Here is a 72089-nt window from a genome sequence, read left to right on the forward strand (position 1 = left end):
CCTTTAGAAGAGGTTTCTCATTTGTGACAATAAATATAATAAAAATTTTTCCATATCGCCCAGAACTATGAGATACAGTTGCAGTTAGGGGTGTGCCAAAATATCGATATTAAGATATATCGCGATATTTAGTCCTGCTATTGATTCTCAATGGGTTCTCACCAAGTATTGATCTTTTATTTTTGTTTAAAGAGGCTGTAAAACGTTATATTTGTCATCCTTTAGTGAGATGTTCCTTTGGAGGTAGATGGGGGGTGTGCGTTGGAAGACTGGCTATACCAGTTACTTAAATTATTCAATTTTTGTTCTGTTGTTTACAACAATTTTGCACTACGTAGTGGCCCTACTGTCCATGTTTAGTATTGTTCACGATTAATTTTACAGATAATTCAAATTCAATTGGTGTCAATGTGACATAGCATTACTGATTTCAGCAATGTTGCACTAACGTATCTATTATTAAAGTGTCACAAAAGAGAGAACAAGTTGTTTATTAAGATTGTGTTCAAGCTAAAAAATAAATGGGGATATAATTTACTAAAAATATGTTCTTCTATGCAATATGAGTTATAAGAGATGATTTTTACTAATTATCGCGATATCATCGATATTGTGAGCTATATATCGCATATCGCATCGTATTGTGAAGTCATGATAAATATCATTATTTTGATACATATACGTATTGTTATGTACTTTTTTTTTGCATATCACCCAGCACTAACTAAAAGTATACTTTATTGTGATATATATATATATATATATACATTGTTAATATGATATAAAATAATTTATATTGTGATATACAATTTTTTCCATATTGTCAGCATTATGAGATACAGTTGGAGTGCTTAATGTTGTGATCATTAGATAGAATTAACTTTACTATTTTATTACAATTATTTCTTACTCGGGTTTTGGCTTTTGTCTAACGCTAGGTTTACACTACACGCGGAAGCGCCGCGGAACGGAGGCCACTTCCATTTGCCGCCCTTGCTAACCTATGGTGGTTCAGACCAGGTGCGGTCCTCCGCGGAGGGTTTGCACAGTGCAGCGGATCGTTTGGTCTATTTTATGCACAAGCGATCCACATCAAGTTACATGAGAAAATACAGTTTATTTTCAAAATATAACCAATTTTTCACAGTAAAACACTCCGATTGACAAATGTGATGATGTTTTTGTATCTAAACAGATGAAAACAAACACACATCACTTCACTCTGTGTGTCTCAAAAACAGATAAATTAAAGAAGTATATGCCTACTAACTACTTGCTTCTTCTTAGAAGAAATATGGGGTCATATTTTAAGGCTATTAATTTTCCCATGATGGCTAAAACAAACAAAAAAAAATCCTCTTGCAGAAGCGCCTGTCTGGTGTGAAAGGCAGCAAGGCGGATGCCGCGCTCATTCCGCTCCACGCCGCTTTACGTCCAGTGTGAACATAGCGTTAGTCATAATCTTTAAAAATATAGAGAAAAATTGTTCAGGTACAGTCTTGGAATATATTGTATCGTGATACGTATCGTATCGCCAGACTTACCAATACACACCAGTAGGGGTAACCTTAGAAACAACAAACACCCTAAACTTCCCAATAAAGACTCACTTTGATCCTCTTTTGATCTATTTTAAAAGAGTTCCTAAATTAAATCTGTCTTTCTCTTGGATGTAGTGTCTGCAGAGCGACGGGAGTTCGACTGACTAAGAGCAACCCCGCCCCCCTTCCCCGTTGCTGAAAGCTGTCTGTTCCCAAACCATCCACCACCCACTGCAATGCTCACCTTTTTCTTAAAGAAATGAATATTAGCAAATACCACTTCCCCAGTGAAAAGCACAACACACTGTGTTCTCTTTTCTCTGGGTAAATACGCTCCATCATACCTTTGAAACGTAAGAGGTCAGGATATTTTTATCTGTTTTGCTGATAAGGTAATGTTTACTGTACTGTTTACCTTTCAGGACTAAATGTACCAGAGCCTCTGCTGCATGCTTTACTCTGAGACCGTGATTTAGACCTGCTGGATCTCAGCCAGAACCGACCGGAACACAATTCACAAAAAGTATTCAAACAGGGAGATGTGAATGTGATGACAAGCTTGGCATCCTGGGAAACTGATGCTGATCCCTTCACATGTGAATTATGAAGGGTTTTTTGCTGTCTTCAAGAGAATTTAGTCCCTCACCCCTCCAGATCGGTCCATACTAATTATCTGTGCTCTTGCATTCAATATTCAATTTACACAACTCAATCCGAGCTGAAAAAAAAGTCCCAGACAGCACAAGGGAGTTTCTTTTTCTCGCCAAAGTTAAAAAAGAAGCGGGCTCGGTGAACATGGCGCCACAGGGGTGTCCATTGAGAGACAGGGGAGAGGTGGAGGGGTGAAAACTCCATTGAGCGCAGCCATGGGGGGTCAATATGTGAATGAACGTTTGCCATGGAGGTGAATTATGAATGAGCGGCACTCTGAGCACTCCTGGAGAGAGCATGCCAGCACCCGTCTCCGCCGCCTCCATCCTCGCCACCATCGCCTTCTTCCCACTTTGTCTCATCAGCGCCTGCTGGGTTAATCTGCCTCAGCATTGGTCATCTGACCGCCTCCTCTGCTGCCTCCAGACCAGGGGAGGTGCAGACGCTCCGTCTGAGGAGGCACCTCTCCCCTTGCATGAGCATCCATATTTACACAGCCTCAGATGGATGCACTCACATGGCAGCGGGGAGATAATAGAAAAGCGAGCCCTGCACGTGCAAAGGCAGGCGCATGCATTAAGAGCAAGGCTCTAGGGCGCACACACATTTCTCCCAGCTGTTCGCCTGGCCCCAGAGTTTGGGTGCGCGCGCATGTGTGTGTGTGTGTAATCCAGTGTGCCACGCTCTCTCCTCTGTTGCTGTGCCTCTGATCAGATCTGCCTCCTTCAACCTGTTTGCCGTATATGGCGCACACATATACTACCACACACACACATACATTCAAGCTTCTACTTTATTTAGGTTTTTTGGTAAAGATTGCAGAACTCATTTGGAAATACATGCATGCGCACTGGAAGTAAGAGTTTTGGAAAAAGAGGAACTTGGAAAAGGATCAGTTTGTTCCCTAAAAAAGTGGCCCCTCCTTTTGATCCCTTCACTCCAGTTTATGGTGGTCACTCTGGCACACTTTGGCCCCCCGCTTTTTTTTCCCTTTCCTTTTTTTAAGAAAACACTAATTATGGACTACACAGACGCGCGCGCACCCTCTCCATACCCTTCACATCCATGCGCCACATGTCACACACCGCGGACATGGAGTCACCTTAAGATCCTTCTGTTCCTGGGGAACCCCGTCTCCACACTCTTCTGTCAGACTTGTCCTGTCCTCCTCTTCTTTCCTTCTTTCCGAGCTTTCAGTCCGCCCTTCTTCCTTTGCCCCCCTTTTTCCTCTCCTGCCACCCTCTTCGGTTCGCTTCTCGGTCACTTCCAGGCGTTTTTCCCAAACCTCTCCATGTCTGCCCCGCCAGTCTAGCGTTTCCAGCACCGAGCGAGCGTACCTGCACACACACACACACACATGCGCACACACACACGAGCTGCGTTCCTATGGTCTCCCTCTCTCCCTCTGTTTATCCCTCTGTGCGAGCGCACAGAAGAGCTCGGCGAGTGCGCGCCGTGCGTGTGTGTGCGTCTGCGTGTGTGTGTGTGTGTGCGCGTGGTGGAGACGCGTTTCTGCGCTCTGGCTGCCTTGCCCCGCAAGCGGCAGAGGACTTCCCCCGGAGGCCACCCCGGGTCCTAAAGAGAGCCGGGTTCACTGAAAGAATGCCATTGTGTACAGACGGAGTAGCCAAAGATCGTCTATGGAGATCATTGGGAGGAGTTACTCGTTGTTTGCTTGATTTCAGTGCTAGTTGGAAACTTTTATTTTGGATAAAACATTATGTCTATAGCTATTCTTAAATACATCTAAATGTGAAATTTGACCAATAAGTTGTAGATTCTTACATGCAAAATAATAGTGACCTTGTGGAAGAGTGTCCACCTTGAGACTGGAAGGTTGTGAGTTAAAATCATATTGGAAAAGTCTCGACCAAGTCTACTTTATTTGGTCCAGATTGATTCTTGAACTTTGCATTTGGTCCATATTAAGACAGACTTTCCTGTTTTGAACCATAGCTCAGAAAATGAAACCACATAGTGAAAGATCTCTCAGGTTTATGAGGGCGGGGCAAAATAACAGGAGAAAAGAATTATGGAAGTCCTACGCTTTGCAATCCTTGTTGGGATAGTTCACTTAATCAAACTTTATATTTCAATTAACAATTTTGAAAGTCTGTATGAAAGTCTAAAGTTGTTTTAATGAATCTGAATATTACGTTTCAATGAGTCTCTGTGACTCTGGTATGTGTTTACATCCCATAATGCCCGAATATGGTGGCCATTTTGGTTCAGTTGTTCCACTCCGAGTATGGAGCCTATTCAGACTCAGAGCGAACCAAAGCTCTATCCGATTGGAAACTAACTGAGACCACTTCGAAGAAGGGTCCGAGTTCTTGGTTCCGGACCAGGACCCACTTGAATGTATTTGAACTGAAGATTTGTTCCGGATTATTGAGAACACCCTTTAAGCGACTCAAATGTGTCACCCAGAGACTCAGGACCCAATGACTCTGCTTGACACTCAGTTTTAAGGGTTGATTTTCGGGTTTAAACCACCAAATGGTTCTAGAGGACGTCAGTGTCTGCAGGTCACCACTCCCTCATAGGATGGGTCAAATGCTGAGAACAAATTTCACACACTTAGACGTGTGACAAATAATAGAACTATATATATATATATATATACATTTTTAAATAGGTCATTGCAAAAACACAGATCAAGCTAATATTTATTTTTCCCAGTTTCTTAGGTGTATATATCATTTAATTGTTTCAAAAATTTGGTTTGTTTCCATCTCCAACTTTCTACATTGTTGCTATGACAACAGAAGGCTGAGGCACAGGAAAGTCATACAGAGGTGATGAATGGAGGATGGATATTTTCTCCAAGTGGATAAATCAAGCTTACATTTTTGACTCAATTATTCCTGCTTCATGTCTTAAAATAGAGTCTAAAGCTGCTGTCCTGCACAATGTAACCCCATGCAAGCAAGAGTTAAAAAATGCACACGTTGTAATTCTTTTCTTTTTTTTTTAACAGTGTGAGTCATCGCCTCAAACCCACTCAATCTTTGGTGCAGCTACCGTCTTCCTCATCTCTCCACCCCTCCCTCCCAACTCTCCCCATCCAGCCTCAGAGCGTCATCAGGGTGCCATGGCAACGGCCCGCCTATGGGAGACAGAGATCAGATCATTATGGACCATGGGATCCAGAAACTGAAGGGCATTTTTTCTCCTTTCTGTGAGCACAGGAAGTGGTAACCCTTCACGAGAGAACTTAAACTCCTGAGTGTAGCAGGCAGTGTGGTAGGAGAGGAGTTCTAACACTCCTCGGTTATTTGAAACTTGAGTAATGCACGCTGCATTCCAGCATGCAGCTAAAAATAAACATAACCTGATTAGAAATGCAAAAATGAACTTCTTTGAGATGTAAACAAGTAGCCTCCAGAACTGGTTGAGCAAAACTTGCTGAATAAATGGATCTGACAGACGTGGCAGCAATTGCTCTCCTGAAAGCCCACAGTCAGGAAATCCAAGTGTGCTTTATTTATGGGTGGGGAAATCGACTTGGGAAAAGTGCATCGCAGTGAGTTCGAGTTTAAAGACACAAGCACAAAAGTACATGAAGGAACTGTTTTGTTTGATAGAGATCAAAGAGGATGGTTGGGGAAAATGAAGTGTGTTTACAAGTCTGTGCCCCCGTTATTACTGGGAGGGTGCGCAGACTGGTGCATGTATGTTTTTACTGCGCGCCCAGAGGGCTGCAATAAGCTGAAGTGACAGCACTCATACTGAAAATGTGCTACAAAGTTTTCCATTGTGTGAAGAAAAAGGAATAATAGGGAGAGGGAAATGAATCTGGAGGAGAACAGAAATGGAAATAGTTGTTGCTGCTCTTCTAATCAAGAGAGATTTGTGAGAATCCACAATCAGCCAACGAGACAAAGGTGGTTTTGTTTGGAAGCTTTTTCATTCCTTTTTGGTTTGTTTCTTTTATTATTGAAGAAAGGTTCTTTTCCTCCCCCCCAAAAAAATAATAATTTGGGCCCAAAAGTAACAAAATCAATATGAAACAAAGGGGACTGAATGAATCCAAAACACTCACTTCCTGGTTCATACACTGTAGCTTTATAGCTATAGACAATGAAAAAAACACACAGAAGAAAGCAGGACGGAAACTAAGATAATATTTTAGGTATTTATTTCACAACTGGAACAGGATTGTTCTCTTGGGTTAGGTAGGGTATTGGTCCGGTCCACGTCCCGACGCTTGGGGACCCCTGATTAGCGCTTTTATTTTCTTGTCTGTGGCCCGGTACGAAGCAACCCTCAGACCAGTACCAGCTCGCAACCCGGCGGTTGGGGACCCCTGATTTAATGGGAACAGCCAGCATGTCAAAATATGAGAATTTGGGGACATCCAAAACTTCAAAAAAAGTGGCGTAGAGGGGGCCCGAACCAGACGTCCATATATGATGAGTTGGGAGAGAGACAGTCTCCGCCCACTCCATGGGTTAAGAAAATGTTCGCATCAAGCAGCCATATCTATTTATTTTTTCAACCCTTTGATCGAGTCAATGAAAATATCAAGTGCCCCAAAGCTTAGTTCCTAGTTGTCCATCGCCCAATTCATGCGGCAGGACCACGGATTGTCTGTACATTGTCTTACTATTGAAACTTGACGCCCCTGCCGCGCCAATCATATTCGGTGGGACTGCATCTTTATGATAGACATCCCGACTGCTCAAAAGTCTATAGGAACATAGTAAACGTAACCTTGGGTTAGACGGAGACCATGATGGTCATCAAGGAGAAACAGTTCAGAAGATATTTTTTCTGTAACGTTATCTTCTGGATGGACAGTCATCAGAGTCAATTTCACGTTTTTTTGCAAGTGGAATAGACAACAGGTCGAAACACGGGCACTCCTCGAATAAAGGAGTGGTTCTGCAAGTGGTGACCACAGACCATTTCTCCGTCCTAATGTTTTCTTGATGATTTTTTTGGGGCTTTTTGAAGGCTCTTTCGTACAGGTTTGCCCATTTTTATTCAAAGCCCAAATCATTGTTGCGATAAATCTGTTTTTGTCTTTGCACTTCATTGTTAGTGTATAACTCGACTTTTCATACTTTTACTGCAAAACTGGATATAAATTGTTCAAAGCAAAATATAAATGAAATTTATGTATTTAAAAGTTTATTTTTTTGGCCCAAATTTAGATCTATAATTTGGAAAAGGCCCTAATCAAACTAAGAAGTAGCGGAAATTCTCCAAGTTTTCAATCCACTATGTTTGGCTCACATCCAATTATACCCTTACGGCAACAGTGAAAGAAATATAATTGACAGAGGAATTCTTCGTCTTATTCTTTATATTCAAGTAGGCCTAATTTTTCAGACACCAATGAAGCTCACCAACCCCAAACGTTGACAGTTCAAACACGTGGATGCCAGGTCTGACAGCTCCGATGTGCCATTCAGTCTGAAACGTTGTAAATCTGGAGACTCTTCTACTACACTTCTAAAATTACACTGCTTGTTGAACTGGAGCTCTGCAGAATTACCTTGGATTTCACCAGTTTGATCAATTTCTGTTTTATGTCTGCTTCAGTAATTTATACCTTTAACATCTTTTCTGTGTCTTTTCTTGCTGTGGTTAAGAAATCTTTCCAACCCAAACAACTGTAGTAGGTTGTTTTCCAATAAAAACGTCTTTGCCGAGCCCTTCTTCTGTGGCTGCATTTTTCAGATGTTTTGGGATTTGGTGAAAGATTTGACTTTAATGGGACGCCAAGCCATGCTATACACAGAAAACACCAGACGGCTTTAAAGTGATTCCTGGAGAAACCTTGTTTTGACAAAAACTAAAAATATCCGCCAAAAACTTTTAGGAATAAAGCTTTTCCTAAATTCTGAAGAACTGCGGGACAAGTGGAAAAACTATTTTCGTCTTGGAGTCCTTTAATGCATTTACACTACTCTCCACACAACCGTGTTTTTGCCAGTCTATTTTAAGATGAAGGATAGCAGGAATGCCTGAAGGAGTCTGAGAACTTCTTCCTGACACAAACTCTGCCCCACATATTCTGACAGCTTTTGGTTTGTCATTGTAACACTTCAGACTGCCGTGTTTTTCAAGTCGCCCTGAACACATTTTCTACAGACATTCCTCAGATGTTAGACACTGAGGAAGTTGTATTTGCTTTTCCTCGACTGCCCAGTCCCAAATTTCGTCGAGTTTTCTGATCAATGATGATCTCCAGTGGGAGATTTGAAAGTGTGTTTTTCGACCTGGTGATTGACAGCGTTCTACAACATTGTAAATCTCTCTGCGGTTGTAATTGGACGCAAAACCGGTAAACAGACGAAGTGAAACACACACTCAGCTCCCTCATGATCTGACTTGCATTGCCTCCTATCACGCTGGGCCATCTTCCCCCGTCCACTGAGCAGAGTTCACAGAGCTGCCGGCTGAAGGAGGACACCCAGTGTGTCTCAACACGGATCCCTGCCAAGCTCTCCGTTTCTGGGATGGCAGCTCTCAGCAGCTGGCTGGGCTAGAGCTCCCTTTATGCTAACTGCATGACGCTCAGTGGAGTCCGTTTTAGGATTTTTTTTCAAGTTTAGATAGATCGAAAGTCATGACCTTTTTGAAATTTAGGACTGGAGAAAAACTATTCAAGTAATTAAATTAATTTAATGTACTTTTTCCGGAATACACGAGCCCAGATTAATAAAACGTTTGTGTATTGTGACATAAAATATGAACGCCCCTCGTCTATTTCTATCAAAGTTGCAGTGGGGAAAGTAAAGTTTAAACCTCTACTGATACTATGGTCACAGATACAATATCAGCAGAATATTGTTGGTGTGGTCAAGAATGCAGACGGTGGTAGCAAGTAGGGCTGCAACGATAAGTCGAATAAAACTAATTTAATAGTCGATTAGTCGTTACTTTATATTATATGGAATCAGAGTGTAGTAAAGTTGAAAGTTATAATGGGATTATGATAGCTTTTTGGACAATTTTGGCATTTATTAAGGTTTTTTTTAGACTATTTTGGAGTTTAGCTAATATTTCAGCTGCATGCTAGCTGTTTTAGCTAATTTAGGTTTTTTTCAGTATTTCAGGCTAATTTGGCATTTAATTAATATTTTTAGCTGGCTACGAATTTCAGCGTTTTTAGCTATCAATTTCAGCATCTTCAACTATCAGCACTAGCATCTTCAGCAGCCAAATTCAGCTTACATCATTCACACCAGCATTATCGCAGGTAATGTATCTAGTTTTGAGTTAGTTTAAAGCTAATAATGGTTAAGATGTGTGCTTTACATCCAGTTTGCCCATGACCCGGGCTACCAGGCGGCTGGCGGCCAGCAGCTTTTGATATAAATGGCCGCTGTCCAGAAACATTTAAACATCGTCCAGTCGAAGCTGCTGCCGGCCCGCAATATGGCTGTCACCGCCCCAGTTCGTACTGGACTGCAATCACGCAAACTCAAAATGTGACTGATGTCAACATTTCAAGAAAAATCATCAGTAACCATAAAATTGTAACAATTTCTTAAAACCTCTCGGGCATATCGCGGCGTGTGAAGTGCAACTGCTGAATTTCCTAAAAAAAACAACTTGCATTTAAGTCAACTTGGAGTGACATTCGTGGATATGTGACCATAGCATGAGTTCAATTATACCTCCACCCACCCCAATAAACTAAAACGTCCTACAAAAAAATTCTCCAACCTCACACTTGCACAAGGAATAAAATAGTGTAGTAAAAGCAGAATGTAAATGAATTTATTTTTGGTGTAGGAATTGACCTTTTAAAATTCTGCCACATTCAGTTGAGAATTGCCTCTTTCTACAGCCTGCCTCCAGTGGTCTTTGATGGAACTACAACTTTAGGATTTCCTGGTTCTGGTTAAATAAATTAAGTTCGGGGCTTGGTAAAAATGTATGCAAAAAAGAATTGGCACTTGAATAACTAAAAAACATAACATGGAACACCCGATGGCATTTATCAAACAGGATGGCTGTGGCTGGTGCTCAGTCTTTGCCACAACTATGCACAAATGGGTGGGGCCATTTTTGTGGCGTGGAAGTAAAGACACCACCAAAGGATGTTGATAGGAATACTTTTAGAATGCCAGAAGCATTTTTCTGTTAATTGTTATTAAGAATTATTAAGAAATAGGCTACACCACATTGCAGCCTAAGAGCTTGGAGACTATTTGTTGAGCAATCATACAGGCTCAGTGTATTAAAGACTAAAAAACATGTTTTATTGAAAAAGACATTGGATCAGATAATTATGCAGTCGTGTATATGAAGTGTTTAAACTACACTTGTTTCGTTTCTGCAGGTGTGAAAGCTCACCTGAACTCGTATGTGAGGATTTTCCTCAAGGTTTGAAAAACAAAAGTATCAGATTACTGGATAATCATAGCTAACTTGTTGCACAATCACTTTAATAATGATCCAACTTCATTACTGAAATCCTCACAGTAACCTCCAAAAATTTATTTTTCCTTTTGACTCTGCTTATAAAGTATCCAAAATTTCAGATTGACAATCGGTGCCACTGATGTTTCACCAATGAGTTTTGGACAAAAGCTTTCGTAATTGGGTGTCGCAGCAGATGTCTCAAAAGTGCAGTGTGAATGTTGATCAAACAAGAAAAAATATAGGATCTGTGAAGACATCTACTACCCAACTGATCCAAATCTGCCAGATTACCGCGGTTAAAAGCGGTCCATCCACTTTCTTAACTTGCCTGGATCGGGTGTGTTCAGCCAAAAGGCACTTCAGTTACAGGTTGGTTGGAAAACACGTTGGACACCAGCCCTCGAAGCTTATATCTGACATCCCCGCTTTGCATCAGGCATGTTATTTTATTGTTATTAATGAACATTATCTTGTGCTTAATTCTAACTTGTATAAATTTTACAAAATATATTTTAATGGAGAGTAAATTATTGAAAATTATTTAAGGTTCATGCATTCATGCATTTTTATTATTCATAATTATGTTAAAAGGTTAAAGTTTTAAAGTTTTAAAAATTAGCTTTCCGCTTACTTTTTAGGCTATTTTGGAGTTTAGCTAATATTACATGCTAGCTGTTTTGGCTAATTTAGTTTTTTTTTTTTTAAGTTTTATTATGTTATTTTGGAGTTTAACTAATATTTACCAGCTAGCTTTTGGCTATTTTAGGCTTTTTCAGTTTTTTGGGCTATTTTGAAGTTTAGCAATTTTTTCAGCTACATGCTAGCTGTTTTGGCTAATCTGCTTTTTTTGTAGGCTAATTTGGAATTTTGCTAATATTTAAGCCGGCTTTCAATTTCAGCATCTTCAGCTATCAGCTTCAGCATTTTTATTGATCAATTTCAGCATTTTTTCAGCTATCAGTTTCAGCGTTTTCAGATATGAGCTTCAGCGTTTTTAGCTATCAAGTTCAGCATCTTCAGCTATCAGCTTCAGCATTTTTATTGATCAATTTCAGCATTTTTCAGCTATCAGTTTCAGCGTTTTCAGCTATCACCTTTAGCATTTTTAGCTATCAATTTCAGCATCTTCAGCTACCAGCACTAAAATCTTCAGCTGCGAAAATAAGCTCAGAGCATTCACACTAGCATTATTGAAAGTAATATATCTGGTTAAAAAATTTACGTTTTTTGGGGGGGATATGGATGTAGCAATGTTAAACTAGATGGAATCCGTAAGCGGTGATTGATCTGAGTCAAAGTTTCTATGGCAACCAGTCTCATCAATCAGGAGTGAGCTTGTTCGAAGTCCAGGGCTTAAAGACAGGCTTGAGAAAATCTGTCAAACATTTTGAACGTTCTTCATTAGACAACCTACTTTTATGGAGTCATCTGATTGGCCAGTTTATACCTTGAATCATTTTCACTAAAGAAAAGAAAAGGATAATCAAGAACATGTTAAAAAAATTATTAGAGGAAATAGTCTGTGGGATTTTGGCTTCCTGGAAGCAGTATCTACTTCCTGTTTGAAGCCCCAGTGTGGAGGGGTCACTCAGTCCAGTTATCATATCAAGTCAATGGTCCAAATGCATCTTTAGTTATCAGATAGTCCTTAATGGGGGTGTGTGACCCACTAACACGCTGATCTACTTTAAACCCATAGTGCTGAGGTTTTTCTTACTAATGTAAACTGAAACTCGATGGTCCTATTTAATTTAACCCGTTTTGATGTAATTTCATCCCCGTTGGCTTCATAAGACTGAAGTGGTTTTTATTTGACTACAGCTTTCAGTTTTCTACTGTGTATTTTGTTTCGTGGCACTCAAGGCAATTGGAGGCAAACACTCTAGTTTAGAGCTCAGTGACGGCTTAGTAAAATAATATAAAAGAAAATGACATGAATTGAATAACAGACGGAAACTAAAGGAGCTCAGAAAGCAGTGGCTGGCTGGTGCCAGCATATCCCGAGGCGGGCAGAATCATGCTATAGCGGCGAGTCGGAGGAGACTCCCGAGGTTCTTTTTATCATTCATTCCCAAACTGTGCCACTTCCTGATGTGACTGCGGCGCAATCTCATTAGTTTTTTTGACCATGTCACTCACTTCCACTTTCTCTAATTAACACCCACCCCTTGCACCAGATTAAAAATATAACAGGAAATGGGCTTTAAATTTTCTGATTGAGCTCAGGAAAAACCATCAGAGTGAGTTCTTCTCATCAAAGCCTCCAGAGGTTTTTTTTTTTTTTGGAACGTTGTGCGACGGCCTGTCTAGGCTTGCAGTTGCAGGTTTTGGGTGTTAGTTTGTCTCAAAGGAAGGTGATGCATCAACACACACATTCAAGCACACTTCTACTATAAAAATCAAGCAATACAACCACATTTAACACAATTCTATACTTTTGTTTTTACTAGTGGTTACTTTGGCAAGAGCCTGGCAATTTGATTTGTATCCTGATACGTGTCCCATGATACAATACATATCATACAAATATATATATTGAAGGACATATACTTTCTTTTTGTACTAGTGGTTACGTTTTCCGCCGAAACAATTCGCTGCACGGCGCGAGCCTTCCACTCCGCGCCTGATGTAAACTACACCATAGGTTAACAAGGGCGCCGAATGGAAGCAGCCTCTGTTCCGCGTCCAGTTTGATGGAAAACAAAGGAAAAGATAATAAAATAATTAACTGAATATCGTCTTGTCACCATTATAAAATGATACAAGTATTAGGGCTGCGTGTTGGTGAGTATTTGGCTATCGATCAGATACCGGTCAATATCGCCGATATCGATACCAATATCGACGTTTTTTGTAATTGCGGTGGATGTGACATAAACGTTAAAATCTGAGTAGTTTTTAACTGCTGTGATTTTTTTTTCTTTTGTAAATCACTTGGTAAAGATAAAAACAAATGTAAAATAGTTAATTAAAATAAAAACTTTGTCAAATTAAATAAAAAAGTGAAGGAATGAAAACAGTTTACAAACCAAAAGAAACAATGATACAAAAATATATGTTTAACAATTAAAAAAAATCTATAAATAATTTCTGACTTCTTAGCCTTTAAGTAGGACAATGAAAAACAGGTGAAAAGTTCGCCCAGTACTAACAAGTATCACCAAACAAAATATTGCGATATATCACCAAAATGATGTTGGTGGTCACGACATTTCTATCATGGTCAATGAAAGATGTAAGGTGTGTGTAGTAGCAATTTAATCTAAAAAATCATGTAACACAAGGCCATGTGTGAGGGAGTAAAATCTTTCTATCTCCAGAGCTGCCTGTAGACTCATTGATGATGCAGTGCAGGCAGATGCTTTATACAACTCCGTCGGCACATGAGACCTGACCGCTCAAGCGTGTGTGCTTTTCAGAAGTCAGCAATACAGACATATCTTTAGCTATACTCCCCTTATCACCCATCCCGCTCGGCGGTGTCCCTCCTTCAGTGCAGTGTAATCACCTCTTGTGACAACGCCTCCAGCTCCTCTAGAGCCCACCTCTTCAAATACCCCCACACCATAAGATAATACACAGGAGAGACTGGGATTTGGAGAGGGTTACGTCGGCGATGCTCACAGATACAGGCCAGGAATACCCTGGAAGAGTGGGATTTCTCCAGCAGATATCATCAAATGAGCGCAGCAGTGCACAAGGGGGCAGACTGAAACACAGCTCAGCATGTTGCTGAGATGGTTAGGAGAGCTTATGGCTCAGCTGCGGCAATGCAAACAAGAGGGGAAAAAAAGAGGGATGCAATCTTTTTTTGAGACTCCTTGTGGGACTGGTGGAAATAAATGTCTGCAAATTACTTCTTGGGTGATGTACTCAATGGGCTCAGGAAGGGATTGAAACATAAAATGCTTTTTTCCTCTTGTGTCACCTCTCACACTTTCCCGTTTCCCCCCCCTCCCTCACTCTCCGTCCCTGGGTGGGATGAGTCATCAAAGGGAGAAGAAAGGAAGGAGAGAGGAGGTATGGCTGCAACAGTCGTGTCATTCCTCCTGAGGTGCTGTGCCCTTCACACTCGCTCCCTGCCTCATGTCAACCTTGCTGTCAGGGCACGAGCTCCGGAGGTACACACGGCAGCGCGTGTCACGACAAACCCCAAAATCCTTTTCCGATATGACTTTTGTGTAAACACTCTTATAAACGCCAACATTTGACCCTACAAATCCTGGGTTTTTCATTGTACGGAACACATTTGGAACTCTATAAAAGAACTTTAAATGTGTGTTTACTGTAAATGATCTAGATCAGAAAGTTTCAACTTTGGTAAATCTTAATCATTGGTGGAAAAAAGTTCTATGAGGAGTGACATGAAAGCTCCTTGTTTGTAAGAACCCACTGCTGCCACCAAAACTTGATTCATTCATGTTTGTTCATTTAGATTTGTTACTTCACCAGATAAGACAAACTAAAGTTTTTTTTATGTCCTTTGGGTTGACTAACTTTCTTAATATATTATAATTATAAAACAAAAATATTCTGCAATGTTTTTTCCATTAAAGGTGATGCTAAATTAGCTTAATGTAATGGCATGTAGCGAATTAGCAACATGTGTCAAAAATTGGTTAAACTGGTTTAATCATAGACTTTATATGAGAACTACACTGACTTCCAATAAGCTTGCTCCTGATTGGCCAGAGTGGTTGTCATAGGGATGTTGACTCAGATCGAGTTGGACCAATTACCGCTTACTAAGAGTGTGTATTGGCAAGAGTCTGGCGATATTATACAGATTGCGATAAATGTCTCATGATACGATGTGTATCGCGATAGATCCCAAGATTATACCACAACAATTTGTCGCGGTTTAAAGCTGCTCATTGAGGCTCAGTGTGCAGTGCTCCCAACTAGTGGTTGGAGGATTAGGTGGGAAAAAAAAGTAAGACACTGAAGGACGGTCATTAAAAATCAATTAAATATCATCTCGTCAGTATTACAAATCGATCCACGTGTTGCCAAATGAAATATTGCGATATATCGGCGAATCGATTTTTCCCCACACCTCTACTGCTTACGGATGGTTTCTGGTTCCAATATGGCGACGTCCTTATCCCAAAAAAATGGCGACTGAATTGCCTTCATTTCATTGGACCTGGAAGTAAACCATTTTTCACACTCTCTCGCTCCAGTTCTTATTTACAGTCAGTTGTTTTTTTAGGATAAAGACACTTCACGTGTTATACTTTTCTTTGTTGTGTTTCTAAAATGTAATTTTGAATTTATTTATTAATTCAGCCTCAGATTGGGTTGGTGAACCTTCAAGGATACTCACAGCTTTTACCCAACAGTGGCAAGGATAGGCTCCAGCATCCCAAGAACCCCAAAGAGGATTAGGTTTCTCAATTCATATGTACTTATTTTCTTCAAAAATGTTGGATATTTTATTCTTTTTTTTTTACTTTTAGGCATCAATTAACAATTTAAAATATATGCTTGAAGTAAATTAATTAGAGTTATATTAAGTTTTATTACTATGTAAAAAATTTTTAGGAAATGTATCTAGAAATGGTTAAATGTTTTTTTTACATAAAATGTTTTAGGCCCACCTTTAAACTTTGTTTTAAATCCAAGTATAACTCGTCTTTAGAGTCCAAAACACCTGAAAACTGTATTTTTCATGTAGTTTTCAGACTCTGTCCGTCTCACCACTTAACCTTTGTTTTGTTTTGTTTGCTGTTGGATAAGTTTCTCTGACTACATAAACTCGTCTCTCCAGAGGTTTGTGGGATTGCAATCCATCATGGTCTCAGAAGATGATATACAGTAGGTATGAGGTATGTTGCTCCAAGTGTCAAAAATGTAGGAGTGCAGTGGACTATTTGTAGAAGCAGAAATGTAAGTGTAGCTGTTGTTTTCTATAGAGCAGCTACCACATGAGATTACAGTAAAACACGTACTGTGTCTGCACCAGATGTGAGGAACTCTAATGTGGAATTATTTTAAAGCCAAAACATTTTTTATGTAAAATAAAAGAAAAAATATGAGTTGGATTTGTCAATAAGATATTTTATTTAAATTCTGTCTCCATTTGGACTAAAGCTTAAACACGAAGTTCACCTCAATGCACCTGAACTTTTCATTGGAAAAGTCAGAGATTTTTCCAATATGAAGCCAAATATCTGACAGTTTAGTTGCAGCTAAATCAAAAAAATCTTCAATGAAGTGTTGTAGAATAGACTGAAATCATGTATTTTTGGTATAAATTTTGTAACTTTTAGTGAACACAGATTGACATTGTGACCCCTCCCTGATGTTTTTCCACATCCAGCTGCAGATATAACACATTACCAATTAGAATCAAACCAAACGGAATTCAAACGCCTGTCCTTTGGCTGCTCACCGTCTGTCCAAAAATGTGTTCCGCCCTGGAGCCACCAGCTAATGTTTTTAGCCTGATCGCTACATGGAGCAGTGTCTGTATTTCTCACTTCCAATGTATAAACGACACGGATGAAGCTAAGAGTATTTATTGTGAAGAGTCATACAAGAACGTCGTACTCACTTCTCCATGTCAGGGTTCATGTGATCATTCAGAGATTCTCCCGGTAACAGGAGCTTCACTCTCGCTCCGAGAGCTGAGTCTTTATGACTTTTCTGTGATCCAGTTTGAAGGCCAAATGTCCCGCATTAACCTGAAGAAAAAAAACATGAAAACAAAAGTAAAATTATTAATGTCTCGATGTAAATAAGAAAATATGACAAAGCAGGCGGCCTTCCCATCCCACTGGCTCGCATGCGACTCGCTGACCAGCAGCCAAAGAGCTGCGACAAGCTAGCAACCTATGCTGCCTTCATCCAACAGTTAGCAGGACGGGCTCCAGCAACTTCAGCAGGTTAAGGAAACAGATAGAAGTTCAGGACAAACACACTTGCATTGGATTAATATTCTACTGAGTAGAATAAAAGTAAATAAAAGACCGGAGACAGAAGAAGCTGAATGATTAATAGAATCTTACAAATATAGACAACATGTTGTAAAAGTATTGAAGCAAAAAGTTTAATAGAAAAATAGCTATATGGATTTAAGAGAAAATCATGGAGAAAACGCTAACTTTAGGGGGTTTAGAAGCTGTCAAATCACATATGTACTTTCTTTTTCTTTGCTTTAATTGTTGTTAAATAATTGATGGAATTTAAGGCAAAACTAATGTCTGTTTTATCCAGACTGTGTGATGTTTAAACCATTTCGCTTTTGAAGAATCCAACACGCTCTTAGCAAGAAACCTTTGTCTGACAAACTCCCATTTTCAAAGTCTGTTTATTTCATGCTACGCCAACATTTCCTGTGCAGCTGTGGCTGTTGGAGGCGAATCAGTCCAAAAGCTCCAGTCTGATCTGACTGGACTGCAGCAATCGTGTCCAAAGAGACAGACGGGAAAAACAGAGGAGGAAGATACCTAGACTGTCAGTGCCGCTCTCTCTGGGAACCAAAGTCGACTTTGTGCAAGAGATATATGTCGAGTACATTGTCAAAAAATCAATAAATAAACATCAAAGCGGGCTTCACAATAACCCAGACAGTGTGCAGACGGCGGCTGATGTGCACGAAATCGAGCACATGCAAAAACGACGGCGGAGCAACAATCGTGCAGCCCTTCACAGTGTCGTGCTGTTATTTTCATAAATACTCTTAAGAGGAGCAGCCAAAAAGCATGGAAGGGTGCGATTGCCTCTCAGCTAGAATTACACAGAAAAAGCTCTTTTCTCTTTCAAGAGACTGTAGAAGAGGATGACCCACTTAATCGAATAATTTCAAGTGCCTGCGTGTGCGTCTGTCCGCGTGTGCGTGCAGAAAGGCCTCTCGGTGCCTGGAGACAAACAATAAACACAACCAACGAGCTTATGGTTTTGCACAGACATGGCGTGATGACTGTTCCGAGAGCCGTGCGTGTCAGCGTGATGCAGAACGCCGTCTATTTATGACGCCCGTCTTTTTTGTTCAGCCGTTTGTGTCGGTAAGTACAGCCATCGAGAGTGGAAACTCGGCTTGTGACCAAAAGCAAGGTGAGGCGGACTAGAGCTTGTATGGCGACGGGTCATGTTTGCTTTGACTGAGAGAGGGCCGGCCCTTGTCAAGCTTTTAACTGATACGGACATTTCCTATGATAGTTGTTAATAATTTGCTCTCATCGACTGGTTCTGTGATCATTAGGAGCGTAATACAGACTTTAAAGAGGCAGATAAGCTGATGAGTTCAGGGTCAACGCCACATGAAGATCCCTGTGGACAACAATGAGCTTTCATTAGAAGTTAGGACACGTTGGCCAATGTTTCAACAACTAGGGTCAAACTTCAGAGCATCAGCGTCAACGTTTTGTTTGATGATGTTGTGCAGGTCGGTATTTAAAGCTACAAGTGTTTTTTTCTGTTTTAGAGTATACAAAATTTCTTAAAAAAATATTTCAGGTCATACATTTTCAAATTTGAATCTAGCAAATTTATGACTTTAAAAAATAATTCATTTTCGACTTTAAAACATTTAAAAAGTAAAATATTTACAAGGCAAAACAAGTTTATGAGAAAAAAATCACAAACTAACTACTTTATTTTCTTGTAAATGTACAACTTTTAATGTCATAAATGGTCAACTTTTAAACACGTAAATATACATGAAAAAGGGACATATTTACAAGAAAAAAGTCCTAAATTTAAAACTTTAAATCTAGCCAATTTACTACTTTAAGTCTCGTGAATGTATGACGTTAAAAGGCCTCAATTTTAACTTTAAAACATTTAGATATAAGAGAAAAAAGTATTATATTTACGAGAAAAAAAGTCGTAGATTTATAAGAAAAAATAAATATATACAACAAAAAATAATACACTCCTTTAATTCTTGTAAATTTACAACTTTTATTGTATTTTTTTTACTTTAAAACGCGTAATTATTTGAAAAAAGACATATTTACAAGAAAAAGTAATACATTTACAAAAGTACAAATGAGTAAAAAAAAATCATAAATTTACATCTTGGAATCTCGTATATTTACAACTTTAAATCTCGCCACTTTACTACTTTAATTGTTGTGAATTTACGACTTTAAAAGTCATAAATTTTCTACTTTAAAACACATAAATACACGAGAAAAAAGTAATACATTTACAAGGAAAAAGACATAAAATTATGAGAAAAAAAGGAAGATATTTACAACAAAAAGTAAAACATTTATGAGAAAAATGTCAGAAATGTTCAACTTTTAAACATGTAAATATACAAGAAAAAGTAATATATTTACAAGGTAAAAACACAATAAATTTCAGAGAAAATAGTCAGAATTTAGCCTATGACTTTAAAAGTCATAAATACACAACTTTATTCTCGTAAATGTATGAAATGTAAATTCGTACTTAAAAATGTTGTGTTTTGTTGGTAATTTGGCCCTGATACTTTGTCATAGACTTAGTGTTACAATTTTTTTAATTCGACTTTTCGTAACAGTCGTACGTTTTGTTTTTTTCCCAATTGAAAGATATTATGATACATTTTTTACCTTGGACATTTCCACGGTTATCGTCTCCATTAATTTTGTAGGAGAGGTAAATTAAAGTATCATCTGCAAACAACATAAATTGAATTAAAAAAATGAAAAAAAGTTAAACAAATTGAATGGATATCATGAAAAAACAGAATGAAGACTGAGGACCCCAGGACAGATCCTTGTGGACCATTTTTGAGTGTGAATTTTTCCTATATACCTGCACAAACTTTTATTGATTTGTTAAACAAATGGCAGTAAAGACGTATGTTATTTGCTCTTCAGTATCTTTATTATTATCTTTTTTGTTAACTATTCTCTTCTATCTTCAATGTGTGATTTAAAAGTGGAAACTCTTCAAGAATTTTGTACATTTTCCGTCAGTTTCCAGTGCAGACTTTGGCACTGAAAAGCTTCTGTTTGTGTTCTAATAACTCGGGTCAGCTCGGAGCACCGACGTTTCTCTCTGAAAGCTGTTCTGCTGTTGGTGCCGTGAGTGGCGAGTGTGTTCTCGGGAAGACAGAACTGACCCCGGCAGTGGCGCTTGGACTCGGTTGTCACCGTGACCTTTCTGAGGGCCACTACACCCCGCTGCCTTTGTTCCACTAATGTGTCTCACACAAAGCAGCATTTGACCGAGAACACAGAGTGAAGCGAGGGCCGAGATGGAGAGATTACGACAGAAAAGAAGTGAGGAAGGGATAAAGGGACAGCCATCTGCTGGAGGTCTATGCTAATGGCCGCTGCACGTTTTGTAATTAGGAACAGTGTCAAGAGACGCAAAGAAGGAAATGGGGGCGTTCAGATGGAGAGATTACAGGTCGGACAGACTGAATAAAACAAGAGTAAGAAAGAAGACAGAGAATAAAAAAAGATGAGATTAGGGACCAGTTAATAAAACTAAATAGCTTGATTTGGAAAAAAACGCAAGATGGATTTCCCTCTGTCTCAGCAGTAATTGACCTTCTGCCACTCCTTCATTAGAAGTGTTTGTTTGTAGTTATGGATGGAGAGCATGTTTTGGAGGGGTAATGGCAACCATATGGACATAATCCCATTTTGGGACGACATTCTTGACTGTAGGAAGAAAAAATACATAAAAAATAACAAGGACTGAAATATATGACCTTACAAAGATACAAGGGGAACTTTTGGAAGTATCTGAGAGGTATACTCTATGCTACTCCCATGATCTACCACCCCAGTATATGTTCAGTAACACTCAAAGATGGAGGGACATTAACTATACTCGTCATTTTCAGCTTTTTCCTTGAGATTAGCTCAGGTTCTGTTCAGAACAAACTCAGTATGGGTGACTATCTTCACTTTTGCTTTATTTCTTGTGACCATAGGAAGAGTTGGACAGTAGATCAATTGGTAAAACCAATATATATACTTTTGGCTCAACTGAGTCTTCCTAATCCTCTTTCCACACGATGCTTGACTAATAGCCACCAGTTCAGTGGCCTTTTGTAGATAGAGTGTCTCCCCTATAACTGGAAGGTCGTTGGTTCAAATCCATGGCCGAGTCAGACCCAATACTCAAAAAATGGGGTTTATTCATTCATTGCTTTACACTTAACGTTAAGGGGTCAGATTGGAGGTGAGTGACACTAACAGAACTTTAACTTAAAAACTTCCAAAGTGTTTCATCTCAAATACTTCAAGTTGGAAGAGCTTTTACATGAGAACAGTTGGTAGTTCTAAGATTTAATCCATGACATACATTGGACATTAAGGTTAAGCTTATGCTGATCTTTTCAGATTGGTGGAATCTGAATTCTTCCTCTACTCTACAGCTCTGAGGAAGATTCATTGATACAAACCTTTTTTTAAGGATCCCGTCATTATCGTCTCATATTTCTAATTCATTCTAATCTAATTCTAATCTGAAACTATTAAAACTTCTCTCCTTTTTGCCACTTCCTGGCCTGAACAAGTGTCATATATAAGTGGGTTCTTTGAGTAATAAAAAACTTTATGGATTGGTCACACATATTTACAAATCTTTAACAGTTTGAAGATATATTTTATTTATTTGTTACAAATTATACATTTAATTGAAAAAAACAGTTACATGAAAAAATGTTTTGAGTAATGAATCACTCTTTTCGTTTACACTTAATAATGGTTATTTTTCAGAAAACATGAAGTGGTTCAAAGGATTTTGGGTTTTTTTGCAGTCTCAAAAAATTGCGATTTTTTTGTTGTTGTTGTAAATGTTTCTTCAACTCTACTAAAGGTTTATTTTTAACAAACTTTTCTTGGACTCAAGGCACTTAAAGTTCAGTCAGGTTCAGCTCAAACTCAAAAACTAAAGTAATTCCGATAAAAATGTTACAGTATATCCAGTGGGATCAGGTTCTGCCCCTAGAGCAGTCACTCAGAATACAAAATAATATAAAAAGTTAGTTTGGGCACTCTTGAGATTTGTCACATGTGAGGATTTCAGTGTCCTATTGGTAAAAATAAAACACTTTGATGCTGAAAACCCTAATTTTATTACTTAAGACACTTTAAAACCACACGAACCATAAATCCAGTACTTGTACTTAGTGGGTTTACACCAATAAATCACCAAATAAACACCAAATAAAACAACAGCAGTTGAATAGGTTACAGCTTTATGTCCAAAAGCTGATTACCAAAAACCCAATCTTAGATTTACATAATTTTCAGGTCTCAGACCTGTTCAAATGTGTCCCAGTTTTGATCAGAGCCAACGCAGAAGTAGGTCTGTACCAACGCCAACCTGGTCCTGATGGAAGAAAGTCCAATTAGGCTGAGGATAAACAACAACTTTTGGAAAAGTTGAACAATTTTAGTGCTTCTGACTCATCTGAAACTTCAGAGGATCTTCTTCCCCGCCGCATTAAAGCACATGCTAATAGGGCAGGGCCCTCAATGCATTTGTATTTGTGCAACTGGAATGTTTGAAGCAGTTGCAGTGAGGGGATGGACATCAGCGGGGCAGCAGTGTGAGCGAACAAGGCAGATCAGTCAAAGACTTAAAGCTCCGCTCCCCAGTGGAGGATATGGACAGGCTTTGATGTTGATGTGAACAAATAAAAGGAAGCCAGAATGAGTGGAATGAACCATTATCTGTGCTGGAGAGGCCCTCTCATGGAATGGAGCCTGCCTGTTCGGCTTCCAATCAGGACAGTGAAGAGGGATTGTGGAAGATGGGGTAAAAAAAAAGGCAAAGGAGAGAAAAAAACACACAATCCTATTGATTTCCCTCCAAATACTGCAGTCTTTTATATGTGTGTGTCCAAAAAAAATGATAGAAAACTTGGTTGTTTTATGGCGTGCAAATTACTTCTACTAAAATATTAACTAGTTCACATTTTTCGGAGGCACCTTGCACTGGAACTAATTTGCGTGCAAATAATAAGATGTCTGGTCTCTAGCATTAACTCACAGAGAGCTTCAAAGAGACATAAATCCAAGAGTAAACTCATCAAACCCAAACTAGGGAAATTAAACACCATTAACTGGAATGACTGGTACCAGAAGCTGAACAGCAAATTCAATTAAAGTTTTTTTTTTACACAGATTTTAACTGAATTTTGCCTCAAGCTAAAAAAAAAAATCATTCATCCACAAGAATTGAGGAGCGTTTAAATGCATGTGGAAGTTTGTTTGCGTGCATTTTGTATTTTTCTGTACTGAATAGAGAATCTGGGTCAGCTGTGCGGGCAAAGAGCAGGACTAACAAGAGAGCAAACAAGCTACAGGGAGGATTGGAGCAGGGCTGCTGACCAACAGGAGTAAGAGCTTCTGTCATTTCCGACTCCTTCAGTGGCATTTTCCAATAGAAAAGAATAAAATCATTTTTAGAAAAAATATATTAGAAGTTTGAATCATACATCATATGTGTCAAAGTCAAGGCCCGAGTAATCCAGCCCTTTGGGTAATTATAGCTGTCCAAATCATTTTATTTTATTGTTATTAATGGCCCAATGTTATGTTATGCCTATTTTAAACTTGTATAATTCTGACAAAATATATTTTTAAGGAGAGTAAAATATTGAAAGTTATTTAATGTTTAAATTGATTTACTTTGGAATAATATTCATGCCTTTTTATTATTTATAATTATGTTAAAAAGTTACAGTTTTAAAGTTTTAAAATTTGGCATTCTGCTAGTTTTTGGACAATTTTGGCATTTACTAAGATGTTTTAGGCTATTTCGGAGTTTAGTTAATATCTCAGCTACATGCTAGCTGTTTTGGCTAATTTAGGCCTTTCAAAAAAAATATTTTTTTGGTTATTTTGGATTTCAGCTAACATTTTAGCTACCTACTAGCTGTTTTGACTAATTAAGATTTTTTTTCCCTTTTTCAGGCTATTTTGGAGTTTAGCAAATATCTCAGCTACATGCTAGCTGTTTTGGCTAATTTAGGCGTTTTTAAAATAATTTTGGAGTTTAATCAACTTTTCAGCTACCTACTAGCTGTTTTGACAAATTTGGGCTTTTTTTATCTTTCCGGATATTTTCTAGGTGAGCTAATATTTCAGCTACCTGTTGGCTATTGATTAATTTAGGCTTTTTTTAGGCTGTTTTAAAGCTAGGCTAATGTTTACATGCTAGCTGTTTTTGCCAATTTAGGTTTTTTTTCTGTTTTTTAGGATATTTCAAAATTTAACTATTTTTAGCTACATGCTAGCTGTTTTAGCTAACCTATGTTTTCTTTTTTTTTTGTTTTTCAGGCTAATTTGGCATTTAGCTAATATTTCAGCTGGCTATCAGCTTCAGCATTTTCAGCTATTAGCTTCAACATTTTCAGCAATCTGCTTCAGCGTTTTCAGCTATCAATTACAGCGTCTTCAGCTATCAGCACTAGCATCTACAGCGGCCAAATTTAGCTTACAGCATTCACACTAGCATTATCACAGGTAATGCTATGTATCTAGTTCATAATTATATTATATAGTTATGGTTTTAAAGTTTTAAAAATGTAGTTTTAGTGTTCAATCAACATTTATCCTGTTCATCCCGCGATCTGAGGTGTGTTTTGGATCGTGCCTCCTTGTGAATGAGTTTGACACCCCTGTCATACATTAAATAGAATATGCAAGGAGAAAAGGCTGAATTTGGCTTTAAAAGGATCAGAAAATATTTTTTTACATTAAAAAAAAAGCTCTTAAATAGAAAGGAGACGGCCGTCAAGCTTTATCTTCACAGGGGATGCATGTTTGATCTAAATATCTTCTTTGCATTGATATTTCGTCCATCTTGTTTTTGATAGTATTTTGGGTTAGAGTGCCCCTAGTGGTGAACGAAAAATCCACAGAATAGCCACATTTTTGTATATGCTGCATGTTTCAAAACCTAGGAAAAAAGTACCAGCTTATAGTCTAGAAAATACTGTATTACCTCGTAAATCAGGAGTAAACTGATGTAAAGAGTGTATTTGTAATGTAGAAAACATCTCACCTGTAGAAGACCTTTTGCTTATTGCTCACCATTTTTTGACAATGATAGGTTGGGATGTGAGGGGCTGTAAGCTAGTGGGAGAATACGTAAACAGAGAGCTCCCAGTCATGAGTGACAAGAACTCAGAAGCAAATTTCCAATGCAAAAACTATGTCCTAGAAAACAACAGGATTTTAGATTTTGGCCAGAAACTATATCATCCTAATTAAAAGACCACTGGAACTGATCTGTCATCTGAAGGCAGAATCAAAGAAGCTTTTAGTTTTTTTTTTTATCTATTTCACACATTCTGAAGTTTCTGAAAGGAATAATGCATTGCAGTTTAGTCTCATAGTTGATTCACTTTGAAAGGTCAAAGTGAGAATGTTGCTGAGTAGACAGGAATCAAGGCTGTACACCAACATTCTTGTTCAAATGTAATCGAATAAGCAGTTTTCTTTTCCCAATTAATGCAGCTTCTCACAATCAAGGTTGGTTTTAAACTAAACTTCTTGCAGAAGATATTTGAAATGTTAAGCCTCTTCATTTTGAGGGCAGTTTTTCAAATCAAATAAAACTTTATTCATATAGCCCTTTTACAACTCCTGTTACCCAAAGTACTTCATATAAAAACAAAATAAAATTTAAAAAACAAAAAGCATAAAAAACAATGCATAAAAGCCACACTCACATATACACAACATGGTAAAACATAAAATGATTCACTAAAATGATGCAAAGTAGAAACAGAAGTAGTTTTGGTTGTATTTTACTGTATTTTCTGTTGCTTTGTAGTACAAAGTCCCTAATGGAACATCAAAGTAAAAAAATAATACATTTCAAAAGTTTTTTTCTTTTTTTTACTGGTAACTATCTAATAGTAACTGATGAGCATCAGAGAGTACTGAAAAAAAAAATATATATATATATATTTGTTTTACTTACTATGTGGTGCGCACCAAAAATTACGTCAAAAGTTAAAGTAAAAAAAAGAAAAAAATTCCAATCATTGAAGCAAAAAAAATTCTGGTTACTAACTGGTGCACACCAGATAGTAACCAGATTTTTTTAACTTCAAATTTTTTGGAAAAAACAATTTTTTTAATGTAATTTTTTTTAGTCCCTTTAGGGGCTCCGTAGCTTTGAATGAAAACAGAATTCCATCAACAAGTGACTGTAGGTCAACAGAGTTAACGATTAGCAACCTAGTTTTGGAGAGTTTATAATGACAATTGACAAAATAGTCAAAAATGTGAGAAAATACTGACAAAAATACCACAAATCTAACTTGTATATTTCAAGAGATATTTTTCCTTCAATAATTAAAAATGTTTTTATTTGAAGAGTGAAAATGGAAACCAACCTGGCAACCCTATATCTATTTAATATTTTGACCAACTGCTTTTTTTTTACTTAAAAAGAAAGCATGAAACAATAAGTAAGTGACCAGGACCCCCTTGAAAAAGAGATCAATGGAACTCAATGGGATTTTTCCTGGTTAAATAATGGTTAAATAAAATTAAATAAATAAGTCGATACAATAAGAATATACATAAAATAAGTTTAAGAAATATCTTGAATTTTGTGGGGTTTTTTTTATTTTTAAATTGTTCTTTGTTAAAAGAAAAAGTAAATTTTATCCACTTTTGTATCCATATTTCATAGTATTTAAGGTACAGGAGGCTTTATAATAATGGAAAAAATGCCAGTGAACAACTTTTAATTATTCAGATTAGCGGATGGCAAAAAAAAAAGTTCTATTTCCAAAAGCTGTTGTGCTTTGAAGAAGAGAAATGTGTGAGGAAATGAAACAAAGCAGAAAATGACATAATGGATGATTAGCTGCAACAGACAAGCTCTCTGCAAACTTATACCTCGAATGCAATTAAACATGAATAATTAATGAAAGAGCTTTTTTACCTGCAGGAAACCGAGAAATTAAATATATCCCTGCTCTGGAAACGAATGAAACCTCACAACAAGTGGACTGTGTGTTTTAAACTCCAGAATCACACATCTGGACGCGTTACGCCCTAAAAATGTATTTTTTTTAATGATTAAGTGAATGTGGACGGGGGCCAGTGACTTCTAAAAGTTGTAATTGCTTTGTGGTGTCACATCTGGTGAAGGCCAGTCATCTCAAACGATCATCAGCAGCACTAATGGAGCGGAAAACAGCATTTGGAAATACAAGACGCTGTTGTCAACAAGGGGATGTCTACATAACTCACCCCTTTCCATTCCATTACATACAGTATGCTGCACTTCAGAGGGATAACTCCAAGCAGACAAAATCTAATTCCAGCTTTCCGTGTCTGTAAATCTGGCAGAGTGATACGCCATAATATTTATTTATGTTGCAGGGGGGATTCTCCAGCATTTAAACATCTAAACTTCATTTACACTTCTGGACTCACTCAACAAGAGCTGAGGTGTCCTAGTTACTGTTGTCTTTCATTTAAATATCTAAATATTTCTCCCCGGTTTGTTGGAATTTGTGTTTTGGAACAGCGAGCTTGACCGAGTTCTTGGTTTATTCATGAGGTTCAATGAGGAAGGCCTTTGAAGTGCATGAATAATTTAAAGTTAACACTTTTTCATCTTTTTAAAAAATCAATTCTGATTTATTTAAGAATTGCTAACTTTTTTTCACTGCATCAAATGTTGTTGTTTTGAGGAGACATGAACAAGGTGTTCTTCGGGATCCTTAGAAACCCCAGTGAGAGTTTGGTTTACCATCTTTCGCTTTTACTGGAGTTTTTTTTTGTTTGTTTATTTGTACCTTTTTTAACTTTTCAGTTGATCTCATAATTAGTAAAGTAATGTATTTTGGTGTGTGTCAATGTTTTCAGACATTCCATGACATGTGGGTCACTTCCATGGATGATACAAGAACTTTTAGGGCCTTGGGCAAAATTTACACGGGGATCCCACAGAAACCATTTCTATAGAATATGTACTAAACTTCTCCTTTTTTGTAGTCTTGGCAAAAAAAGTAATGCTATGTTCACTCCGTACCCAATTCGTATGGCAAATTTGTGTCCGCTGTCTGTGTTTTGACAAATTTGGTCCAAAAAGAAATCTATAGAGGAAACTTTGAAAAAAATCTAGTCTGGTCTAAAAGCAGGTCTTTACGGACGAACTTGTACCTTCATCAACATCCTCACTGTGTTTCATATAGTGGCAGTCAGTCCAACTTTATTACAATAAAGAAAGGAATCCCTCAGGGTTCTTTTCTTGGATCCTTGTTATTTTCTGTCTTTAGTAACGACCTGCCAAACGGCTGTTCCAAATGTAATGTTTGTCTGTATGCAGATGACACCATAATATACTGTTCCAAACCGAGTATTTTGGACGTTTTGGACACGCTACAGCAAGATTTCAAGTCTGTACAAACATGGATGCTATCTAAGAAGATAATTTTGAAAAATACAAAATCTATGGTATATTATAAACAAAACATGAATGCTGATGAAATAACTCTTAATTTGCATTTTTTACAAACAGGGATGTGACATCTCAATGGACTGATATTCCCATTATTTACTAAATATTTAAATAAACGAAAAGCAAAAAAAAAAAAATTAATTTACATTAACAAAGCATGACAATAACAGTTTTTAAAGGTAATCGAAACAGACTTAAAACAAGGTGCAATAGTGAAGGTATTCTCATTAATATTCTTTTTTAAAGTTCAAGCCCTTCTGACCTGGAGCCCCAAGGATTCGGCTGCTTTTGGGTTTTAAATCTCAGTCTTTGAAACCAGAAAAAAGGACCTTTGAACATGTTCAGCCAGAACGTGCTCTCATGCAATGACTAAAAGCTGATTCATAATCGAGAAGTCTTATAGCTTGAACAGCGATGAGGCAAACAGCTGACATCATTTCTTTCTCTTGGAGCCCAAATTTGGAGTTTTATGATTTGCTTCTGACACATCGCCCAAGTCGAGCTCTGGTTTTGCCAACAGTGAGACGAGGATTAAGTGAACAAAAGTCTGCAAAATAGTTGATCAGGGAAGTCACTTTGAATAAAAGTTTCTGCTATAGGGCTGAATGTCCAGCAATTAATATAAAGACATGATGAGTTTTAAAACAAAGCATGACTCAATTGAAATTAGTGTTTTTAGGATGTCCTTGTGGAATTTTCTCATGATGGAGGACAAATATTAAGAAAATTAAGCTTGAAATTGCACCTCTTTATTCAAATTTTTCAGAATCAGGAGTTACTGGAAAGTGTCATTTGAAAAATAGATTTTTGTTATTTAAAAAAAAACATTCAAGCTCTCTGCTCTGCTCTATTCTGCTGCATCCACTTGTAGACAAATAGGTCCATGTATGTCTTTGTTATTCCTCACCTGAGCTGGAATCTGGCGCTAAACTGTACGGCGGGAATGCTGCAATGTTGCTCACTATTTTTTTTTTCTTTTGTGAGGCTCTAAAAGCTAGCAGGAAAGAGTGTAAACAAGGGGATGATGGGAAATGGGTGAAGCTTACTGTGTTAACCATAACTCAAGCTGTGTTCACACTGTATGGCAAGCGAATAGTATACATTTCCAAGAAAAACAATAGTGTTTTGGCCATCAAAAACACAGTTTTTTAACGCAAATTTTAAAACTAGAACGTGATTTTAGTTATTTCGTACAACAAGAATTTCATTCTTTATGCCATTTTCCCTAACGATTTATGGTACATTTTGTGTGCTATAGCACATACAGTTTCAAAAAGTGTAAACAGATGGATGATGGGAAATGGGTGCAAGCTTGCTGTGCTACCCATAATTCAAGTTCACACTGCATGGCAAATGAATAGAAAACAACTTAAAGAACGGCATTTTGGACAAAAAAATAAACGTTTTAAAAGTAGCATGTGATTTAAGTCACCTTGCATGGCAAGAATGCTGTTCTTTATGCTGTTTTGCTTTGTAATTTATGGTACGTTTTGCTTGCCATAACACGGAATGCAATTCGTGTGGCAGACACATCTAGTTTCAGAGAGTGTAAACAAAGGAATGATGGCAAATGGATGAAGGCTTACTTTAATATCCATAAGTCAAGCTGCATTCTCACTGTGTGGCAAGCAAATGGTATCATAAATTGCCAGGAAAAGCAACATAAAGAACAGCATTTTGACCATCAAAAACTCAGTTTTTTATGATTGTTTTAAAAGTAGCACATGATTAACGTTGCCTCGTATAGCAGGAATATCATTCTTTATGATGTTTTGTTTGGTGATTTATGGTACATTTTGCTTGCCATAACACAGAACACGATTTGTGCGGGAGACACATCCGGTATCAGATAATGTAAACAGATGGATGATTGGAAGTGTGGACGGGCTTCCTTTGCCCCTAAAGTTCCCCTCACACCTCAGAGATGAATTTCTACGAAACTCCTGCCGCCCTGCAGAAACTATGTCCTAGAAAACGATACAAGATTTTTGAATTTTAGCTAAAAACAACATAATCATAATCAAAAGACCACTGGGAACACTTGAAATCAATCAAAGCATGATCAAAGTAGGTTTTTGAATATGTATTCACAGTTTTTTTTCAGGTTTTTAAAGTGAATTTAACATTATTTTTCAGTTTATTTAGGGTAGCAGCATTGACAAGGTGCCAAAAAAAAATTACATACATAAATAAAAGCTTGCAACATTTGACCATATATGTTCTCCATGGCAAAAATGACAATAAAACTGTAATTTGAGTGTTTTGAGACTTTTAAGATGACTTTGATTCAATCAGGATTAAAGCATCTTTTTGTTTTATTTCTATTCCTTTACAAAAGGACTGAAAACTATTTTGTCAAACAAGCTGGATTTTTTTATTAAATTGTCAAATAGAGATTTCTCTTGTATTTGAAATTAAAAGAGGTCTTTCAATGATAATACTAATGCTGCTTTAGATTATTACTGTGGAATATTTCTGTTTTTTCCTGTCGTTTCTGTTGTTTATTCATCAGATTTTGAAATAAAAGTGCTTTAATAAATTTTATCATAGTTAAGTCGTGACGAGGAATAGATGAATAAGTTCTTGTGACTGGCAGACTCTGCACCATCTCACTGCAAAGCTGCAATCTTTACTGGCAGGCTTCGCGATCAGTGATGACTGAGACTCCCTGCTGCTTCTTAATTTTAGGTCCAAAAAAGCACCAGTGAAGCTCCCAAGTAATTCAGTTTGTACCTGATTTGATTTGACCACTGAGAAGTGACAGCCTCCCCCCCTATATCACATTATAAAACCACCATTCTGTCACTTAGAGCTCTGCAGAAGCGTCACTCTTCTTGGTCCGGTAGTTCCTCCCCGGTTTCTCATTCACGTATCAGTGCAACCAGATTTTACAGCCTTGTCTTTCCCCCGTCTTTGAATGCTATACGATACTGTGGCGTGACGTGGTGTGAGGGTGTTGGAGAGCAGCAACGCGGCTCTCCAGCCAGCCGCACTCTGCTGTTTTACCCCATGTGGCGGCACAGAGCACAGGCAGGACTGATATAATTAGAATGGAAATTACAGAAAGTTACAGGCGAGCTAAATCCCCCTGCGCATCGCGTGGCTAAAAATGTCCCGGGCAACGCCAGTGGATGTATCACCATAGCAACAGCCTTCTTCTGCACTCTATTTTCAGACTGAAACAGGAGAAGCATCCAGAGCGAGAGGAAGGGAGCGAGCCGGGAGAAATGCAAACATTGCTGTTTCTGTAGAAATTGATACATTATTCAAGTGGGGGAAAACATTTCCGAGTGAGCGCCGGCGGATGAGAGGTGGGCAAGGCGTGTGCGCTCGGCTTGTCAGAGCTAAACTGAAGAAGTCTTGGGGGCCGACAGTGTGATGGTCATTCAAGGACGACAGGGAACAGTGGAGACATCGCAGTAGAGGTCAATGCTGAAATCCACCCCAGAAGCTAGAGATGTTACCATCAATGCAGCATTATAATTAGATTGTCCATTAACTAATGGTTCATTAGAGTCATTTGATAACTAAAGGTTTTCTTTGAGTCAAATATCTGATCAAGAAAACTTACAAGATATACCTACTTATTTACTGTAACTAAGGGGTGTCAAACTCAATCGCACAAGGGGCCAAAATCCAAAACACGCCTTAGGTCACGGGCCGAACAGGATAAACATTAATTGAACACTCTAAAGCTACATTTTTAAAATCATAACTTTTCAACACAATGATAAATTAGATATGTAGCATTACCTGTGATAATGCTAGTGTGAATGCTGTTAGTTGAATTTGGCCGCTGAAGATGCTAACGCTGATAGCTGAAAACGCTAAAGTTGATAGCCAACTAAAATATTAACTTAACTCCAAAATTGCCTAAAAGACTAAAAAAGAAAATCCCAAATTAGTTAAAACAGCTAGCATGTAGCTGAAGTATTAGCTAAATTCCAAAATAGCTTAAAAAATGTAAAAAGAAAAGTCTAAATTAGCCAAAACAGCTAGCATGTAACTGAAATATTAGCTAAACTCCAAAGCAGCCTAAAAAAAGCATAAATTAGCCAAAACAGCTAGCATGTAGCTGGAATATTAGCTAAACTTAAAAACAGCTTTAAAAGCTAAAATAGAAAAGTCTAAATTAGCCAAAACAGCTAGCACGTAGCTGAAATATTATCTTAACTCCAAAGCTGCCTAAAAAAAGCCTAAATTAGCCAAAACAGCTAGCATGTAGCTGAAATATTAGCTAAACTTAAAAAGAGCCTAAAAGGCTAAAATAGAAAAGTCTAAATTAGCCAAAACAGCTAGCACGTAGCTGAAATATTATCTGAACTCCAAAGCTGCCTAAAAAAAGCCTAAATTAGCCAAATCAGCTAGCATGTAGCTGGAATATTAGCTAAACTCCAAAATTGCATCAAAAGCTTAAAAAAGAAAAAGCCTAAATTAGCCAAAACAGCTAGCATGTAGCTGAAATATTAGCCAAACTCCAAAATAGCCTAAAAAATATTAGTAAATGCCAAAACAGTCAAAAAAGCTAGCAAAATAGCCATTTTAAAACCATATTTTTTAACATTATTATGAATAAAGAAATTCAGGAATATTATTCCAGAATAAATCAACTTAAACCTTAAAATCTTTCAATATCTTACTCTCCAAAAAATATATGTTGTCAAAATTATACAAGTAAGAAATAAGCGCAAGATAGCATTGGGCCATTAATAACAATACAATAAAATGTTCTGAAGGGCCGGATCAGGCCCCCAGGCCTTGACTTTGACATGTACTGTAACTTATTTTCGTAATAATTATCTGTAAAATTGCTTCCTTGTTGGTCCCGAATGAAACATGTCTCTTTTTGTCCATCCTAACGTTTCCCACATCCCCCTGGGGGTCCGACTGAGCTGGCCGGGAGGCAAGTATCTCTCTGTGTTGATCTGCCTGCTGTGTCACTTATCCCGTTTCCAGTGGCCTTCCATCACCGCTCAGGTTTAGCTTTCTCCACATGCACTCACTTCCTTGCTAGTGGAGCCAAGATTCAGATTTGGAAAGAACACTCTCACAAGTGAAAAGAGCCGAGCGGCGGGCCAGAAAACCACTCGTAAACAACAGAGAATGGAAGGAACATGCTAATTACGCCTATGCAGAAACAAATTCTTGAGCGAACAAAAGGCCCTGACTAAGATTAACACAGTTCTCGGCGGCAATCAATACCTTTGGGGTCGAGGAAATTTGTCTTTCAGTTTTGGCGTCGCAATCTAAAGACAGAAGCTTTTTGTTTGTGGAAGATGTTGTATCTGATTTAGATGGAAGAAGAACAAAGTGCACGTAAATCTACAGAAGTGGGTTGAAAGGGAGAGAATGTGAAAGAGTAAAAAAAGTTTTACTCAGAAAGTTTTTATTTACCTTGTCTAACAAAGTAGTTTGTAGTGGCAAAATGGTGGCCATCACTTCCTGTTTTTGGGGGTTGGGCACGAGGAAGTAGAGGGGGATGGGGTTTAATTTGATACATGTATTGCTTCAAGTTGTTTCTTATTTTATATGTTTGTTTAGTTTCTAGGTAATCTGTAGCTTTTGTTGGGTTTGTTTTGTGGCTTTCTTTAGCCAAATAAATTGGAGCCCATAAAAGGAGGATCTCAGTGTGAGGGGGAGGTACTAAAGGGGGAAGAGAAAGAGTGAGCTGTGAAACCAAAAGGAAAAAAAATAGTTGTTTCTGAACCTTTTGGAGGTCAACTATGGTCACAATGCATTGAGAGAGTTTGGTTCTGGTTTCAATTGATTTTTGCTTGATAATTTAGCCAATTTTTACTCCAACATGTTCAATATTAACAAGATTTTTTTTCTCAAAATACAGACGTTTCCTGGCTTTTGCCTTTATCAGTCAAACTTTATTTATAAAAGTGCTTCTCCTACTTCGCGCAACTTAAAGCGCTTTACATTAAAAAAAAAATAACACCCTTCACCAATTCAAACCTTACAGGTGAATATAATTTGTCTGGAGAGGAAAAAAAGAGTCAAACTTGTATGGTCTGAATCTGAATTCCTCCCCTACCCTTACATCTACCTCTACATTTAGCACTCCAAATGGGAGATATATGGAAAGTTTCTTCAAACTTAGACATTACTCAAGGACATCAGACATCTACGTTAGCGCTTACCTGCCAGAAAATGCAACATTGATTTTAAAACTTTAAAAAGTCATGATAAAACAAGTTATTACAGTGTTCCCCTGTGTTTTCACGTTTCTTGATTTGCAGTTTCACATATTTGTCAATTAGAATTAGGTCCTTTTAATAAGAGTATTTTTTGTCTCCTCTAGGAAAAGACCTGTAAAATGGAATCCACATAAAAATGCCCCCAGGTGGGTCAAATGTGGCCTCAGGACAGGAGAAACCTCTCACAGTCCTTAATACCTTATTGGTCAGTGTTTGTGCTCTTGAACCAAGAAAATTTATATCTTTGTTTTCCAGTGGAGATGACTGAAAATCTCTTTGATGCACCCCCTGACTGGTTTCAACTGGTCTGGAGCTCCATGTGGGTAATTGGAACAGTGCATTTGTTAATTTGTTAATGGCAAGGTATGAAAGTGTGACATAAAATAAAAGTAATAAAAAAAACACTTTCATTTTGTTTAAAAATCCATCAATGGGTAGAATGTGGAAGCCGTAAGGGTAGGTGAAGAATTCGGATTCGGCCTGCTAATGCTGTTCAATGGATAAGTACGTAGTTCTTGTGTGCAGACTAACTATTATAAATAAGGAAATTAAACAGTTTTGTTTGTGTGGACATCCTATCGGGGTCTAAAGGCACTTACATATCACATGCACACCTTGTGCATGCAGTGTTTATGAGCAGTCAGTGAGGAGTCGATTCTTGCACCATACTAATGACTAGTGTTATACAACAGCATCACTAGTACGTCATACTTACTTTATTCTTATAAATACTTCACGATATGTCCACCACACACATGACATTGGTACTTTCCAATTTCATGACGTTTCATGACGTTTCATGACGTTTTAGGTGACCTCAACTCGTCGTTGATGTTTGTAAAATCAAGGGCGACCCTTGACCTTGACCAGATATTTGACAGTACTGCAAGCCTCTGGACGCGGTACCTGATGTGGTACTGGGCATGGACTGGTCCTCGGGACACATCCAGTACTGGTACCCTAACCCTATACCGTGGTACCGTGTCTGGTTCACACCCGTTACTGCACCTGGTACTGGTTTGGGTCCAGTACTGCGTTAGGTACCACATCCAGTGCCAAGTTAGGGTACCCGTATTGGGTTTGGGTTCCAGTGTGCTCCACATCTGGACCTCACTGGACCGGTTCTGGAGGTTGGGTACCCGTGATTTAATGGAAACAGCTAGCATGTCGAAAAACGACGAGTTGAGGTCACCTAAAACGTCATAAAGTGACGCAGAGGGGTCCTTAATCAAACATCAATGTGTGACGAGTTGGGAGTGAGAAAGTATGGGCAAACCCCCACGGGCCTGTACAACCCAAAAACCGTACAGCTCAACCCACTGTATGGGTGCAACAAAAAAAAAAAGCTTGTGGTGTGTGTTTCAGAACAAGCTGCAAATCAACCTACCAGTCTGGAATACAGTTAAAATTACAGCCCAGTGCAACTGCAAAGTACATACCATGTCTTTCTTATGGTTGATAAACTATGCAGACAAAGACGACTGAGACTATTTATATGGTTCGTCAACATGTAAAGTGCACATTGTTGTTGTCACCATTAAGAAGAAGTCGTCCTTCTCTATAAAAACAACAAAAAAGTCAATATTAGCAACCAGGCTGTCCAGAATGCATTGGTCATATTCAGCTTTCAGCCGTGGTGGCGTAAACTACAGTAAACAGACTTTAAAGTGGTCTATCTGCAGGAGAGTTTTTCAACTTTCAGCACCTGAGAGCTGCTAAAACTCCACTGCCTCCCATTCCTGCTGGGACTGCTCAAAACAGTGTTCTTACCACCTCAAACAGGCATAAAAGAGGCCAACGCTGTAAAAACAAGTCCCCAGTGGTCATGCAGCTTTTTGCAATGTCAACCACATGCCTGTGGGCTGACACAGATGCTTTCATTCTCCTGGCTGGATGGACTCCCCAACACTCCAAAGTCGCTGCACGCATCTGGATAAAGTCTATCATCCCGTCTGTGACTGGGCTCCTTCTGCTTCACTTTCTTTGAATGTCACTCACTCCCCTCCTCATCGCGTCTCCTGCAGCTCTTTGATTTCCTGCTAGTGTCTTTGTTTTGCTTTATTTTTGTCATCAAAGAGGAATGTCTGTCACTGAAACAGCGCAGTGACCTCCAGTGCGTGCCGTCCCTTTGAACATTCGCCGGAATGACTTGGATGCAGAGGCGAGGGAATAACGATGAGTGTTCGGCGTGGGGTTAAAAACCCTGAAAAACGAAGATCAAACCAGGAAAAAAAAAATCAAGGATGGAAGAAATTGCTTGATTTTACTTTGGTGAAATAACCACCTCTAAAGAGAGATGAAAATCCATGGTTTCCTATCGAGGTCACCTCCATAAGTTTGGAAGAATGTGACAAACACTCCAAAACTTTCTCCAGAAAAACTTCTGCCAATCAAGATGTAGGTCAAGTAGGCGAAGGGTTGACTCAGATCGGCGGAAGAAAACTGTGGTATATGGGACTGTCATGCTGAGTCAACGGGGGAAAGAGAGATGACAGAAGAAGAAAAAGATGGAAAACAAGTGCCAGAGTGAGAGGCAAAGGGCAGAATGAGGTTTGGAGGAGAAGCAGATTTGTTGCTGGCAATCCCAGGAAACGCTGCAGGCTGGCTCCGACTCTCAGAATCCCAAAGTGGTGGTGTCAGGAAGATTACGACCCCTTTGTTGAGCGGGGTTAAAAGCACGTTTTGTGCGCGCCTCACGTGAAGAGGCGTTCGGTGTCTCTCAGGGGGGCAGAAGACGGTCGGTGAGCATTCACAGGCACAGCCAGAACTCCCAGAACTGGATCCATCACTGAGAGAAAAGAAAATAAAAAACACGGGAAGCGGATGAGCGGTTTTGCCAAGCTGTCTGTAGCCTCAAACCAACTATTTCTGTGAGTTACATGCCTGAGCCAACAGCAGCTCAAAACAATTTCATTTTAGAACTTTTTCAGAAAAAACTTCGCCTCTTGTCAGCATGTGTGAGGAAGTCAATAACCCAAACAGCTTGATGTTCTGCACATTTATAGACATACATATAGATGCAAAAAAGGCAGTTTTAATTAAACATTTTAAGTTTGTTTATTTGAAAAACATAGAAAATGGTTGTGCAAGTTTCTTCCAAATGTAGAATATTTCAAACCAGCCTGACAGAGGCAGCAGGAGCGCATAGCGACTGCAAGTGAGGTCAGGACAAAGACTTTAATATTATAATGTTTACCTTTGCTAAAGGGAAAGCACTTAAATCAGCTTTAGCAAGTCCAAAAATTATTAAAAAATGCAGACATTTTTGGAGGTTTTAATCTTCGAACACTATATACTTTCCGCTTTTTAAGAATTAAATAACTGTGGCCTAAGTTTGTTGCAACACTGGACAAAAAAATGTTTACGTAAAATCATTATTACTATTCAGTATTTATAATAAATAGCAAAAAGTAAATGTTTTGTCATACAAGTGTAATCATAATTCCTTCAGAAATAAATCAGAGGAGAGAGCGTCTGACAGATCTCACCTGAAAAGAAACTATCTTAAAATTAAAAAAGCTGTAATTTTGGGCAAAAATAGGATTTTTCTGACCCCATCTGATAAGCCACAGGTCAGTAGAACAACAATAAAACAGTCGCTGATTATTAAATCTACTTGACAAAACAAAGACAAAATATAAAAAACCTTTAGGATCGTTTTCCCCGCCTGTACAATCTCTGTTTCGTTTTTCACCATCCGTGTTTAAACAGATGCTAACATAGATGAAGCTCAGTCTTTCCCCCTGAAGTACCGAGACGATAAATTGACGTTAAATGTCATCACTCTGTAATTAGCATGCTGAACATGCATGTGCGCCGGACCAAAACATGCTGGACCCGCAACTTCAGCAACAATGAGTGGAAGCTGAGTGAGACCTGCAGTCACGGAGACGTGATGACAAAGGAAGAGGCGGATGTTGAACGAGCAAATAAACAACTGAACACAGTGTTCATGTTGACTCTGTATTTTGAGGAGAGGTCGCAGGAGGGGGAGTTATGGAAAGAAAGGGCCGGAATGGACAACAAAGTTCTTTTTATTATTAATTCTTGTTCTTCTTATCCCTGTTTTGCCTCCAAAAATCAAATAGTTAAGAAAAATTCAAATTTTCTGGAGTCAAGAGCTTTTTTTTTTTTTTTTTTTAATTGGTGTAACTTTTATTAGATATATATTCAGAGGATAGTATCAGTTATGACTCGTAATGAATTAGTTAAAGATGCAAAAATATGAACATGACAGGAAATCTACCCTCTGTCTCAAATTTGATACACACATTTAACACAGTGTGACTGTATCATAAAGAATTCATTATTAACACATTTTGCATCCTTTCAATACAGCAAGTAGTTATTTAAAGAAAATAATATGGTCCTGGTTTGGCAATGCTGACTGAGCTCTTCAGGCCCCCCACCTCTCTTGGGTCCCCCCTGCCTTGCTCTCTCTTGGGCGGGTGGTTGCCTGAAGCATGGAGCGTGTCTTCCTTTGGGGGCCCCTGGCTGGTGCCTGTGGGGGTGCCCAGAACTCCCCGGTGGTGGTAGGTTGCTTGTCTGGGGCTGGGAGGGCTCTTTGGGATTGGGGCCAAGTGCTGGGCCCCCTGGCACGGCAGGGTGCTATCCTTCTGGGTCCTGTGCCTCCCTGCTCTCTGGTGTTGGGGACCCCTTTGGCGGTCCTCCTGGTCTGGGTGGTCTATTTGGGGGCCCTGGCTACCACTACGGCTCGGCGGGGGTCTTGGTGTGGGGATAACGGGGCAACCTCCCTCTTTTTACATTCCATCATCTATCTCAGGAGTACATAAACACCCACCTGAGCATAGTACTTTACATTTGCATGTTTGTATATGTGTGTGTGAGCTGTAGTTGTATTGAGTACATGTTGACAAGATTGTCTGAGAAGATTTTTTGGACCCAACAGGTATATTTGTAACACTTGAGTATGAGTGCGGACAGGCCCCGCCCCTTTAGACTAACATTTACACCCAACAGTAATGATGAAAAGTCTCCAGCAACTTGTTGCTAAGTGATTGTACCCCTCAACAATTTTCTTAACTCCTGTTTTCCTCTAACATCCTTCTTTCTTCTGTTGGACAGGACAAGTAAAAAAAAAAAAAAGTAATAGATGAGATATTCTCAACAAAAAAAGTGTACATTTTTCCCGCCAAAATTGTTTTTTAGATTCATGGAAGCAGCCATTTTGAAATGAGCAAGAAAAGCCCTTCTACTGCCCCTAGTGGACATATAATGCACTGCAGGGCAGAAAACATGGACCATTGGGTTTTTAAGGAAGGTTTGGATTATGTTAATGAGACAGAAGTGCGTGTTTGAAATGTGATCCAGATGGTTAAATAGGGTTAAAAGGACCTGGAGTTGTCTGTGAGCACACACAGTTTTTATCCTGTTTACCTGCCGCTTTCCTCACAAACACTAGCAGACAAAATTTTGGCATCGGGAGACGACTTGGGATATGTAAAGATTTAATCCACGCCTTTGGCGCCGCAGAGGTATTATGGACAACAAAGGCTTGATAAAGATGCAGTTTCAGTCACTTTAGCTCCAGGATATGATTAGTAACGACCCACACCAGGTGAGACGCCAGAGGCTAATGCACCACTTTGCCTGTAATGAGAGACGGATGGAAAATATTGAGCTGGGAGTACAGGAATGGAGTCCAGGAAATGCAGCATCCTGTAAGGCGAGAGGGAAAATTATTAGGATTTTTTTTTTTGTGTATTTACATGAAAAAAGCACTAAAAAAAAGTCTCCAAGGAGCAGTAGAAACAAGAGAGGAGGGAGAAGTATGACTGGGGCAAAGGCAGACGACAGCGACAGCACTCTGCCGGGCACAGCAGGTTAATTTGCTCTTGTCAGTACGAGGGTTTTCCCTCTAGCTGTCCTTATCTTTGTTGTCCTCCTGGGCGTCAGTGTCGAACCGAGAGGCTGTGTGAATCCTACCTCAGCACTCTCTCCTGTTGCAGCACACAAGTGGCAGCAGCTTTACTTTGTAATCCCGTAATTATGTCAATTAAGTGACGGAAAAATGAAGTGGAGGGAGAAATCCAAATTCTGCCTGTCAAAAGGGAAATGCAGGTACACACAATTTTCCCACAAATGAAACAATAAATGTACTGTAATTAGTTCATCTTTTTGAAAATAAATTTACTCTTGGCTGAAGTGTCAGAGAGAAAAAAAAGCTAAAAGAAAAGCACACAGAATGTAAAAGAGGAAAATGCAAATTCAGGATAAGTGTCAGGAAAGACGATTTAGAGAGCCTTAAAATGTGCTACATTACCTCAAATAGGATTTGCAGCAGCCATAGTGAGAGATTACACAATAACACAGAGTACACAGTCGTGTACCCGTCACAGTCCTGCAGAGGTCCTGTTTGCTTTTTGTTTCAGCTCTAATGACACTTTCAAAGACTTTTCCAAGGACAAAGAATCCGTCAAGTCACCAGTATTGAATACAAGTTCACATGTGGGAACTGTCAGAAAAACCCAACTGTCAGCTTAAACCAACTGACTTTTAGTCTATAAAAATAGGGATCGCTCGAGGACGTTAAAAGTTGTTTTCTTTTGAGATTCGCTTCATTTAAAAACTACAACACTAGGATGAAAGAGCAAAACTCAGAACAAAAAGTGAGTCAAACGAAGATGGAGATTGTGTTTGCAGCATGTAGCGGCGTGTTCGGATGGAAATAATCTTAAAGCGGAGCCTTTTTCCATGGTTTGTTTAGCTTTTAGGGCTTTAGATGTTTGAATACACAACATGTTTGACAACTGCTCCTGGTTTTGGTTTGCAGAGGATGGGAGGAAGAAGGGATGGAGATCGGAACCTCCAAGTCGGAGGTTTTCAGCTTAGGACAGCTGGAAAGTCTCCTCCAGGTTAGGGAAGTGTTTTTATGTTCACAATGAAGGAAAAACTGAGTCAGTTTGGCTTACAGATTGGACCAGAGTCTGTAGTGATAAAGAGATGGGTAACAAAGCCAGTAAATCTCGGTTCCTTCACTCATCTAAAGGCCGTGTCACAATGCTATGTACATTTTCCACGTATTAAATATTGGTCTTTAGGAGAATAGGAATATACTTTCCATCAAACTCATTTTGACAGGTGACCTTTGACCCTACACCATCCATCAAACTAATGTGACAGGTGACACATGGATTTTTATACAGTTTGTATACATTTTATATTAAATGTATACAAAGCCATCTGTCACCTCTCAAATTGGTTTGACCGATGGTTTAGGGTCAAAGGTCACCTGTCAAAAGGAGTTTGATGGAAAGTATATTCCTATTCTCTCTCGCATTATATACGAGGTTCTTTTTTTATTTATTTATTTTATTCTTATTATTTTTTTATTTTCTTTTTTTAATATATTTTTTATTTTTTTAATTTATTTATTTATTTATTTTACATACAAGTGTCATTCATCATTTATCTGTGTGCACAGATCGAAGGTTATGGCTGCCAGATCATTACTTAAATTCAGTTTTGATGTGTTCAAAATTTTTGGTCGCATTTGGTTAAATTACTCAGTTTATGCGTATTATTTTACATAGTTTATATGCAATTATTACATAAATCTCACATAATTGTGAAGGATTTTTGCAAAATGCAAATTTCTGGCTTTCCATGACCGTTTGTCGTATGAACATTTCAAACATGTACCACCAATGTATAACATATCACAATGAAATTATGTAATTCATGCAGAAATCACAAATTAATTGCATATAAACAGTGCAAAAATCACGCTTGGCTCATGCATGTCTGCCGTATTGTGTTACGAGTATGTAAATCTTTCACCCCTCCAGCAGTCTAAACTGAGAGGGGGTTCCCAGCTCTCCCTGCCCAGACGAGCCCACTGGGTCAGGTCTCTCACGGGTCGGTGTAGGCGTCCCAAAGGTGGATTATTGGAGGGGGCCGGGTTTAACGAACGTAGATACAACTTTGGACATGTGCAGGGCCCTTCTCCCAGCTGTGGCTTCCCCCGGGGTACCCCATCTTGGCAGGGGTCCCCTCCTCCAGCAGGCTGGCGACTAAAACGACAAAATCATAATGAAAAGACCATAGTAGAGGCACAACTTCCTAGTGAAAGGAACCAGTTAGTGCTGAAATGCGGACATCTCTGTGATAAGCTGTTGTCTATCCTAGATGATAGTAAATTCCAAACACTGGGAGTGCAGAAAAAGGTGGATGAGAGGAAGTAATCATGAAAAAGATGTATTCCCAATTCAAATCAATTTATTATGTTTAATTTATTTTAGAACAAAAGAAATTACAGTAATAATGGGGTGAAAAGTATTCAATCAATCTGAAAGTACTAAATCATTTGAATCAGAAGCATGTAGACCCAACGCGTTAACTCCCAACTCGTCACATATGGACCTATGGTTGGGGCCCCCTCCATGTAATTTTTTGACATTTCAGGAGTCCCAAACTCGTTATTTTTTTACATTCTGTTCTTATTAAAACAGGGGTCTCCAACCTCTGGGCCACAAACAGGCACCTGGCCAGGGGCCACAAACAAGGAAAAAATGCATACACTAACCAGGGGTCCCCAACCCTCAGGACCGGTACCCTAACTCGGTACTGGTACCTTAACCCTGATTCATATCTTGTTACTGTATCCAGTCCGGAGGGTTGGGGACCCCTAATTTAATGGGAACAGCCAGCATGTCGAGTTGGAGACACCCTGAATGTCAAGAAGTGGCGCGGAGGGTGCCCCAACCACATGCTCATATATGACTAGTTGGGATTGAGAATGTGTAAGTAGACTACGGATAATAAGGTAGACTTTTTTTGCATCTCAATATTTTTTTTTTGACCTTTTTAGGTTCTATTTATCCATTTGTTGCATTAAACTCAGAAATCAACGGAAAACAGGTTGGAAGAAGAACTAATGAACTAATGTTCAAATTTAAATTTAAAAAGTTCATAAAATGTTGCGTCACCAGCCTGCATTTCTTTTCTTTTTCCCAAAATTAAGACTAATTCCTTTAAGTGCTCAGCTCTGTATAAGCAGGGCTCTTAGTTAACACGCCACACACGTGCACTGGACGTTTTCACTTATTCAGGCTTATTAGACCTCCGCTCGGGTTAAAGGCACTGGCGTGCTGAGGGTGTCATTTGTCTTGCTCAAGTCAGTGTAACAAAACAAGCAGCTGAAATAGAGAGGGATGTCAGTCAAACGCAACCTTTGCGTTCCCTCAAACTCCAGAAAAAAAGGGCCGCAATGATCCAAAAATAATGAGATCATCTTCGCGCCTAGAAATGGTTCTGAGGGGTCTGTAATACAGGATTTTAAAAATTTCCATTTTTATGAGTTACATGCAGAAGGGGGGGTGTAGCTTTAAAACAGCAGGATTCTACATTTGCACAATTAGACTCAGCCGCTGCTGCATGAGTCATTTTGTTTGCTTTTGAGCGATTGATTAAAATTTAACGGCCAAGGACGCTTGTTTTTAATTAGTCTATATTTAGAGAGTCGTATTAGCATGTTTATACCATTCGAGTACGTTCTTGTAATTTGAAATAAATCGGTTTCTCACAACAGGTGTCGTTTATCACGGAAGTTTTCGTGCACTTAAATCTGGAGAGGACAACAGCTGAGGCAGCATTGTTCTTGTTGTTTTCTGCAGAAAAACAGCAGCGTGCCTTTTCTTTCTGCCACCGTGATGCATGTCAGCCATCAGCAACCGTCCCCCAGGAATGACATCATCTCTCAGAGCGCAAAGTTGATGGATCCTTCTCCATTCAGGGGGGGGTTGATGAAGCAGGTAGCTCCGCAGGAAGGTGAGGTGGAGGAAAACCGCCAAAAAACCCGCACGGCGCTTTGTCAACGTCACCGTGGCGCTCTCAGGGTCCCAAAGCAGCCCAGACAGAGATTAACAACAGGCAGGATTTAGTGGAAGATTATATTTGCATCATCATCATCAGAGATATCAGGTTATCTCACCACATCTTTTTCAGAGTGAAACACTGATTGCATTCAGTCGTTTCAGCCTGAGAACCCGCCTTAGATAAAGAGCCACAAATGAAGAGAGAAGACGGGACTCACTTAAGGTTTTCAGCTGTAATGGAACAGCGGGGGGGCTTCACAGCCGGAGTTAAAATGTAATTTAACTCCTCAAACGTGTGCGGGCACACGGACGGCCATCGCACTGTAAATGAGACAAGGACGACAGTGGAGATGCGGTGCGGCCTGCAGCCCGGCTTCTGTCAAGGGCGAATCAGAGCTGTCAGAAAGCATCAAGCACCGCTGCCATGGCAACCGCGTTAGCACCCTCGAAGGTCACAAGATGGAGAGAGCGTTCCCCTCCTGCTGGGAGGCTGTCAAGAATGACACACAACTTAAGCCACACACAGCCTCATTTAAAAACAGTTTATCACAGCGTGCCTTTTTTTATTTGTGCAGGCGGGATTTTGCGCATCTAAGAGAGAGCGATGTTTGTTTTTGACTGTACTTATATTTAGAAATAGTGAGTTTTTTAAGCTGTAGGAGATATATCACTCTAACAGGATTCTATTTTGGGAGAAAAATTACAAATTGGAAAGCACAGGATTGTGTACAAACCCACACATCCGCACTCATTTATAACACACTCACTTCACAGCAGGTTCATGGGCTCATTAAAGTTTTCCCAGCTGTCTGGAGAGGATCTGTGAGGTGTCGCCATCATTTACCGCAACTGCATCAGCCAGGTACACACAAATGCACACAATGAGCAAATGCGGCTCGAAGCTCTTCTGGCCAGATGATGAATGTGCTGTTTTTCACCGTGTGTCCTCCCTTTGTTAATAGAGTGATGGAGTCACACTTGCTGCACCCAGGAAGTGGTTGTAAATAGGCACTAAAAGCCAAAAAGTCCTTGACATCCAGATAGGGTCAGGGAAGCGCTTTCCCTGTGCACGTTCATAATTATCCCGACTACCTTACTCACTGTGCATGTGTGTGAAGAAGTCGGTAGCACACAAAGTTCACCTCAGACACTAAACGCTCGCCGTAACACCAGCTTACAAGCTGCAACGATATGCCTAAAGGCAGCAAGTCTCCTCTCAGCTCCGCCCACATCCTCCTCTTCCTCCTCCTTCTCACTTGGTCAAGTTCACACCCCACCACCTGCCACTCATGCTGAGGAGCTGTCAGCTGTGAAGCAGCATCAAGCCCGAGGCTAGAGGACCCAGCGTCAGATGCTCAAGAGGCAGGCTGTTTTTCAATGGCTTTCCTCGACAAACATTTTCATTCACAGCTGTCTGCTCGCTGCGACTCTGCCGTGAAATGCTCAGCCATTTCTTCACTGTCAAATTATTTGTAGATTAAAAAGGCGTTGGATGCAGCCAACACACTTTTCAGGAAAGTGAGATTGAAGTGATGCAACACAAAAGCAGGGATAGTCCTACCTCAAAGGGGTCAGTGTGAAGTAAAAGTACGCGTCAACTAGAAAGCAGCTGCTAATTTTAAGATTTTTGCCTCACAAAGAATATTTCAGTGGCAAAAGCCAGATGTTATTGATGTTCCAAATTAACCTATGCAAAAAAATATGTAAGAAATGTTTTAGAATAGAATCTTCCTGCTCAGATCTATCCGTCCACCAAAGTCCAATGATTCCATTGTGGTTGATCGAGATCACAGACAACAGTCCTCCTTGGTGAGGTGAGGATGAATCTTTGTGTGTGATTCTTGTTGATCAATCTCTCTGGTCCAAGCTCCAATGAACTCACGCAGAATCCCACTTCTGACACCAAGATTGTGGTGGAAACTTGTTATATCCGATGGCTTAAAGATTTGTTAAGCGTTTTCAAGGGTATTTTTTCAACTGAGTAAATGAAAAGAGGTACACGGTGGATTTCAAGAAAAAGTTAAAATCTGATGATTTTTCTCTATAAGACGACCTCGACCAATGGCCACTCGGGCACATTTTGAGGTCACGTGGTGGCAGTCCAGTGACAGATGAGGATGACATCATTACAAAATCACGAAACAATGGGTGGTGGCAGCTGGGATCGCTGGCCGACAGCAACTCTGACAAGACGATGTGTAAGGGTGTATTCCAGTGGTTTCCAAAGTCAGTCCTCGGGGTCCGGTGGCCTAGATGTTTTCCAACCAACCTGCCATTGAAGCTCCTCATTGACCAAACACACTAGATCCAGGTAATCAGCAGTAAAGGGGGTGTTTTTGAAAGGTGTATTCACACTGGTAAAATAAGTTGTTGCAGTCTTAGACTGGTTTCAGATAGAGTCCTGAACCTTGCGTTTGGTCTGTATTCAGACTGCCATCAAGTTGGCTTTTCTGTTCCAGAACAAAGCATGTTAACAAAACCACGTGACTAAAGATTTCTTCACTCATTGGCCAGGAATTAGCAGGGTGGGACAAGGCAACTAGAACCAGAAACTATGGAAGTCCTTTGCTTTGGAACCTTTGAGATATTTCTCAGAGCAAACTGGAGCTCAGTCCGATTGGAAACGAACTGAGACCACCTTGAAAGACTGGTCCGAGGGCGGTTCCTGGTCCCGGACCAGAGTGCCCATGGGTGTATTCAGACTGAAAATGTGTTCCGGATTATTGGGGAAAACAAACTTTGGTTCACTTTAAGTGGACCAAATATGTCCAGTCTGAATACACCCTAAATGTCTCCAGATAAGTGCCACTAGCCGCCCGGTAGCCAGGGCGTATAGAAAAAGTGGACCTTTCTTCCACCGTCTACATTCATGACAACTTCAGCAATTTTTTTTTTAAATTGCGTGGTGGCATGAAATCTTCTGCTGATACCTTCCAATCGCACATTGGCAGTTGTATTTGTGACCATCTAAACTGCATTTATTCTTAAAAAGACCCTTTGACCGTTTATTGAAACGGTAGTTTGTTTAAAATACAGAACTTAAACTATAATAGATCTTCATTCATTAATGTTTTCCAGTGAATTTGTGACAATAAAACAAGACATTAGTCATTTATCATTCTTCCTATTTTACTAAGCATGGACTTGTATGTAAATGGAGTGACAAAGACGAAAGAGGCACATACTAAAAGCAGCAGTAGAGCAGGTGTATAAATATAGGAGGCTAATTCTCTTCAAGGTTGGGGGAGGTGCTTTTATTAATGACTTCACTCATGGCGTTTGGATGACCGGGTCTGCAGAGTGGGGAGAGCATCAATTATGGTGGGGTGCAGTGCACTGTGCTTAAAGCATAAATTTGTGCGGAAAATTAGTTGAAGGCGAAAAGTGACTGTTCTTGTGACTGCTCGTGATTTACAAAGGTTTGTGATGACTGAATGACCCTCACAAGATAACATTACTTTTTTCCATTCCATAAACTTTTCTTCAAATGTTGGATACTATGGCCTTAGTCAAATGTTGAATGGTACAGGGGATGCAGGTTTTTGAGTTGTCCTGGCCCATTGAGGGTTGTAGAGGGGTGTGTCTAGCAGTTCCCTTGAAGTTGGCACAGGCACCTTCATGAAAATGGAACACACCATAGTCATGCATCGTGAAGTATCTTTAAGGCTGATTACTTATGCACACTTATACACGTGCAGGTGATAGTAGCGTACGGTCCGCCTACGCCACCCTCTAGTCTAGTCCATAACGAGGAGCGAGGACTGGCTCCTTACAGACGTGCACAAATGCTGAACGCCTGAGCTTTGCAAGAGATAGACAAGTGCCCACAATATGCTTTGATTGTTTAATTTCCTCTATTATAACACCCAGGATGATGCAAGGATAGCAAATTTATAACTTGAACAGCCCTTGCACAATCCTCAGGATTTGGGGGATTGAAAAAACCCCATTTGGGTTAGTTTCTTCATCCTTTATTATCCATACGAACTGAAACAAGTGATCACTACCTGTCACCCACAGCATACCTGTAGAGGTAAATGTGCATGAAATTTGCTCTACGGATCACACAAAAGGTCTATGGCCATGATATTTCACATAAAATAGTGCACTTCATTATTAAAGATAGGGGGAGAAGTTCTGTCACCCGGAGAGAGCTCGGAGTAGAGCTGCTTTTCCTCCATATTGAGATAATGCAGTTTAAGTGACTTGGGCATTTGGTCCGGATGCCTCCTGGACGCCTCCCTGAGGTATTCTGGGCATGTCCCACTGGGTGGAGGCCCCAGGGAAGGCAGAGGACACGCTGGAGAGTCTATGTCTCTCGGTTGGCCTAGGAACGCTTCTGGGTCCCCCCAGAGGAGCTGGAGGAAGTGGACGGGGAGGGGGAAGTCTGGGCATCTTTGCTTAGACTGCTGCTCATGTGACCCGGTCCCGAATGTGCGGAAGAAGATGGATGGAGAGAAGTTCTGTCACCCGGAGAGAGCTCGGAGTAGAACAGCTTTTCTCTGGTCCGGATGCCTCCTGGACACCTCCCCGGAGAGACCAAGGATATACTGGAGAGACTACGGCTCTTGGTTGGGCTGGGAATGCCTTAGGCTCTCCCGAGAGGTGCTGGAGGAAGGGGCCTGGGAGAGAAAATCGACCCAGTCTTGGATGATCGGAAGAAGATGGATGGATAGACTATTGGCTAGAGTAGTGGTGCCCAAATCCAGGCCTCGAGGGCCAGCTTTCTGTTGGTTTTCCAAAAACCCTGCCTTATTTGATACTGTTTCCCTGGATCAGGTGTGTTTGGCCAATAAGGAGCTTCAATGGCAGTGAGGTTGAAAAACATGTAGGACACTCTCCCTCAAGGCCTGGATTTGGACACCCCTTGCCAAGAGTGTGGTGTAAGGGCACTGTACCACAGTATCACCCATACATCATAATTTCCAACAAATACTTCACGATACACTCACCACACCCACACAACAATGTGTGCTTGCAAACAACCCATATTCACCCGTGACGGCGGTTGTGACGAACACTTTATGTTCAGATTAGCAATTATTAATCAAAAAAGGACCAACATATTTCTGAAAGTGAGGTGGAAGTCATGTTGACTTTACACGAAGCTGTTTGGCGCCTAAAAACAACCACGGCTCTCGTGTTCTGCATTGCATGTCGGGTGGTGTTTATGTGTGAGAGCCATGTAAATGTCACTGCTGCACCTCAATGCTTTTGCAATTTTAGCTTGTTTTGAGTTTGATAGGTTTATCTCAGAAAGGTCAGGCGGCTCGATACGTCCACCGTGTAACAGTCCTCCTTACTTTAACAACAATTCATTTACGGCGGGAAACTTTGCCGAGTTTGTGTACTATTTTGGGGGGGATTTTAAGAAAGAGAACATGGAAATTATAGCTTTTTTAGTTTCATTTGCAACTTTTGTTTTATTATTAAAGATTTTTTCTTCTTTTTTTTTAAGAAATCTTAGAAAGTATCCCTGACTTCATGATTTTATCCTCTTTTTAATTCATTATAAAGGTCAGAGAATCTCAGACATCCAGCCCTGGAGTTAGTCATGCACCAAACATATTAGCCCCAATTTGAACTAAACTTTATTTAAAATTCCAGTTTCACAAATACAGCTTCACCAATTATGAAATTGGAGCTTGAGTAGATTTCATGATTTGATAAGGAAGGTACGCATGTTTTTTCAGTGTAGCGAATGTTGTCATCTTGTTAGTTGTTAACTAATCACTTACTATTTGCACAGTAGTTACCTAAGACAAGCTACTGAACAAAACAAACGTTTTCCTCGTGGGGTTTCTCCTTTCTCAACAAAAGAAGACAAATCTGCTGGATGTAGAGGATCAGCAGAAACACGTTTTAACACAAATATAATTAGTGACTCAGGCTGACCACAAGAAGAGCTCCAGCAAATTTTGGCAGAAAAACTTTTTATCTCCTGACGCCGCATTTTCATGAGGATTTTAGATTGTTGCTCCCAGTCACAGGCAGAATTTTTTTTTTTTTCTGCAACTGTCAACAGTTTGTGTTTCTCATTTGGTTTCGGAGGACTTTGGACATTTTTTTGGGTGTTATTTTGTGTATTATCTATTTATTATTAATAATAATTATTATAATGTTGTTTATTATGCGTGTGTTCTTTTATGTTGGCATTTTTGGTGTATTATTTTCTTTTCTTTTTTAGTTATTTTATGTAAATCTCCTTATAGACTTCACTATTCAAGTTGACTTTTTAAACACATTTTGTGGAGAATTTTTTTTTTTTTAGAAAATGGCTTTAGAATTTATTTTTTCTGGTAAATGAAATAACTAAGTTCTATAGAGGTTACAAAATCCCACCGCATGGCGACCTAAATGTAATTTTTCCAGCAATTTTGGCATTTGTAATCGTGAGGCGGCAATCACATTTGTACACGCTGCACCGCAGCCAAAGAAGTTTTAAGAAAAAGTTACAATTTTACAAGAACTGGATGATTTCTCCCAACCCAAATCACCAGCCAGCAGTACCTCTGACTGGACAATGTGTAAATGTAAGTGCCACTTGCTGCCCGGTAGTTCTGGTGTACATAAGGTGGGCCATTCTGCACACCAAAGATTTTCAAAAATGTTTCCCCTTGTTTTCATACATAACTTACTTTTTCTTTATTCTTTTCCTTTATTTCACACAAACTGCAAATGTTTACACCAGAGTCAAAGGCTGGCTCCATAGAGGGACTATAAAGATCTACAAGAACTCCTCTGTGTCCACTAGGGTTCACATAACCAGGGGCTACTGCGAGGTGTCGGAAAAACAGAAACATTTTTAGTCAAAAAGTTTACTTTTACACCTAAAGTGGAGCATCTTCCCACAGTTATGAAAGTAAAGCTCCATGTTTGCCGCTTATAAAAGTCATCTGGAGACACGATTGAATCTAGTTATGACTAGTACCAGTTTGGGAATCTGAGCTTGAGGAGTACCAGACATTTTTTTGTTTATCAATAGACTATAAAATATATGCTTTTTCAAAAGTTAATCTTTACACTTGTTTTAATTTATTGTCTCAAATCAATTATTGGTGTGTTTTGCCAAGAGTCTGGCGATACGATGTATATTGTGATACGCGTCTCCCTGTACGTATCACAATACATATCACGATATGTATCGCGATATATAGAAAAAATGTTCCTTGTTGTGTTTTAATTATGATTATAAAGTCTTTAACCAAAACCCTACAACCTAAATGTCTTAAAAAGCCATTTTTCATGTTGATCTGAAGCCTCAGCTTCCACGATCTCCTCTGAGGGGGCGTGGCTTTTGGAGCTGAGAAGCTCCGCCCCTGACTCCCCCTGTCTGATTATGATAGCTCTATAGATGCTCATACAAAGTGGTCCCCAACCACCGGGCTGTGGATCGGTACCCCTTGCCAGCGGGCCGCGGGAGAATTTTTTTTTTTTTTTTTTTTGAGACGGAAATCTTTTATTGTGCACGTTGTGTCTTGCTTCAAACAGAGCCTGTCTGAGACAGTTTGATTGACAGTGATTTAAAAAAAGGAAAAGAATACTCAGAAATGCAAAAACAAGATGATTTTTTATTACATTTGTTGTCTTTCATAATTCAAAATGCCACAGAAATGTTAAAAACTCAAAAAACATTAAACTTAAAAGGGATCGAAGGAGTCAAAGGTCAATAACAATGAGATAAAATACTAATAAATAATAATGAATTGAAATCAAATGTAGTCAAACCCCGCTCACTGACCCCCTACTTAACCTCTCCTAATAATACATTAAGACCAATATTAAGGATTTGCTTCTAATTTGCTGTCTTTTTACATATTGTTAAGTTTTAAGGACTTTCAACAACTTAGAGACTATAGTTCATTATTATGTATTTGCTGTTTTTAGTAGATTATCAATAATCAAGACTTTCCCACACATAAATGTTAATGCTTTATCTAAAATATCCATTCTGAACAAAGAGGGTCTCAGCTGCTGTCATTTCCAGCGGTGTCCAAGTAGCTAGCGAAGGTAATTCATTTGCAGAACCCTAACACCATCATTTAGCACCGCCATGTTCCCCAGAAACACGCCAAAAACAATAAGAAAATACAAAAACAGAAAAACATGAGCGATGATCACTTCAGCGCGCGGCTTTGAGAAGCCTGCGACGCCCCTCAGCCCAGCCGGTGGCTAAGCTTTTCTGGATCAGGGTGATTTGTATTTGGTCCCTCGGTGTGGTTACGGCCCCCTGTAGCTCCACTCCGAGCAGAAGCTGCCGAATAAAACGAGAACACAAAAAGAAAAGGATTTCTGGAGGATCAAGATGTCAACCAATTCAAGCGTTTTTATATCATCTTGTTTTATCTTTTTACTGCTGTCATTATTAACAGGAACAAACAAAGAGAACATTTTGAAGCTAGAATCAATACAGACAAATCCTCAAATTATTGTTAAAAATTAGAAGTGACAACAGTTGGAGATTTAGCCTCAAAGACAAATAAATATTAGCAAAAGGTTGACTCTAAGAGTCACCACTGCTTAAATTTAGTCAACTTTTTGTTTGAAGAAGTGAATATTTCATTATTCCGCTTGATGACGGAAACACAGACGGATTGAAAATGATCCTGCACATAAACAGCAATCTGTTGTTGTTGTGGCCGGTTGTAAACGAACCTTAGTAATATATCCTCCTGCGTGAGGAACACACACACACTCGGAACCTCCCCGCGCCGCTGCGACTGATAAAATGATCAAATGGTAGCAGAGTGCTGATTACAAGAAGAGATTCGCCGTCAACAGATGTTGCGTGATCATAAACAAGAGGCATTTTGTCAGAGGCATGAATCAAACTGCCAGCCCTGATGCTGCAGTGTGCTGCATGGAGCCTCATCAAGGTGCTATTATTATTCCAGGCAAACTTGTATTTCAGCTGCAGAGACCAACTGGATAAGCTGGAGCTCAGGTTGAGTCACTCCGGCTCTTTGATCACAAGCAAGAGATTCCAAGTTTCTTCAGGGGCGAAAACTTCAAATCCAATTCCTTCAAATTCTCTTTTGTGCTGCTGTCTAGTATTGTAACCGCCAGTAAAAACACCTCCTTTGTTGTTTGTTGGTTTAATACTAAACAGACCAAAATGCAATTAAAATCCAACTCCAGCTTCACGAAGTTTAACCGATCTTAAATATGATTGTTTTTCCTAATCTTCTCTTGATTCTGTTGAATCTCTCTGCAGCTCTCTCCATTACCGGCAGTGTGACTCGCCTCGTGTTTGGGAATTATTCATGCGCTTCGCTGCGAAGCTTGTTTGTCCATAACTGTCTGATTTGCAGAGAAGCAGATTAAACATTTACTAAGTGCATCAAATGAGTGGCAGTTTTCTCTTTTTTTGTGAAGCAAACATGAATGCTGTGCATAGAATGATTAGTAATACATTATTTATGAGCCTTAGTGTGTCGTGAACATGGTAATGACGGATCATGGGGCGATCAAAACTTTTTGGGATGTTTTTATTTTGCCTTTTTTAAATAAAATATATATATATATATATATATATATATCTGTAATGTCCCTCTATCAACAGAAATATATGTGGCCCGAAAAAATCTGTGACTTTAGCCTGGATTTCTTTCTATTTTCTTTCAAAAACATGTTAATCAGTTCGTTGACACATTTTATTATTGTCATTTTTATAAAATTACACCTAAAACTTTTTGTCTATGTTGTAAAATCAGTTTGTTAAACATTTTTGGGGTTTGCACAGCAAAATTAATCCCATTTTTCCAGATGGTATTTTCTGTTTTGCATGATTTTATGCCAAGTTTATGAATAAAATATAGAAAAAAAAGAAAAAATAAAGGTAGTGTTGCACAGGAGAGATTGTGCTGATAAAAATGTTAGCAAGCAGGAAGTCTTTTAAATTAAAAATACAGAGGTAAATTCAAATATAGAAAAAAACTAGTTAAAGACTATAGGTTCCAAAGGGTTAAATGTAGATGTACATTTTTTTTCATATTATGATTATTTGCAGATAATGAGTGGCTGGCAAATACTGTAACTAGAAAAAAAGTTAATTAATCACAATTAATTTTTTTCAGATTTGCGATTATTATTATTATTTTTTTAAATCTATTTATGGCCTCAATATAAATTGATATATTTATATGAGTGTGTATATAACCTAGTCTTATAACATTCACTAATTATTGTTAAGGCATAGTTTGTCAAATCTTGTCACCTGTAATTATAGGATTATTCTTATGAAGTATTTTGTTATATTTTCTCTAAAAAAATCAAAACATTTCTGACCTGCTGGTTTTAAATACAGATGGGAAAATAACTGCCTTCCATCTGAAATGCAACCATTAGGACTTAAAACATATTCAAACTAAAAAAGTTACATTATCTTCAAAAATGCTAGTGTGAATGCTTAATACTGAAAGTAGTGACTGAAGATGCTGAAGCTTTTTGCTGAAAATGACGATGCAATTTGCTTTAATTGCAGAAGGGATTTGCTGAAAATATAAAAGCTATTTGCAAAATACTAAATTTGCTAAAGGACTGAAAATTTTGGTAAAGAACTATGAAAGAGGTGCTGAAGGTGACATCAATTTCAGAGAATTTTGTAGTAAACTTGTTCAAAATCCCAAATACATGCAAATACAATTTGGCAAAAATATTTAGTGTGTTTCTTAAGTATGAGCTAAGCTCCAAATTAGCCTAAAAAACATAAGTGGATTCCAAAATTGCTAAAAAAAAAAAAAAAAGGTAGCTAGTAATACTGTCTAACTCCAAAAATAGTCTTAAGTTCAATTCTTAACTAAATAAGTCAAAAACATTAGCATGTTGCTAAAATATTAGCTAAACTCCAAATTAGCGCAACAAAAAACTCCTCAGTAGATGCCAAATTAGTCGCAAAAATAGCCTAAAAAAACCTCTGTGAATAAAAAAATTAGTCAAAAACGTTAACATGGCACTAAAATATTGGCTAAACTCCAATTTCTTTTGAAAATTACTAAAAAAGATTAAAACATAGCCCATGAGTATATTCAAAGGATTGTTGTTAATCTACTAAATTTGAAGCATTTCTCATTCATTTCCTATATGGGGCATAATTAGCTCAATATTTCCAAAAACTAAAAAGTTTATGAATACCAAAAATACAAGCAAGAAATACAAGAAATGTTTTCACTTTGCTTAATTGGATTATTGAATAACTGTTTTTTTAAAGGGTGTTTTCATCCAAAACTGCATCCAGCTGCTGCATCCGCTGACACTGAGGATGCTGTCATTAACCTATATTTCAAAAAGGTGTAATAGAGGTGGATTCTTCTGGGAACCGGACTGCGGATCTCCTGAGGGCAGAAGGAAATCAAAAACAGACAGGCATTGTGATGAGATGTTATTTGAGTTTTGATTGATACGGGAACGTCTCTAATTGGCCGGAGCTGTGAGGGAGATGGCTCCTGGGCAGGGCTGTCATTTGGTCAGACGGATGCTGATGTTTCCTGCATCATCGGTGACCTTTTTAAAGCGAAGGCGCATACTACGGAAAGCTGTCATGTTGCACGCAGCGGGAGATGACGATTGGGTTGCAGAAATCAAGTTAGCAACCTGATTTCACTTGTCATTTCTTATTGTCGTTGACGAGCTTCTTCTTTGTTTATTAAAAGGTTGCCACAGAGGATCGGAGCATGCAAGTGCAATCACGTTCTAAATCCCTTTATGGTTTACTTTCATGTCCAAACTTGCTTAGGTTTTTTCTTTTTTGCATTTTTCCAGCTGGAGAATAATGAGGTAGCCTAAAAATAGGAAAAGAACAATATTCTTTTAAAGAAAATCACTAGAAAGTAGTTAATTGATCTCTCCATTTATACTTATCAAGAAATCTGATATTATGATATAAAATCTATAAATTAAGATCATTATAAAGCCAAATAATGCACATTTTTTGCTTGTTCTAAGCCAGGAATGTGCAACTTTCAACACTTACAATGACCCAGAAGGAGCTGAAAAGTCTTAATTGACCCTTTAAAATATTAAGATACTACCTTTTATTTATTTTACTATTATGATAAATATAAACCTTTTCCTTTTTTGGTATCAATACAACAAACATAAAGACAAAATTGATTTTTTTTCAAAATAAAAACTGGTTTATAACTTCAAATTCCTTTCAAAATAAAAGACTTCCTGTACCACACATCTCAGTGGAGTAAATGTGTAGTAGTCGTTAATAGGGCTGAGTATCATCAGTAATTTCCAGAAGTGATTCACTTCAATTCACCAGAGACTGGATCAATTCGATTCAAATTTGCTTTTGTTTTTTTTACTTTTGATCCATTTAATTTAATTGAATTTTGAGGTTACACGGTTTTACGCATTTAGACAGAAATACATTAGGCATTGAGCAAAAAATCTGTACTTAAGACCACAAATGGTAACTTTAGAAAAAATATTTCTGTTAAAGAGTTTAGAAAAATCATACCTGTGACTATAAAAATATTAATTTAGTCAGCAATGCATCTTTAGGTGTACTGAGTGTTAGCATTAGCCGTCCTATGGGAAATCCCAACACACGTTAGCATCAAGCTAGCAGACTTTAGCATTATAAATTAGATCAATCTCTACTTTTATGGATCGATTATTGATTTATTGAGTTTAAATGGATTCTAATTGATGAACAGATTTATAAAAAAAACCCAGCCCTAGTAGGTAAATATGATGTGATCTGTTAAATTTTACAATTTTCGGCACATCTTAGCCGTGAATTCGCAAAATCAACTAACAATGGACCCTTTTTGGACCAAAAGGTCTGATTAGAATTTGTTTTTTTTGTTTTTTTTAATTGAAAGTAACCTCTTAAAATAAATTTTGCCTTAAGGTTAAATGTTTGGTTGTGTCGATGTGCCTTGTAGTCCAAAAATATGTTATTTGTTTTAAAATTATTAACAATTTATTTTTTTTTCAACCAGCGAGCTAAAATGAAGGAGTGAAAATATACATAAAATATATTTTTTAATTTACAATTACAGAATTGTCGTTAATTTTAGTTGTAGTGAGATAAAAACTAGTGTTATAACAGAAAAAGACTCATTTCAGAACAATGTGTGGGAAAAAAAAGAAAATGATTAATGTAAATGTTATAAATCATTTTAAAATCTAAAACTAGCATTTTTTATTAGAACATTCATAAAATTTTTTGTTGCCAAACTAATGACACTTAATACCACATTTATTTAATTTTAAAATAACATTATTGAAACTAAACCAAAAATTACAGTGAAATTAAGTGTTTTTTAGTCTAAAATCAAGTTTTATTATTATTAAGAGTATGGAGCAAAAGGGTTTTTACATATTTTAATGATTATTTACTTATTTCTAGATCTCAATGAGACAAAAAAAAAATCTTGACTGTGCTGAATTTGATCAAAGTTTGGAAAGACGTAGAGCAAAAACACATTTAAAACCTGCTAAAATACATTGATATTTTATCTTTTGGCATCTTCACAAACTCTAAGAAAAATTGGCATTCGCGTCCACCATGACAGGCTCTTTCAGCAGCAATATTTTTCCTAGCAACATAAAGTGGGGTCAGTTCAACTTCTGAGCATAAATGTCAAGCTGAGCCTCAGGTAAGAATGTCACCGTCTAACTCAAACCGTCCACCCCCTCCAAAAAAAAAAAAAAAAAGAAGCCGGAGTATCTCACTCACCAAATCCATTGATTTTCCTGAGACCAATTACCCCGGTGTCAGAGATCTCACTCACAAGTTCCGAGCAGCATGGGGGATTCTCTAACTTTAATCACACATCAATGAGCAATCTCCCTCTGAGCCATCTCCACTGTTTATCCCAAGCTGCGGCCCTTTGCCAGCGTCGTATCGATCCGGCTCCAGACCACTACTCCCATTTGCTGCTATCTGTGCCCATCTGCAGGCTTACCCTCCTCTGAGATTGAGGCAGGAGAAAAATATCTACAGGGAGAATATTTCCCTGATTCTGAGATGTGATAGAACCATGTGACTTTGTTGGGCGAGGGACTGACCATTATGAAGAAAGAGGGTTGTTCATTTTTGCTAAATGACACATTTCATTATCCAGCAGGAAATTCTTCATTGGTCATTTTTTGCTTGTTATTTGGAAGATTGAACTTCATATGTTCATATAAGTGAACACTAAGTAAGTTTTTGCATGTGAATAGAGCAAAGTTAGGTTTACAGTTAAACCACAATGCAGTATCATGAATTTCCATCAGTTTTCATGCTTGGACACACCTAAATAATTTCCTGGCCCATTATCATTAAAACCCAAATCACTGAAATGACATACGACTGCTCATGTGACAGTCCTCCCCCGTCCCTCTGCAGCAATGGACTATTCCATCAACAGCAGGTTAGATGTATGTCAAATACATTTCTTCATTTTTCAAACAAAACTAGGAGTCTTTACTCCAAATACGGATTTAATGTGACAGCTGCAATCAGCTGTCTAATCTTATAAAGATGTTGCTAATATAGTTGTGCGAATGGTAGATTAATATATTTAAAAAAATACTCATTTTAGGAATTTTTTGTGTGTATTTATCCTTAAGAGTAGGATGAGGCTGAAGTTGACGTCAACTTTGACACTGATGGGTTCAGGGAAATATATATATGTGTGTGTATTTATAACATCTGATTTACAAATGAGGCGTACAGGTCAGTCCACGAAAATATTGTCCGACATTAAATCGGTCCATGGCCCTAAAGGTTGGTGATTTCTGGAATATAAACAGCAATCAAAAGCTGAATATAAAATAAAAGATTAGGAAGTCCCTGCATAGATTAAAAAGAAAAATGTACAAAGTACAAAATGAGTTTTGCATTCACAACTACACATCTCCATGTGTGCACTACAATGACAAGAGGCCTCACCCTGTTCTGGTTCTCATAGAGGGTATAGATAAGAGAGAAAAAACGGAGGATCTGGGAGCTCTGGAGGATATTTAAGGACTGAGGAGATCTGATAAGGTCCCACTCCATTAAGACATAAAAAACCAAGAAGGAGAATCTTAGAGCCAATCCTTTTTACTCTGTTACTGCACTGACTTAGGTCCTGCTTTTGTTTGTCTCACTGACCCAGAGGAATCGCCGTCATTGTAATTTGTGGCGGCATTCAGAACTATATTTGGCCATGGATAATCTTTAAATCACAGCTGCGTTATTTTATTTACAGCTGAAAGAGCCAAAAAAAAAGTTGGATTTGAATTCCCAAACTGTATTTTAGGGTCAGAAGCTGGAAAGAGATAAAGCAAATCATTTAAATGTCGCCTCACTTTGGATTTCCTGTTGATTTGTGTTTGTTTATTTCGATGACAGCTGATTGTGTGCGTAACTGTGATTATTTGTGCAGTTTGTGGTCCCAGCAGAGGTTTTTTGTGTGTGTTTGTGGCGGGGGAAAAGCTGGCTGGGATGTGACGGAGCGAGTTCGGATGAAAGGAAGCAGCGGACATGGGAACCTTCTCTCCTGTTCTCCCATCTGTTCTGGTGCAGGAGGTGACAGAGATGCTGAGTGTGTGCGTGATGAAGTGAGAAAAAAAAAAAGAAAACACAAGGATCAGAAGTGCGAATATGAGTACCAGCGCATAGGTACATGCACGTTTGAATGGTTAGACAGACGAAACCCTCCTGGACAGATTCAGGGATGCGTTCTTTCTCCGGTGCCACAGATGGCAGAGTCAGGGCTTCCTGAGGTCTGTGCCTGAGCGTCATGTGGGCAGCATCTCAGGAGCCAAATTCTACCTTCCTCATCCTTTTCACCTTCTCCTTCCCTGAAGACATGACACTCATTCATCACCTGTGGACAGCGAGGCTGCTCTGCCGCCATGAGTATGCAGGTGGTGTGTCACTCTGACCTTGGCTGAAGGTACGACCCCCCCCCGGGGGCAGTTTTGTCTTCTTAAAAGTTCGGGTGTGCTAATGGTTGCACAGTCATTCAATCTTTTATTTTTTTAGCATTTAATAGAGAATATCTATTTAGTGGCACCAATAACTGCTATGCAGAGATGGAGGAGCACTTTCTGTAGCGCATGTTTCAGTCTTTGGAGAATCTATCAAAAGCTGTCATGATTCTATGCTTAGGTTTTATCATGTTCTGTTTTCCCCGTCAGTCTCTCCATGTTCTGGTTAAATCATCCACAGCTGTCTTCGTTCAGTCAATTTAAGTGTCTGGTTTTCAGTTCTTCAGGATTACTCCCCTTCGTGTCTGTTCCTAAAGAAGGGTTCTGATACCCCTCACGTCCATCTGGCTGCAGGAGCTCTGTTTTCTGGACTTTTGTTTTGCTTCTTGTAAGGGTCCCCTCCTCATGAGTGTTTTGGGCATCTGGGATCTGCCCTTTTGAGGAGGGGTACTGTCAGGATTTTGAGCTTAGGTTTTGTTATGCTTTTGTCATTTTCTGTCAGTCTCGCCGTGTTCTGGTTAATCATCCACATTTGTCTTCATTTAGTTGTTCAACCTCAGTGTATTTAAGTGTCTGGTGTTCAGTTTTTCAATGTCAGATCATCTGCTCAGTTCAGTTCCCATTTTTGTTTCTCCATGGGTTTTTTGAAATGTTTTGGTTAATTGATTAATTTTTTTATGTTCTTGTCACCAAGCCTGGTCTCCTGCATTTTGGGTCCCCCACCAATTCCTGACAGAATGATCTGCCTCACCTTGGACCGAGTAGGAGATTTTTTTTTCTGCAGTGACAGGGTATTCGTCTAACGCCACTTAATGCGACAAATGGGGTTTCTTGCAGTGATATCAAGTCATGTCAATCCACATCCACTTAATCCGTTCATGACGGGGACTTTCGGGGCCATCCTTCAAGATCCATGTTTTTCTTGTGGAGGGTCACTCCTCTTCATGGTCCCTGTCCCTGAGGATGGTCGCCGCTCATCCCCCTTGGCTGAATTTCCTGTTCTGGATGAGGGTTGCCAGGATTGCTCCCCTTTATGTTCCTTGTCCCTGGGGGGAGAGTTGTTGGTACCATTTCTCCTCATGTGTTCCTGAGGAGGGGTTCTGATACCCCTCGAATCCGTCTGGCTGCAGGTGCTCTGTTTTCTAGACTTTTGGGCATCTGGGATCTGCCCTTTTGGGGAGGGGTACTGTCATGAATCTATGCTTAGAATCTTGGGACCCCTTGTGAGAGTCACATTTCATTGTTGCATGTGTGCCAGGCTTGAGTAGCACCAAACACCACCCCGCAAGAAACTCAACCCCCAGCCCGAACAAGCCAGATGGTGAGAGCGGTGGACCCCCTCTCGGTATAGACCAGGGGTGTCAAACTCAAGTCCTCGAGGGCCGACGTCCTACTGGTTTTCCAGAAATCCTGCCTCATCTGCTGCTGATTACCTGGATCAGGTGTGTTTGGCCAATAAGGAGCTTCAAAGGCAGGCTGGTTGGAAAACATGTAGGACACCGGCCCTCCAGGCCTGGAGTTCGACACCTGTGGTATAGACCCTTCATACAATACACAAAATGTGCATGAACCATGTGTCATTATTGCAATGTTTATATGCAATCTATAAGGGAATTGTGAGTTAATTACACTTTTTTTTTACATGATATGTTTGCCGTATATGCAATATTAAAGTCATAAATTGGTGGTACATAGGTGAAAACACGTGTTACACATGCGTGGAAAGCCACAAATTCACACAAGTTCTCTAATGTAGATAAGCGGCGAATATTGATGAAATCATTGAGTGGTAGTAAAGTCTGAATTTGAAGAGACTATTCTTCCGCATCTTGCCGTTTAAAGAGCTACATGTAGGGGTAGGTAATGAGTTTGGATTTGATCTTAGAAATGAGTGATTTGGCAAACAAATTGTTGTTTATCTGAGCATCGTACAGGTATACACAATTGTACACACAATTTGCACACACCTAAACAACAGTCTTAGATAAGTAAGAGTGAAGTAGGTTAGGTGTTACCATGTGCATTGACACATTGAAACCATAAAATATTTAAATTGTCAAATACATTTTGATTAAAACTAACTTCTGTCAACTATGAAAGAGAAAACTTTACTGATAATACTTAGCAAAAATGCCACTAATTCAGTTTATTTTGCATTTATTTAAACTTGTTTTTTTTTTATATACTTAAGTTGGAGTTGTAACGTTGAATAAAAACCAATAGGTAGATATAACAACTTTTAAGACTTTCAAAAGGCAACTTCATAACGCATGATTACAAGTTAGTTGATGATTTTATCTCGTGTTGTGAGATTCACCTGATTACATATCCTTCTCCCCGTAATCCCACCTCCCATGAGCCTCTCCGAACAGGTGACATCCTGTACTTCTCTTGGTATAAAATAATCTCATACAACAGATGGGTCTTTTTCCGCGGGCCTGGCAGCTCGCCCCTCACTGCACCACAGGCTCCTGTGGCGGAGAAAATACAAACGCTGCCCATGCCAGGAGAGTGGTCCAGTCCTCACAGCACCACCCACCATCACCTCACGAGTTGTTCTCTCTTACAGGTACCTTAAGTGGAAACAGGTGGGTGGAAGCGGTACTTCCTGTGCTATTTCTTTTTTCTATGTGAAACCTTAGAGAAACTCAGGAGAGCGGCTGCGATGAAATTTTAGCAGCATTTATTGGATAATGTAAGTAACGTGAAGAGAAGTCTTGATTTGTCAGTTGAGTTTGACCCTTTAACACCAGAGCTTAAGCTCCGGTGTAGCGATGGGTTTAGGGTGGGACCCAGGTTGGTGGCGAGATGGAGATGGAGAAGACAATCCTGGAGATAGGAGTAGGCAATGAGTGGCAGGGCAAAGCAAGGGACAAAAACTTAGTGAAAATATAGAATACATGGCCAAAGTACTGCACTGGTCAAGGTAACGAACTGGTGGTGAAAACTGGAGAGGGCACATCTTAAATATAAAGTGATTGATGATTGTAGTCAGCTGGGTCCAATCAGGATGGAGACAGAAGAACACTATGACACTTCATGTCTTTTTAGGGCCAATATCAGCTCAGAATCTGAAGAAGAAACTACTTGTTGGTTCAAAGATGGAATTAGTGCATTGTCTAAATTGTTTTTTTAAGGACACACTCCAATGAACATTGTGTTTTTCTGATGATAGGAACATATAAAAAGAAAATTAAGCTTAAAATGGCATTTCTGACTATTTCTTTATTCAAATCATTGTGAATCAGGAACAGACAAAAAAATGAAATTTGGTAAAGGTTGTGGATGCAGTCGACAGACCCTGCTCCACCCTTTTCTGATACACCCACTTGCAGACAAATAGACCAGCGTAGATTGTCCTCGTCTGAGCTGGCATCTGGATCAAAACTGTACGTCTGGATGACTCTGATAATGCTCCCCATTTTTGGTAAAGGTTTGGTGTGTGGGGCTGTAAGCTAGTGGGAGAAAGTGTAATCGGATGATGGGATATAAGTGGAGGCTTACTTCTGTGCCAACAATGAGATAATGGAAAGTCAGGGCAGGTTTCCCTCACAAATTTCTGATGAATCCCTGCCGTTCTGCAGAAACTATGTCCTTTTTGTGTTTTTTTGTTTTGCTAAAAACATCATAACGACAATTAAAAGTTGTTATGACACTTTAAAAGTAGATCAAAACATCATTGGAGTGAGACTTTAAATCTCCTGTGTTATATACTTTATGATGAAACAGACATTTATGCAGAACTTTAGTGCTAAAACGAGCAGGTTTTGATAAAAACAGGGGCAGAAAATTTTAAATAAAGCTAAAATAGTTGCAACAAGTCTGGTAACATTAAATTAAAACAAAGAAAAAAGTAAAACTTTAGAAGAATCTTCCCTGGGGGAAGGATATTTAAGATATAGCTGGTCAAAGAGCCCACAATTCAATATTTCATGTGAATGAGTCAGTGAATAACTTAAAGTGTTTATGTTACTTTTTTAGATGATTTTTGAAGAGAAAACCTGCTCTTTTCCTCCCTTTTTTCCACTAGAAACGACCACAAACGTGTTTCCACTCTCGAGGCTGAGATGTGAAATTGCTGTAAGATTAAGGAAAATGTCTCCATGACACAACGGCTCTTCTACCTTGTTTGCTTTTGAAGAGGTTTGTCTGTTTTGTGCGTCCACTTACCACAGAAGCCGCCCACGCAGACGCTTCGCTCTCACTTTGAAAGTGGTAACAATCCTCCCATCTTGATGTTGATATAAACACGCTTGTGATTTGGAGGTACAGCTGTGACCTTTTGATAATCCTCCGCTGAAGTTTTCATTTTTGTCTCACTAATACCTGACGGTGACAGCTGATGGATGTTGCATAAAGAGAAAATCTCAGACCCGAAAGGCCTTTTCTCTTTGCTTTGGCTGTTTAGACACTCGCTTTAAACGGGAGATATGCTTTGATCAAACAATCTTACTTAATTAATCACATCTATGAGGTTTTATATAAATTATTGCTGATCCAGCTTTAAAAAGTTATGCTTGGTCACAAATACAACTGCGGAGATATTGGGAAAATCTTTGAGATTTTTTGAAAAATCCTCCCCTTGGTCATGAAATCAGACGATAGACGATTTACAATAGAAACGCTCAAAATACCGGACCGTACCGGACCGCTCAGTGGAAACGAGGCTTCTACCAGTCAATAACTGCGCTGCTGCCTTCCTGCCAGAAAAATTGTCTAGTTGCAGATGAATCTGAACTTTTCCCAACCATCAAACAGGTGAAAAAATTGTACTTTGGTGACCCTGTGGTGGCATTTTGAGATATGTGACCGTACTCCTGGAATTATTAAAAAAATTGCTGTTTTGGTCATCTTCCTTCACACCTCCAGCTCTTCTATTTCCCCATCAATTCTCCACCCCCCATCCCTCATTTCCTCCTTCATTTAATCTCAAGTCCTCCCTCCATCCTGATGTGTCCCTCCCTGACACTCGCCACCGATCTGTTAAAGATCCGCCGGTGATGCTGCGCAAGTATCCCGCTCATTTTCCGCCGCATTGAAAAAAGACCCAACACTTGTGTGTGTGCGTGTGTGCGTGCAAATGAACAGGGTGACTGGGTCACAGCGATTGACATGAGCATCCATCAACAGAAAGCATGCAGCGTGCCTGTCCCTGTCACGCAGGTTTCAGTCAAGCTTGTCCACATCAATTGTATGTGGTAGATAACTGGGACATAAGTACACACACATTTAAAGCTGAAAACATTAGCCCCCCCCTTAAAGCAAACACACACGCATAAAAGCTCAGCAACCCCGGGCTCATCTCTCTTTGAGCTTTACCATAATAAAGACACAAAAAAGGGTTTTTGAAGCTCACTAGAGCATGACAATGAAGAGAAAGAGTCGCCTGATTAAAAGCAACTTCTCCTCCGACTCCCACTAATGGACGGACGCATTCAGAAATATATTTAAAGGAAAAAGAGGGCTTCCTGTTGAGCTAAAAATGTCACGGAAAAGCAGTTTTACAGTCGACAACAACCTGTTTAAAGGTTTGAATCCAGACTTAAACAGTGAAGAGAACCTGCAGCATGTTAAATACCCCCAAAATGGCGGTGAAAGTAATAAAATATGATGGGATGGGAACGGTGGAGGAAGGAGAAGACCTGTGGGGGATGATATCATCATTATGTCATTCATTCTAATGCACCATCTGGAGTAATGGCTTTCGGATGCTTCTTTGACCGAGCCTCAAGCTACAGCGATTTAATGATTTATTGATAGTGGCATGCCTTTAGGCCATACAACCAAATTGAAGCGTATAATCATGCCATTGTGGGATCATTACTTCATGAGGGAAAAATGCAGAGTCCGGCCAAAAAAAATTAAAAATCTTGAAAAAGTGATCTTTCAAACGTCTCACAGATGAGGTTTTGGTCAGTTTGTGACTCTTGATGGAGATGGAACAAACATTTAGGTGGATAAGAAGTCTAAAATATTTAAGTGCTGCATGAAATCTTGCAGAAAGCAGCCAAATGAGAGGTGGTGCAGCAGTTCTGGCGGACAGATCGGTGCTGCTCAGCAGCATGGGCTCCACTGAAGGTGTGAGAGGACCGTTCAGACTGAGAAAACTCTTCATTTACACCTGCCTTGAGTTCTCTGTCACATAACAAGTGTTTTACACTTCATATTAAAAAATGATGAAAGTTGTGGATTAAAATTTAGTACAAATATTATTATGCAGGACAGCAGGATTTAATTTTTTTTAATTAGATCATTCAAGTGCAGAAATTACTTCTTTGTAATCTAGATTTTTTTTTAAATATGTTCCTGTTCATCAAACACTTTTGCTCAAAATCAGGAACTTGAACAGAGATGCTGCTATTTAACAATAATGTCATAAAATAATATTGAAAGTTTTCTTGTTGAAAATTTATATAAACATTTAAATATATTGAACAATGTATTTGTAAAATTTATTTTTCTATTTCCTATTCTAATATTTTTGTACTTCCACTAATTTCTACCAAATTTCTACTAAATACTACCTCTACTTTTTCTACTACTTCTACTTTCTTACTACTGCTTTTTCTACTACTTCTACTACTACCAGTACTTTTTATACTACTACTACTACTTTATTATATTTTTCTATTACTAATGCTATTACTACTACTACTACTACTACAGTTTATAGTATTACTACCACTACTTTTTCAAATACTTCTACTACTACTACCACCACTACTTCTACTACTACCAGTACTTTTTATACTACTACTACTACTTTATTACTACAACTTTTTTCACTACTATTACTACTTTTACTACTACTACTACCACTACTTTTTCTAGAACTATTTCTACTACTACTACCACCAATACTTTTTCTACTACTAATACCACTACTTTTTCTACTACTAATACCACTACTTTTTCTACTACTAATTCTACTATTTTTTTTACTAGTACTAGTACTTTTTCTACCACTACTACCACTACTTTTTATACTACTACTACTTTTTTACTGCAACTTTTTCTACAACTATTACTACTTTTACTACTACTACCACTACTATTTTTTTACTACTACCACTACTTTTTATACTACTACTACTACTGCTACTGCTACCACTATTTTTTCTGCTGCTACAACAATTTTTTCTACAACTACTTTTTCTAATACTTCTACTACTACTACCACCACTACTTTTTCTGCTACTACTACTTTTTTATTATATTTTTCTATTACTAATGCTATTACTACTACTACTACTATATTTTATAGTATTACTACCACTACTTTTTCTAGTACTACTACTACTAAGGGGACAGTGCAAAAAAATGTACATCAAAAACAAATAATAAAAAGCCAGAATCAGTCAATTGCTAGTTTCCATCTGTAGTCTCCTGCCTATGATGTTAAAAAAGCATGAATACACAATAACACACAAAATACATATACAAACACTTGCTTTACAAATAGATTAAATAAAACGTTGCTACAAATACTTAAAACAACATTTTAAACACTTGAACATTCAATCACAGCCTCAAAACCGACTTATCTTTTATCGTAGAAAGTTATAGGGATTTAAAAACAACAATTTCCTTTTTTTTAACTCCTTGAATGCTGTTTACAATTTAATCTCTGCAGGTACTAAGATGCTCCTTTTTATGTTTTATAACATTTTAGGAACAAAACCGTCGTAAAATCTAAATTTCTAAAAGTCAAATGAATAAAAATGTAAGAATTAGATAAAAAATAATTAGATATTCCTATGATTACTTTATAAAAACACTCTTCAAAAATATTTTCAGTATTGGTAACTCTTTGTAAATTAATTATTTGTACTATTTAATCAGGAAATACACAATTTACTTTCAAATTCTACACTTTTTCTAAATTCAAGCTCACATAAATAACTGTCCATTTCATATATCGACTTTGTTGTTGTTATTTATTATTGTGTATTATTCCGTGATTCATTGAGAAAGGATGTGTGTGTAAAAATATTGAATCCACTGCAGTAAAAAAGAGGCTCGTGGCTGGCACTTATCCTAAGTAGCTGCTAATCACATCCGCTTGATTAATTGGTCCTCGAAACGGGAAACCAAAGCAGAAGATTTGGCACTTTGCTGTTATTCACGTCTAAATTCACACACACCACAATAAAACCCAGACTCTCCTATTAACAGGTTGAAAGTGGGGAATACTCCAAGCGTCATGGTTTTTTATGTTATAAAGAAAACTTAGTGGAAAGCAGTAAAAAAGTAGGATTTATGATGGACTTTTATCCTGAAAGAGCAGAACATTGTAGTGAGGGTGGAGAAAGGTGCACTTTAGACGGTGACTGAATAAAGTTAGACGAAATACTAAACTTGCTCCTTGTGATGGGGGTGGATTGAAAGCAGTTTTTGTCCTTTCCAGGACAGGTCAAACAAGCAAAACTACCTGGAATTCTTTTGTCAGAAATATTTTTAATTGTTTCATTAAAAATTCTCACCAAGTACAGGTTTTTAAACAAATATAAACACTTTTTTTTTAATTGTATAATTACAATGTATTACTGATTGCCTGAATTCTTCTTAACAATTTTTGCTTCAAACTGGAAGTCATGAGTTTTTTCCTTTGGTGCAATATGTGGGAAATCACAACCAACAAATTACTGAACACAAACACAAAAGAAACGTTACAATTAGGCAAAGCTGTTACTCAAATTAATAACTTGTGGTCATAAATTTCTACTTTGTGCACACAAATCAGCATTTTAAACACACAAATCAGCGTTTTATTTGCACAAAGTGCTCACTTGTGGCCACAAATCAACATGTTGTGCACACAAACCTTCATTTTGTGGTCAAAAATGATATTATGTGACAACAAATTGGCATTTTATTTACATTTTGTGCACACAGATCAGCACACAAATTATATTTCATTGCCAAAAAATGGGTTATTATTATTCTTTTGTGCACAGAAATTGGTATTTTGAGTGAAAATAAGCATTTAATGTCCACAAAATGCCGATTTGTGCCCAAAAATGTTCATTTTGTGCACATAAATCTGCATGCTGTGCACACTAATTAGGTTCTATGGCCAAAAATTGGCTTTTTATTTTAATTTGTGCACATAAATTAGCATTTTAAGTGCACAGAATTCTCATTTGTGACCATAAACAAGCATTTTGTTCACAAAAATGAGCATTTTGAGTGAAAATGAGGATTTTGTGTGCAGAAATTATATTTTACGGTCACACATTGTTATTCGATTAGCATTGTGTGCACAGAAAACAGCATTTTAAGTGGAAATTAGCATTTGAGGTGCACAAAATGCACATTTATGCCCCAAAATGTTCATTTTGTGCACATAAATCAGCATGTTGTGCACATTAATTATATTTAAAGCCAAAAATAGCTTTTTATTAGCCTTCTGTGCACAGAAATGAAGCATTTAAATTAACATTTTATGTGTACATAATTCTCATTTTGTGCCCACAAATAAGCATTTTGTTTTTCAAACAAATGAGCATTTTGAGTGATAGTGGGCATTTTGTGGGCACAAATTATATTTTATGGTCACACGTCACTTGATTAGCATTGTGTGCACAGAAAACAGCAAGTCAGATTTTGTGTTCACTAAATTTGGGATTTTATTAGCATTTTGCACACACAGGTTCAGCAAAAGAAATTGCAAATACAAAATCGTGGCCAAAAAAAATGCAAATTTGTGCACCCAAAATACCAAAAACTAACTTGTGCGCACAAATTTCCAGAGATCTGAATGAAAACTTAGTAAATAAAACAAAACAAGAAACTAGAAAAAACTGGGTATAACAGGACATCACTGATCTCCCGTGAATTTTGAAGAAGAGGAAAAGCAGAAGGATGTTTTGCCCAAATTGATCACTGCACTTTGGTCAAAAACTTACAGAAATAGCTTCTGACAAATGACATTGCCATCACCTTGAAAAGGTGAAAAACCTTCAGAAATTGGCTGCACCAAGACTCTGAAAACATACTTGGAGTAAATAAAAAGTCGGCAAACAAAATGTTGCAAGTGTGGCCCCCCGAACAAACAGTTGGAGGTTGGACCGATGGTAAATATCACTGAACACGAGGTGCACGAGGATTTGCTCCAGTGAAGTTGCTCGGTGTCCACAGGGCCTGCAGCGGTTCCCAGGTGTGCAAGAGTTCTGCTGCAGCGCGGGGAGATATGCAAGGCTGGCTAAAAAAGAGCTCATGTGCTCCGTCAACCAAGTAAAGGTTCATAAAGATTTTAAAACTTGCAGTTGTGGCATTTAACACTTCACTTTGTGGAAAGATTTAACGGGTGCACGGGGTTTCCTTTATTTGTGTACCACTAAAACATGTCACATTTGCTGAGAAAAATGCACTCGTCTCAGTGAAGCATCCTGACACGACTGTCACAGTTTCCGCCTGCTAGAAGACGCTCAGCCACAAAGACACACGCCACAGCCATGCAAACCCAATTTTTACACTTCCTGACAAAATGAGATTATATTTTTTTCCTTTGCTGTTGAGATTATTCCAGGCGAGCGCCCATGTCGTGTGTCTCAACCATGTATGGGCATACATTGCACTTCTGCATATCCCTCCCTCAAATATAAAAAACAAATTGCCTGGTTCACCTGCTGGGCTAAACACATCAGGATAGACTCAATAATTCCATCAGTCATTCAAACGCTGTTGTGTGAAGAAACAAATTGTAGTTTATAATAAACAGGCGCTGATTCCAATCAATGTTTGTGTCAGAGACAGAACGCTCCGACAATGACCACATTAGCCTGTGGTTCATAGGTGGTTGTTGCAGACAGAGAATGATGAAATGATGACATACATTTAAAAAAAATAAAGACATTGTTGACAACATCCTATTTTCCCAAATGCACCATAAACATCACATCTTCTGAGACCTCTTTTTTAAGTAGGGATGCCAGATAGATTTAGGTGGAAAATAAGTATTTGGTTACTAGCAAAAATGTGTCTTAATACTTTGATATGTACCCAATTACAGCAACTATCTATAAGTTTTCACAAGGTTTTCACAAACTGGTCAATTCCTCCATGCAGATCTCCTCTAGAGCAGCAGGGATGCTTTGTGGCTGTTGCTAGGCAACACAAACTCCATCCAGAGATTGTCTATGAGATGTGGAGACGAG

The 72089-nt window shown here is 38.7% G+C and overlaps 1 protein-coding gene and 2 long non-coding RNA genes across 3 annotated transcripts in view; 1 reads left to right on the forward strand and 2 right to left on the reverse strand.

Annotated features, from left to right (window-relative positions):
* Nucleotides 1–3701, reverse strand: part of LOC112157854 (forkhead box protein N3) — an 84418-nt gene extending 80717 nt beyond the window's left edge. Inside the window, exon 1 of the mRNA XM_024290910.2 lies at nucleotides 3295–3701. The gene's annotated coding sequence lies outside the window, so the exon portion shown is untranslated. The remainder of the gene's footprint in view (nucleotides 1–3294) is intronic.
* Nucleotides 3702–39298: 35597 nt separating this feature from the next.
* Nucleotides 39299–41666, reverse strand: LOC112158389. The gene is made up of 2 exons (XR_002921306.2): nucleotides 41460–41666; nucleotides 39299–40855 (listed from the first exon to the last, which is right to left on the reverse strand). It is a non-coding gene; the product is annotated as an uncharacterized LOC112158389 (long non-coding RNA).
* Nucleotides 41667–41692: 26 nt separating this feature from the next.
* Nucleotides 41693–45826, forward strand: LOC112158325. The gene is made up of 3 exons (XR_002921291.2): nucleotides 41693–41893; nucleotides 41970–42051; nucleotides 44812–45826. It is a non-coding gene; the product is annotated as an uncharacterized LOC112158325 (long non-coding RNA).
* The last annotated feature ends 26263 nt before the right edge of the window (nucleotides 45827–72089 follow it).

This window comes from Oryzias melastigma, linkage group LG24, assembly GCF_002922805.2.
Source record: "Oryzias melastigma strain HK-1 linkage group LG24, ASM292280v2, whole genome shotgun sequence".
Lineage (NCBI taxonomy): Eukaryota > Metazoa > Chordata > Actinopteri > Beloniformes > Adrianichthyidae > Oryzias > Oryzias melastigma.